At 46.5% G+C, this 61,734-nt stretch overlaps 2 protein-coding genes and 1 long non-coding RNA gene across 3 annotated transcripts in view; 1 reads left to right on the top strand and 2 right to left on the bottom strand.

Moving 5' to 3' along the window:
- The first annotated feature begins 27,418 nt into the window (after positions 1 to 27,418).
- Positions 27,419 to 28,085, top strand: LOC115532513 (uncharacterized). Its single transcript, XR_003974058.1, has 2 exons — positions 27,419 to 27,723; positions 27,821 to 28,085. It is a non-coding gene; the product is annotated as an uncharacterized LOC115532513 (long non-coding RNA).
- Positions 28,086 to 38,295: 10,210 nt separating this feature from the next.
- On the bottom strand, positions 38,296 to 55,522 carry smad7 (SMAD family member 7). The gene is made up of 4 exons (XM_030342328.1): positions 53,920 to 55,522; positions 52,919 to 52,972; positions 49,526 to 49,597; positions 38,296 to 39,319 (listed from the first exon to the last, which is right to left on the bottom strand). Exons 1-4 carry the CDS (start codon positions 54,383 to 54,385, stop codon positions 38,781 to 38,783), a joined length of 1,131 nt encoding a protein of 376 aa, XP_030198188.1. The 5' UTR covers positions 54,386 to 55,522; the 3' UTR covers positions 38,296 to 38,780.
- A 4,473-nt stretch (positions 55,523 to 59,995) lies between these two features.
- Positions 59,996 to 61,734, bottom strand: part of dym (dymeclin) — a 48,294-nt gene continuing 46,555 nt past the window's right edge. The window contains exon 17 of the mRNA XM_030342317.1: positions 59,996 to 61,461. Coding sequence (XP_030198177.1) covers positions 61,312 to 61,461 — 150 coding nt within the window. The 3' untranslated portion in view covers positions 59,996 to 61,311. The remainder of the gene's footprint in view (positions 61,462 to 61,734) is intronic.

Raw genomic sequence — 61,734 nt, 5'->3', positions numbered from 1 at the left:
CGTGTGTGTGTGTTTGTGTGTGTGGTGTGGAGGGGGGGGGACATATGCCTGGGGGCTCCCCGGCTCCGGGCGTCCCAAGGGGGGGGCAGCCGTCCCCCCGTCCAGACGTCCTTCCACATCCATCTATGTCAAGCGGACACTGTTTGAGTGTGTGTGTGTGTATTCAGAGCACGTATGATACCCACACACAGTTCTACTGACTGAACTTATGATGGTCTAACGGATAGGACTTTAATAATGCAGGCTGTAGAAGAAGAAGAGGGTATGGAAAGAATAGATTAGGAAAAGATATGTGTATACATACACACATATGGATTACACACACTTTGCAAAGCAGAGTTTCAAATGTAGTCCAAGGTTTTATTAAAGACAATACTTTATCACCGCGATAATATGGACGGATAGATAATAATGCTTGTTATATTTTATGACCCCCGATGTCATGGGTCAAGCTCGACTGTTTTGTCGGCTGGCTGTGTGTGTGTGTGTGTGTGTGTGTGTGTGTGTGTGTGTGTGTGTGTGTGTGTGTGTGTGTGTGTGTGTGTGTGTGTGTGTGTGTGTGTGTGTGTGTGTGTGTGTGTGTGTGTGTGAGAGAGTGACCTTTCGAACCCACCTATTGTGTGAGCCAGACAAAGGCACGCTCAAGCTCAGCTGCTCTTGATGAAGCATTAAAGACGAGAGAGCAGCCAACACAAACACACACGCGCGTGCAAACACACAAAGTCAAACACACCAGATCCAACACAAGGCTATTACCCTCTCTCTCTTCAATAGATGACTGACATCTGAAATGCTAGTTGTTGCTGTGTGTGTGTGTGTGTGTGTGTATTCTTTTGTGTGTGAGCGTGTGTGTGTGTGTGTGCGCGTGCTCGCCTGTGTCTCTGTGTGTGTGTCTGTGCGTGCGTGCGTGTGTCTGTGTGTGTGTATCCACCTGTCCCTGTGTCTTTGTTATAATACTGACATCTTGACTGTTCACACACGCGTCGCGCCTTTTATATCCGTAAAGAGGCGCGCGTTGGTTGCTGATCGACGTGAACATGCAGTCTGCCCGTCTCGGCACTCGTCTGTCGGTCTGATCACACCCCTGCACGGCGCATCGCTGGGTTTGATCAACGCAAAAACACAAAAGTAGAAAATATATATAAATAAAAGCGAGCGGGCGAGAGTTCAATAGCGTGTTTGCAGAAGATGTTCCGTGTTGGTCGGAGGTTCAGAGAGGCCACTGATTGTATAAGAGGAAGAGACGAGTCAAAATGGAGCCAAGAAAATAAATAAATGGAGGAGCCTGCCCAGATGTTTGTGGACGGTTGGATCGCTGTGGGAGGAATCGATAACCGTGGGCATCGGAACGGTTTTAACTTTTTCCACATACTAAAAAAGACACACAAATAAGATTCGAGGGCATCTTGGAGGGATTTGTCTGTGTGAAACTAGTCTGGAGTTTCAAACGTGTAGGCTCAACTCAACTTTCTGACTTCTGTTTGCTCGTCAAAATCAAATGGAGTCGCTTCAAGGCCAGATTTAGTCTGTCTCACATTAAAATAATAGATTAACACATTTTTAACAAAACAAAGCCCAATGGCAACCAGAAAAGCTATAGAAAAACAAGTCTGGTGGCCTGGCTGGAGACCACTGATGGAAACAGGCTCCTGCTGACCTTCTCTCGTCCTCCCTGAACTTCTCCCGGTCGCTTTAGTGCTCAGAACCGGCTTAGCCAAGCACTTAGGATCAGCAAGCACAACATAGCATGGATTACTTTTTAAGTATAGGCCTAGACTTCATTTATAGGTTTAAAGTATTATATAATTTAATTATATGTGAGTTTACGAGTCTGTTTACGTGTGATCTGAGCTGCATGACAAAGTTAAGAAAAATATAAGAAAACATACTGGAGAAACTAGGATTAATAAATACATATTTCGTATGCATGAAATATTTATTAATATCGAAATATTGTTGCTATGTTACCATTTATTCATATGTAATCACTAATATGTCTTACGAAACCGTGTCCCAGACAAACCCACAACTTATCATGTAACGCAACTTCTCGTTCTAGCTTCCTCTCTCTGAGCCACCGCCGCGGATCCTTCTCTGTTCTCCGGCAGACGTCTGGCCCACATGGGGGCCGGCCTCTGGGCTCCGGCCTTGTCGTGGGTCGGGTTGGCTCTGCTGTAGCCTGGTGGTGGAGGAGCCTGGCTGCCAAGCAGCTCCTCACGGCCGGCCAACGTCAACACTCCCCCCCCCCCCGTCCCCGTCCCGTCCCCCCGTCTCCCCATACAGTTATACACAGGCGGGGGGGTTTCCAACTCACTAAACCGTAATACTGAACTGACTTTAGAAACTGGAGGTTTTGTATTTGTTTATGTCTCCCTGTTGCAAATCTAGTTTAATGGGAATGTCCCATCCTGCCGGCACTGAGCTCCTATTTGTATATGTTCAGGTTGTGTCGTTTGTGTGTGCGTGTGTGAGTGTGTGCATGTGTGCATGTGTTTGTGGGTGCATGCAGGGTACGTATGTCGTCTGTCCTTGTGTGTATGTTTTTCATCGATGTGTATCCTAAAAGTATGTATTTATGCATCTCTCTATGCATGTGTATATGTGTGTCTGTCTATTTGAGTGGTGTGTGTGTGTGTGTGTGTGTGTGTGTGTGTGTGTGTGTGTATGTATCTCCCTATCTATCTATCTATCCATGTATGTATGTTGTCTCAGTATGTGTGTCTATGTCTGGGTTGTGTCTGCATCTTTGTATACGCATGCATGCAAGTGTCTGTGTGTCTTTGTCTGTGTGTGCATCTGCTCTGCATTTGTGTGTGTGTGTGTGTTAGTCTGCTCTGTGTGTGTGTGCACGTGCACAGCGTGTGTGTGCACGTGCACAGCGTGTGCCGTGGCCGGGCCGGCTCCAGCCACCCAGAAGTGTGTCTTTCTTTGTGGCTGACAGACCCGGCGTGAGCGCCGCTTCCGCTGCGGGCTGCTCCTATTGGCCGAGCCACTGGAGCAGAAATCAGCCGCACACACACACACACACACACACACACACACACACACACACACACACACACACACACACACACACACACACGTGTGGTTCGCATCCGACGCAAAGCCTCTGCTGCTCGCTGAAGCAGAAGTGAACACACACACTTAGACACACACACAGACACACACATAGACACACACACACACACACACACGCACACACAGACAAACATAAACACACACGCATACACAGACACACACAGACACACACACATACATAGACACACACACATACATAGACACAAACACACACTTATACACACAGACAGACACACGTACACACACACACACACACACACACACACACACAGCCGTCAGGACAAGAGAAGTGTCCACAGACGAGCAGCAGGGGGTGACACCTGATGTCTTTGTTGCTAGGCCGGAGATCTCCGCCCAGCGACTGCCATCGCCGCTGGCAACCCGCTGTGAAGAAGCGCGCCCCCTTGTTGCTAGGCAACCTGAACTTCTCGTGACAGACCGTCTGGTAACTTCTGGTAATGGGAGTAAAAGGGATGGAGAGAGAGAGAGAGAGAGAGAGAGAGAGAGAGAGAGAGAGAGAGAGAGAGAGAGAGAGAGAGAGAGAGAGAGAGAGAGAGAGAGAGAGAGAGAGAGAGAGAGAGAGAGAGAGAGAGAGAGAGAGAGAGAGAGAGAGAGAGAGAGAGAGAGAGAGAGAGAGAGAGAGAGAGAGAGAGAGAGAGAGAGAGAGAGAGAGAGATGGTTGAGTAGATGTATAGAGAGGGGGAGATAATGAGTGAGAGGGATGGATGGAAAGGTAGAGAGAGAGCATAAGAGAGAGACATAGAGAAAGACAGATGGGTAGGTAGGTAGATCCATCAGACTTGTTTAAAGCCTACACACATACTATGCATGTGTCTTACTAATAGCACACTCCATATATAGAAGTAGGGGAATTGTGTGTGTGTGTGTGTGTGTGTGTGTGCGTGTGTGAAGTGTACATCCATTACTTTTGATTAGCTCTACATGTTGTAGGTTCCTCAGGAGACACGTGTTACGTATTAAATATGAATCACAACACACTGAAATGCGCATGCCGTTAAATAGGTTTTATGTCTCCTATTAATATATTCATTCCATACATCGGTTTTAAATCCCCTAGAACGTAATCAAGGTTATTAATGGCGCCGCTGTAGAAGATGGGAGAGGTCGTTATGTGTTTACATTTTAGCGTTAAATTGACGGATTTGACTTCCAACGACGTCATCAAGTACTAAGCCATGAAATGCTAACCGTTTTAATCCATCTTTAATGGTGGCTGTTCCTTAGCTTTATTAATATTGACACAAAGAAAGTCTATAGGAGAATATAGACGTATTTTTAAACAGACAGTGTTGCCCTTTGGCGAGGTTTCAAGCTATCATTCTATAGTTATAGTGTAGTCTTGGGAAGTGATGGATTTAGCCTGCCGTTGGATTATAACCATTGGGATCATACGGTTTCATACAGGCTTTGGAGTCTGGTTCCAACACCAAGGGAAACATGCAGCAGGAACGATAGTAGGTGAGGCAAGCCTTACGGACCAATACCTCACACCGGTCTGGTGGCCGTGTTAAGGTTAAGGTGAACGGTTTGAATTGACGAACAGGGCCCCTGTTTGAAGTGGATATGGATTAACATTAGAGGAGCCAAAGCCGGAATGAACGCTCTGTGTGCAATTTAAATTCCAATCAGCTTTACTGTCTTCCAATTGGCAGACGCAGAAAAAAAACAACGAATCGTCAAACAAGCATCATTGGGGATGTACTGAAACGGGGTTCTCGCTGAGTTAACAGCGAGTCCTGCAGTGGTACAGAGTGCTCCCACAGTCTCCTCGCCTCAAACGAGGACAATCGAAGCTTATCTAAAGGCGGCGCTCCGTCGATAGCCTCATTAGCCAGGCCTGATAGTCCGCTCCGTGCGCCTTCAGCCAGCGTCCCCGTACCTGTTTGGAGAGGCCTTTGGGCGGGCTCTCCTGCTCATCGGCAGGAGTAAGAACCACCACTAGGGTCCTCGGCTCCAAGCCGAAAGGTCCTGGGATCGATGCCCTCCCACATCTGCGGCGGGGTGACCCTCTACCTGCCTTCTAAAATACTTGTATTGGACTTCACTTTGGCCACTTTGTTAAACGGTGACATAAGGAGCAGAGGGGCGTTGGGACCTCCCGGGGCGAGACAGGGGATCGAAGGCCCACTTTAGCCAAAGGCCTTCTGCTGCTGCATTGGGCTCAGCATTCAGAACCGGGTGCGCCTCTCAGCAGGGGGGTTGGGAGGGAAGGGAGGGGGTGAAGGACCTCCTGTTGGCCGACAGGGTGACTCACCAACCCGCTGATCCACCCCCCCCCCCCCCCCATGCTGAGACATCCCCCCGGACCTGTCTCCGAGGTGGCCGCCGCCCGACCCCGACTGAATATATAAAGTAACACGAGCCTCTTTTAAACCTCTTGCCCTTTCCTCCACTGACTCTTTTTAAGAGGAGAGCGGTTTTTTTTGCATCGAATGAATCTGAAAACACCAGCGTTATTATTATATTTATGAGAATGACGTGCGTCATCATCATCTTCATCATCGTGATTCAGACATGGATTTCGGCCGGCTGACATGGTTTGGGGCGTGCATGAGAGAAGGCGTGGAGTGAAAAAGCCTTTAAGTGGGGAATGGAGGCACAGTGTTTTGGAAATGCTGGTGAAAAGGTTGAGATGGAGGTTTGGCTGCTCCACTGAGACGACCCCCTGACGTTGGGAAGATGTTCGTAAGTGTCTAACTAGGGGTCGGGACGGAAGCACGGGTGAGGTTTGAAGAGAGGTGGGAGGTGTTCTTTGTCCAAGGAATGGGGGAAATAATGACCTTTGGATGGATGATGGATCCATCAATCCATCCTTCCATGCTTCCTTCATTCCCTCCGTCCTTCCTCCCTTTTGTCCTTTCCTCCTTTCTTCCCTCCTTCCTTCCTTCCTTCCTGCCCTCCTTACTAGCTTCCTTTTCTTCCTTCTTTTCCTCCTATCCATTAATTCATCCATTTATCCCTAATCTATCATCCTTCCATCCATCTATCTATCCATCATCTATCTACCCATTAGTCATTCATCCATTTATCTCTCAATCCATCTCCCATCTACCCTTCATTCATTCATCCATTTATCTCTCTATCCATCACCCATCTACCCTTCATTCATTCATCCATTTATCTCTCTATCCATCACCCATCGACCCATCATCTATCCTCCGTCCATCCATCAGTCGATGGAGCCATCCTCTGTCCACCGTCTCTATATAATCCAGTTCGCTCTCCAAACTCAAACAAGAGCACACAAGTTGCCGAGCGCTAAATATATTCCACGTGCTGCGCGTCCACCCACACACTCTCCACCCTGCAGTCTGCTGGACTAACTATTTGGCTGTCCCTCCTTTTTTTCGCTCACACACACACGCGGGTGCACACATGTGCGCGTGCATGTGCACATACGCACGCACACGCAAATACACACGGGTGCACACATGTGCACGTGCACATGCACATGACACACACACACACACACGCATTGTCTGATGTCATTGGGTGGTTACTGGGTCACAGCACCAATTCACCCCCCACCACCAACCCACTCACTCACCCACTCCATACCCATATTAAAACCCAGTTCACCAGCTAGGCTGTGTGTGTGTGTGTGTGTGTGTGTGTGAGTGTGTGTGTGTGTGTGTGTGTGTGTGTGTGTGTGCGTGTGTGTCTCTGTGTGTGTATGCTTGTGTGTTTGCATGTGTGTCTTTGTGTGCGTTCATGTGTGTGTGTGTTTGTGTGTCTGTGTGCATGGCATGCATTCATGTGTATGTGCGCTTATGAGCGCGTGTGCGCGTGCGTGTGTGCAGCATGGCACATTTCCTCTCCTCGTGAACTGTGAAGGCATTCATTTTAAACGAGCCATTGAACTAAATGGTGCACCGCATAGACATTCCGGTTCCTCTCGTAATCTGTCTTTATTGTTTTATGTGTGCCGTTCTGTTTAATAATTTCCTCTAGCCGTCCTCTCTCTTGACATTGGCGAGATACACAGCAGGCTCTCCGTGCGTTTTCCCCACATAATAGACGACATAAATACCTTTTCAACCAAACAGTCTTAAGTCAGAAGAGCCGAATAGATCCAATGGAGAAGCGAGAAGACCCACCAGAAGCTCCACTCTGATACGACCTGTTGACTCTCAGTGGGAGAGGAGGAAGACTTAAAGAGGAGTTTCAGACAAGCTTGGTTATAAATCCGGTTATTTGATTTGCTAAGAGAGCACTACTTCATACGCTTGTTGTCTGTTACGTCCACCGGGTTTTCGTAAAAGAAATGTGGAAGAGTTTGACCGTTTTTGGTCGGTTTTCCCAATCGGAACAAATGGAATATACAATTCTCACACCGATTTGTCCGGGACTAATGGGCCTTTCCCGCTATTTTTTTGGGCGGAAGCGGGGTTGATGTTGCAGGCCGGAATTTGATCACGACGCCAGTATGAAGCCGTTTCCTGCAATATTAAAAAATAGCGGAGTGTGACGGAACGCCTTTAAACTACAATCCACCTTGAAATCCAGGTGGTTTATGGGTATTTCCACAGCCATGCACGGAATTTCAATTGCGCTCCGGCTACTTTATTACTGGTGCCCTCTGCGGTAATGCAACTCATCACCACATCTTTATGACAATCATAATACACTTAATAGGACCATGAACGGTATAGCCACTACGTGACCCCATGTACCGGCTCCAACCACTGAATTTCATTAAATAAGTACCCGTTTTACCTACAAGAACGCACGGGTGAAATGTCAAATTAATATAAATGTTAATCGCGTCCAGTGGTCTGTGGGATTGCTCATCGCATTGAAACCTTTTATTATTATTCTGTTTTTTTTCCCACCAGTAGGAGTGTGTTATTAGTTTTAACATGGTGTCTGGTGTCCGAGTGCGTGCATGGGCAGAAATTAAACAGCGATATGTATTTGACCTCAGAATGGAGTAAGTGTGAACGCCGTCTCTCACTGACAAATGTGTGTTTGTGTGTGTGTGTGTGTGCGGGAGTGCCCAAGTGTGTGTCTGTGTCTGTGCATGTGTTTCGGCGCATCTGTGTGTATGAGTGTGGTACTTGTATGCATGTGAGTGGGTATGTTGAAGTGTCAGAGGTTCTGTGTGCTTTTTTTTTTTTTAGTTAATAAAAGCCAATAAAATGGACCCTTAGCTACTCTGATCACGGCAGGGATAAAACATTTGTTTTATTAGTTATGTTCTATATTCTGTCTCCGACTCTTGGTAATTGTTTGCCTTGTCTTAAATTGTTCAAAAAGGGCTTTTAGTTTTCACATGATTATCTAACGGTATTTATAACCAGAGGTCTCGGCTTTGGTTTTTTTGTCTTTGAAAAGAATCGCTTCTCAAGACCAACTTCGAACTAACACTTCCAAACTTCGGCATCGCAGAAGAACAGAAGTTCACCAACATCTTATTTCTGAAACAACCTTTGTGGCCTTGTGAAAAGCAATTACACGCTCCCAGCCTGTGCCCTGTTAGCCATTGAAACAGCCGTTAAACACACAAGGACACCTGGTCTCACCAACCTTTACACACACACTGCAAACTCTACCAATTATAATATCACCCATTGGCTTGTCTTGTTAAACGTCCCTATTGATCACCCATTGATCCCCTAAACAGTGTGTTATTGAGAGGCCTTGTGAGGCGTAGTGTATGGCTAAATATTGTCAGATGGCTTTGGAGGAAAATCATTATGAATGCTTCTCCCCGAGCAGACAGCGGTATTGACGTGTGCCAAGCATGAACATTACGCATCGTAACTGCTGCATATCTCGTCTGCAGCCTAATTCTTCCTGCTATTGATCTGAATTGTGTGTGTGTGCGTGTGTGCGTGCGTGCGTGCATGCATGTGTGTCTATGTGTGTGTGTGTGTGTGTGTGTGAGTGTGTTGTGTTTGGTCTGTGTTTATGTGTCTGTGTGTGTTTGGGGGATGGGGGTGGGACTATGCCTGTGTGCGTGCGTGTTGTAGCTGTGTGTGTGTGTGTGTGTGTTTGTGTGTGTGTGTGTGTGTGTGTGTGTGTGTGTGTGTGTGTGTGTGTGTGTGTGTGTGTGTGTCAGTGTGTGTTTGGGGGAGGGGGGTAGGAGTGTGCTTGTGTCTAGCCGTCTGTCTGTTGTTCTTGTAATAAATGAACGTGGGGTTTGTTATGGTTAATCGGCAAACAAATAAAGGGGACTGCAGACATGGGATTTGCAGAACATTTACAGACTGCAAGACGAGAGAGGCAGCCAGGCAGAGGGAACATAAACTCCTCTTTATCAAACGTGGAGGGCAGGAAGTAGACACAAAACACAAATGAACTACCCATCCGTGCCTGGAGTCCAGCCTGAGTGTATGTGTTAATATGTGTGTGTTAGTGTGTGTTTGTTTGTGTTTGTGTTTGTGTATGTGCCTGTGCGTTTGTGTTTGCCATCATTTATGTGCGTGTGTATGCGTGTGTACGTGTTGTGATCATGCTTTCCGTGCACATGTGTTTGCAATCGTGTGTGTGTGTGTGTGTGTGTGTGCGTGCCTGCCTGCCTGCCTGCCTGCCTGCCTGCCTGCCTGCCTGCGTGCCTGCGTGCGTGCGTGCGTGCGTGCGTGCGTGTGTGTGTGTGTGGAGCCAGGGGGGTGCCGGCCAGGTCAATAATTAAGCTCTAGTTTGTTTTCACGTCCACCTCTCAGCCAAGGGAAACACCTAGGTGTTAGAAGGAGCATCCAGGTGTAAGAACCTGCCTTAAAGCTCTGTTATTCCAGCAGAGGGACGCCTGCCTGGAGCTCAGGCGTCAACACACGTCTATCAGAACCCCTATCTCTGAACGCCCTGCTCTCCCCGTCCGCCGTGGGTTGACTGGAGGGGGGCGAGGTTTTGGGCCCTGTGTGGTTTCAATGGAATGACAAAAACCCGGCAGATGCGGAGGTACGTGTTTCATGCGGCGTCGTCAAGAGCGATTTGGAGGCGCTCATTAAAGTTGGCGTCGTAAAAGTTTATAGCGCGTCGAAAGAGCTTGAAAAGCAAATGCCTCTCCTTTTCCATTATGTCTGCGCCGCGTTCAGCTTGGTATCGCGTCGCCCGGAGGAAAGTGGCTTCTTGGCGGTTCGGATTAAAAGTAGAGAGGATGAAAAAAGAGAGAATCCATTAGCAAATGGATGAATGTTCCTCCATGTTCCTCTCGTTCTCTCCCTTCTCCCCTTTCCTGTTCTCCCCTCGTTCACCACAGCATGCCTCGGTCCCTCTCCCCCAACCTTCCTCCCCTGTTCTCTCTCTTTCTCTCTCTCCTCCCTTTAAGCCTCCTATGGGGTGATTTCACTATTTCTGACCTTTGACCCCTGCACCAGCCCCGAGCAGCTGATGCGCTGTGGAGGGTGAAGGCGATGACACGCACACTCTATAGAGAGGTCTCACGCTCAGGGGCGCCCCCTCCCCAAACCCCCGCCCCCCCGGGCTCTGGTCTCCTCCCATTGGTCAGTGTCGGCCAGTGACACCAATGGTCTCCCCCCCCCCAGTGACCTCTGTGGGCGAGCACAGAGAGAGAGCACAGAGGACCCTCCTCAGCCAATAGGGTTTATAGGCCAGGGCCAGCTGGGGCCTTCCAGTGAATATTATAGCATTATAGTCTATGCTAGAAGGACGAGAATCGACTCTTTTCATTACAATGCTATGGTCACCATCATAAACAACTGTGATATAAATGTGGACAGCATCTCTGGTGGATAATATACGTTCTAAACTTTATCGAGATTAGATTTATATTTGGTTTATACTATCACCTGAGGACTTGTTATAACTTGCATACCATTTTATATCCTATCATTTGGTGTTCATAAATATATGATGGTAGTATAAGCAGTGGTACTGTTATATTAAAATGTAAACCTTGACATTACATTGGTATGAATAAATGTAAGCCTGATTCTGAGAGTATGTATGGAAAGATTATTTCCCGTGAAATGTTTAAATCAGTCTGGTGTCTAGCAATCGTGTGAATAAAACGATATATTTACATATTCAACGTGACGTGTCTCCAAACTATGCTAATATCTGACATCATTCCCGTATTTAGCATGCAAACGATCTTCCTATTTAGAGATGCACCGATTGCAAAATTCTTGGCCGATACCGATTTCCGGTTTTTAAGGAGGTCTGACCTGCCAAAACCGGTTTTTCCGATACCGATTTTCTAAGAAATAATTATAATCATATAATATGTTGATAGGTTTTCAATGTAGTGAGTCCCCGGGACCCACAGGTGGCGAGTTGGGTGGGTCCCTGAGAAATTCAATGGGTCCCGACTCCCCAGTTTAAAAAATGTGTTTCTTTTTTATTATTATTCTATTTCTTAAATGAAATTAATAGTGTTAAACTCAATACATGAAATTGTCATCTGAAAAGCGCAGCCATTTGTATGTGGTGAGCCACTGCTTCAGAAAAGTTCGCTTTTTTTGGGAGGAACATGTAGAAGGTTGAGGCAATTCTTCTGCAGTGGGCTCATCAGGCTCAGTAGAGGGGGAGGCAGAAGTAGGTACAGGCAATGTTGAGGTACTCTCTCTAGGCTGATCAGAGTCAGGGAGGAGTGCAGAGGTAGTGGGGACAGAAAATGCAGCTGCAATAGTTTGCTGACCTGCAATAGGTTTCATCTTTTTCTTTGGTGGTATTTTTGCGTTCTCTCTTCTCTGCCTGTTTCTCGAGAAAAACGGGATCTCGTTGGAAGCGCGATGTATGCGCAGGCGCCGTTTGGGCATAACAATATGTAGGCTGCCGTTCAATGTAGTTTTCATCACCACCACCGGATTATGTTTCATTTATTTCATTACAGCACGTCCCCTAAACGTTACAACATAATCGACACGAATGAGCACAGCATCGAGCAGTGGAAACGTGGGTTTATTTACTATGAAGTTTGTATTTTTAATTGTTGAAATGAAATCAGCGGTGACGAGCTAGTTGTTTTGGTAGCGGCTAAATTAGCATGTCGCGATACTTTGAACAGGGGATCACGTCTGCGCCGAGTAGATGCGCAGAGGGTTGAAACAGTGCTTGTCTGGTCTGCTCACAAGAAGGTTTCTTTGGCCAGTTACTGTGATTAAACACGAGTTGTTTAATGTTCACAATGTATCGTTTTTCATGGGGAAAATTAGATGCGTCCCCGGGACGCATGGATAGTGAGTTTAGTGCGTCCTTTCAGATTTGAATGCGTCAGGGACGCAGGACGCGTACCTAGCAACATGATCCCCCACGGCTTATTTTTGACTTGCAAGCATTACAAACAGCGTGTTTTGGGTCGTCCTGGCACACAGTGAAATAAGTCCAAATCAGCGACATGTTTTTCTTCCCGCGCTCTGGGCGCCTTGAGCTGCTACGCACCGCGCATGCGGGTGAGTTTGATCGGCCGAAAACCGGAAATTACGACAGTGACCGGCAGGTCACCGATTGTGGCCGATTGGATACAAAACCGGCTTTTTTAATCGGCGGCCGGTTGATCGGTGCATCTCTATTCCTATTTCCTCTGGGACTGCATCTATAGATATTATGGCATATAATATGTTCATTTAACTTAATATACTGCTGACAATGTGGGTTTGATGTGAAAACATTTTCCTTGCATTTTCATCTCACTTTAAATATTATATCTTAAACTTTATTTCTTTCATTCTCCCTCGTATCCGAGGGCCATCTGTGTGTGTGAACGTGCTTGTGTTTATGAATGTGTGTCTGTGTCTGTGTGTATGTGTATGTGTGTGCGTGTGTGTGTGTGTTCTAACAAACTGATCAGTCTTCCTCGGACCAGCATGACAGGTCCTTGTTCCTTACAATAGAGAAACCACGCCCTAATGCATACACACACACACACCCAGGCCCCCCCCCCCCACACAGACACAGCCTCCCCCCCATACACACACACACGCACACACACACACACACATACCACATACATGCGTGTATACACACACACACACGCGCGCGCGCAAACACACACACACACACATACACAGGCCCACACACACACACACACACACACACACACACACACACATATGCGTGTATACACACACACACACACACACACACACACACACACACACACACACACACACACACACACACACACACACACACACACCATACAACCAGATGGGCTTCTGTCCCTCATAGCAGACAAATTAAGTTTAGTCCCCAGATTAATATTCAGGCAAAGCTCTGGCGCTATATAATTAAATCACAGTACCATGAGTGTACAACAGGGGCTGTTTCAGACACAGCGAGTGTGTGTGTGTGTGTGTGTGTGTGTGTGTGTGTGGGGATGTGCGTTTTGTGCGTGTCTCTGTTTACATTTTGTGTGACGTCCAGATAGTTTGAACACATAGACATCAGACATGGAGACAAAATGCACGCGCCCAGCCGCACACACACACTCACGAGTCACGTACATAACATTATTGATTATGTTGAGCCACGCGTGTGTGAAGGTTTAGCCGCTGGTGAAGGGCACCATGGTGGCAGCGCTAGAGTGGATCTTGGCAAAATACATTGTGATAGGTTGGCTTCCCAACATCTTTACTCCTTCACCATCCATTACAACAATACTTAGGACTGCAGTTGTCTGTACATAGAGACAACAGACACTTCGTATGTGAGTAATCTCGCCATGGCAACCATCCAAGACATTGTGTGTAAGGACCGGGGAGGATTTAACATCGTTATCTGTGGATGTGGATGTGTGAGAGGACGCAAGCGCTAGGTTAGAACGTAAATCACAGACACAGACACACACACCCCCACACACACACAAAAACACAAACACACACACAAAAGGCTTAATGTGAAAACAGCGTAATGAGGCAAAAAATAAATACTGCATATCCCCACATATCTGGAGCAGTACAGGACTAAGCCGTGCTGAAAAGAAAAATCTCTTTCATTTTTTTTAATTAAGGAAATATGCTTAAAATGTGCCAAAAATGAGGGGTTGAATGGACTTTGTTTTCCCCTCTGTCTGAGTTATGTGATGCTCTAGATGTGAGAATATTTTCAATCATTTCCATCAAAGTTTAACAATGTTCACCTCGTGAAACTGTTTCCGTGTCTAGCTTTTCAGGGCAACCCCAGTCTGCCACCCTCATATGTGTTGCATTGAAAGAGGTTGCACACACACGCACACACATACACATATGCATGCCCCAAACCACACACCCACACACCCACACAAACACACATACAAGACTCATATACCAAATCTCACACTTATACCACACGTTTGAATGCCACCTCATTTCCAACTCTGTTCTCTCCGTCTCTCTCTCGCTCTCTCTCTCTCTCTATCACTCTGGTTGCGTTGTTCACCTCTCACCCCCTCCTCCTCTGTCTCTCACCCTTTGCTATCACTCAGAGTTCAGTGTTAGGTTCTCGCTCTGCTCTCCGCACCAGACTGATTTTTGTTCCCACATGTTGTTTGTTTAACTCCCATTGTTTTTTCGTCTGAACGCTGTGGAAACCAAACATGTCAAACTCATACGGAGCGGAAAGGTTTTTTACGTAACTATTTATATTATTGTCGTGTTGTGATTGTTACAATTATTTGCAGGTGTGGTGGCAGATATACAAGCGCACACACACACACACACACACTCAAAGAAACATTCACACCGCACACACACACACACACACACACACACACACACACACACACACACACACATTGATAACTGCACACACAGAAACACACACACATACATGCACAATTGCGTTGAATACACACTGTTGCATACCAGATCATTTCTACATCCTGAACAAAACCCTTGTCTCGTTCAGAAACAATTCAAGACTATTAAAAATCACCCTTGAGAGGGAACAATAGAATATGGAGAAGAAAATAGAGGAGAATATAACAGTCAGTGTACTGATGACATATTGGAGCGAGAGAAGAGCAATGAGTAGGAGTGAATAAAAGAGGAGAGGAGGCACGATTCTGACATGGAGAATGAGTGGAAAACAAGAAGAGAGGAAAATAGATAGATCGACACTGCGAGTGAGAGAAAGAGAGAGAGAGGGAGAGAGAGAGACAGACAGACAGACAGACAGATACAGAGACAGAGAGATACAGAGAAAGATAGACAGAGATAAATACATAGAGAGAGAGAGAGAGAGAGAGAGAGAGAGAGAGAGAGAGAGAGAGAGAGAGAGAGAGAGAGAGAGAGAGAGAGAGCGAAAGACAGAGACATAGAGAAAGTCAGAGAGTGAGAGAGAGAGAGAGAGAGAGATATTGCGAAAGAGAAACAGAGTCATATAGAGAGAGATACAGGGAGAGCGAGAGAGAGAGAAATACAGAGAGAGAGATATAGACAGAGATATAGAGAAAGTCAGAGAGAGAGAGAAAGATATTGAGAAGGAGAAACAGAGACAGAGACGTATAGAGAGAGAGATACAGGGAGAGGGAAAGGGAGAGTGAGAGAGAAATACAGAGAGATAGATATGGAGAGAGAGAGACAGAGACAGAGAGACAGACAGAAAGAGAGATACAGAGAAAGAAAGAAAGAAAGAAAGAGGGAGATACAGGGAGAGGGAGAGAGAGATACAGAGACATATAAAGAGAGAGATACAGGGAGAGGGAGAGGGAGGGAGAGAGAAAAATACAGAGAGATATGGAGAGAGAGAGAGACAGATCCCTCTCTCTCTCCCCATTAACGTGGTAGCAGCAGTAGCAGAAGCTCTGGAGGAGTTAGTGAACATCAAGTCCCCAGGGGCAGCTTTGTGGAGCGTGGTAATCTTCTGGTTAATTCCCACTCACACCCAAACAAGTCATCAGAGAAGTTACCAACAGACTAATCTGGGATCCGGCGGTCCCACTACATTACAGCAGAACTCCTGAAGGGGAGACGTGACAGAGCAGGGCCGGAATTTTGAAGGGGCGGAGTTACTCCCTGTTCCCTGTTTCCTGTTTCGCAGGAGATATTCTACCGAAGAAAACTAATTTGGCGAGTGGATGAAGCTTTCAGAAGGGGATCATTCAGAATAAGTGTATTTCTTCAGTGGGCAATCTTCACTGTGTTGATTTGTTAACCTTTACAGACACCTTTTCACAGTTTATTTACTGCTGGTCACCCAGATCTCTCAGCGTTCAGACTCCAGATATTACTAAATCTAATCCATAATCTGAGTTATGAGCCTCCAACAAACAGACCGCTCTGAACCAAAGTCCTCAAACTCATCCTGACGTCGCTGTCGAAGTTTGATCTCAGAAGAACTCGCAATATGTTTCACCAATGAAAACATTACGTTCATTTAGAGAGGATTTAAAGGGGATACATGCATCAGCTTACAACAGAACTTTATTTTTGCTGATTGGGCCCCAGCAATGTTCTTTGGTTCTATAGCATGGCCGTGCAGTGTGACCCCGGCTCCTGTTGTCTCTGGGCAGTAGCGTAGTACAACAAGGTAGTTCATAGCCGTCCATTTCAAATCAATTCACTGGAAAGAGAGATCGGAGGGGCTAACATAAATCTCTGTAACGTGGGAATATAGCCTGTATAAAACCTGTAACGCATCGTACATTGAGCCTGTGTTATTCCTTTGAGTGAAATCAATGTTTCGGAGCTTGGACGTTGCCTCTCATCTTTGATACTGACATCATTATGTCTGTCATGGTGACATGGTGACATGGTAAACTCATCTACGTAGGCCTGACTCTTTCGCCATCGTCTGAAGGTGACATGGTCGCTCGTGGGCTTATATATATATGTATATATATATATATATATATATATATATATATATATATATATATATATATATATATATATATGCATATATATATAAATATATGTGTGTGTTTATATAACTGTTTATCTCTCCTGGTCGCCTTTGTTTATTCCCAGTGTTTTTGCATAAGGGGGGGAAATGAAACGAAAATAAATGCCTGAGCGCCGCGTAGACAGCGGAGCACCAGATGGGCCCAGCGTGGCGCGGAGTGAATGGAACTCCGGCGCTGAACAGGCCGCTGCCACTATAATCAACATGCTTGTAATTGCAAAGCGTAACCAGTCGAAGAGTCGGCTAAACACTGTGATTGCGCGCGTCGGTCTAAGTTTGGTGTTTACTATAATGATGGAGTAATTGTTGTGGATTCGCTGGGATTTCTTTGTGTTGTCTTTTCGGCCGCTGCCTCAGGAACACTTTTAAAAGGCGATAAAATGTATGTTTCTTTTGTTCTCTTCTGTCTTCTGGGTCTCGGCAGTGTGACGTGTGTGTGTGTGTGTGTGTGTGTGTGTGTGTGTGTGTATTTGTGTGTGTAAGTTTGTGTTTGTGTGTGTAAGTTTGTGTTTATGCATGAATGCGTGCTAGTGTGTGTGTTTGTGAGTTACATATCTTTACGCACACACGTACACACACAAACAAGCAAGCGTTATTCATCTAATGGCTAACACTCACCTTATCACTGACCCCAGGTCAGTAACCTAACCCCAAGACCAGCCCTAAACTAACCCTAAAACTAAACCCTCGACACCTAACCCCGGGTCCATTATGTTAGGTGTGTTTCAGAAGGCTTTTCAACGCGGCAACACATCATGTTCAGGGGGCAGAGCAGTGAAATGACTCCCTGTGAAACACTGGATCCAATCCACAGTTTGAATTCCACTGCTTCAAAGCATGTAGTTGCCTGGCAACACTAGAACTGTAATCCAGCTCCCTTGCATCCATTTTGGTGTGTGCGTGTGTGTGTGTGTGTGTGTGTGTGTGTGTGTGTGTGTGTGTGTGTGTGTATGTGTGAATAGCCAGCCTTGGCATAGAAGTTCACGGCAACACAGTTTTCATGTTAATGTCATGAAATGTATACATATTTAAATATACTTTCCAACGTTGTCTTGGAGTGGCACCCAGTTCATGTGATGAATTATAGATACGAACACGCTCTATCTCACGCAGTAATTTGAATGGCCACTCTATTATAATTATTTGTATTAATAAGTGTTTGTTTTAGCGTGCGTGTTTGAGCCTGCATCCATTTGTGTGTTTGTCGGTTAAGCTGCTTGCACACCACCGCGCGGCAACCGCCCTGATAACCGCCTTGCTGCCGCAGGGTTCAGGGGGCCGAGCGCTTTTTAAAAGCGGCTGCTGCTGCTGCTGCCGCCCAAAGTTTTCAACACGGGGAAAGCTGAGCGGTAGGGCAGACTCTGTGCGCGTTCACGTGGGCGGCAACCGCGTCCTGGTCCAACAGCCGCTTTTGCAACCGCCTCCCCTCTGCCGCCCTTCCCTCATTGAAATGAATGGAGGCGGCGAGTTGCCGCACGGCGGTGTGAAACCAGCTTTAGTGTGTGTTTGCGTGTGTGAGGTGGCGACAGTGGCCTTAACATGATATCCATTCCTTATCTGCACCTTTATTGCATTCTCCACACATCCCTTTATCGAACCCTACCCCCCCCCCCCCCCACACACACACACACACACACACACACACACACACACAGCACCCCATTCTTTAGACAAACACCCCCTGTGTTGTGGATGAAATTAAAATGAAAGTAAGTTGCTCTGAAGTCGTGCCAACTGAATCCCTAGTGGACCCCACAGTCAACAAACACCACAGAACAACATTTGCCAACAGGGTTATGCGTGTGTGTGTGTGTGTGTGTGTGTGTGTTTGTGAGTGTGTGTCTGTGTGTGTGTGTGTCTGCGAGAGCATGCGTGTGTCCAAATGTGTGTCTGCTTGCATATGTGTCTATGAGTGCTTTGTGTGTGGGTGTTTTTATATGTGTATGTGTGTGTATTTGTGTGTGTGTGTTGTTTTCTAGTGCAATAATCATGAGTGTGGGTTTATAAAACGTCCTCACTGTCAAAGGTTTCCTTTAATTTGCTCGGCTCTAGCTACAGCGCCCTGCTGACTGTCTGCCATATTGCGCTCATCCACATTTGATCACATTTGGGTTATTATTTTAAAGGTTATGACTCACAGAGAGTACACTTTACAAATCTTCCCTCGCTCACGCAAACCAAATATTATTTCCTTCCGCAACTCGGGATGTTCTTCAAATGAAGAGAGAGGGTTCGCTCCCGTGCAGGGCTACACCCAAATGCAATGCCTAAATTACAGAGACTAAGTCAAATATGCAGGAGCAGCTCATTAAAAGATAACATCATCCTCAAGTCTTCACGCCGTGTATCCGGGGGAACCTGGAATTACATACCTGAAATTAATTTAACTGAACCCGGGATAAATATTCAAATTAAACATTACACAGTAACCACCCAATCCTCATTGTGTTTATACAGTCAAATGTGTCCGGGTCGCACATATTACAATCATATATACATAACATGCCGCCGCCATATAAGTTGGCCTCATGGTTATCATTTAAAGTTTTCTTGAAACTAATTTTTTCCTTTGTCTGAAAACCCAGACCCCCCCGTCTAACCCCAACCCCCCTTCTCTGACATTATTCTATGGGGCAGCAGCGATGTACATCTGTCCAATAGCAGCTTAGGCAAATGACTTACAATCACAGACTCATTAAATGAATGGAAAAACAACACTAAAAATAAGTCATGAAAAAGTAGCCAACGTTTTTGGCAAGTCACAGTCTAGCAAAACAATACGGTTATTTCAAGGTGAGTTACCTTTGAAGGGTTTTGTAAAGGGGTCAGTACATTTGACCCATATTGTCCTCAATACGCCACCTTTTGACACCGATGGGCTACGTCTCTTTAGCCCCCTGCCTCTAAAACACATTGTTCTGGATCCTCTGTTAATAAGCAACCCAGTCGATGAGGGTTTTATCATCTTAGACCAAATAGACCCCGCCTTCGCAGGAAGTCGAGCTTGTCCGATAAGATCTCTGTCCGAAAAATGCCTTTGGTTTGGCCTGTGTTTCTTTCTTTTCTGATAAACTATTAAATATTTACTCTGTTATATACTTCTATGATTAGATCACTGCTTCATATGTGTAACGGACTGGTCAACTTCAATCAACTCAGTTTCCGCCAAAAAGTTACATCATTGATGCCATTTTCCCAACTCAGAGCAATGGAGGACGCAGATTCCAGAAGAAAGACCTCCTTGGTTTAACTTTTCCTTGTTTTGGGGTTAATACTGACGACTGGGAGTTTCTCACAAGACGCGTACGAAGCAGAACTCTTGATACAGGAGAATAACAGAGCGTGACGGTTCTCCTTTAACTCTCAAGTTCAGAGGACTTGAGATGAAAAACAATTTTCTTTTCGGTCCGTGGAACGATCAGTTTCAGTCACAGTTCCACTAACTACTTCACATATTGGAGCTGTTTCCGTGCCCGGGCGGGGGGGCCGGAGTTCATGTGGGGGTCAGAACTCATCAAATAATGTGCAAATGTGTCCTTGGAACGCATTGTTCCTCCCAGACTCTCCCCTTGTCAGCGCACAACAACTCTGCGCTGTGGTCTCTGTCTCCCCAGTCAGTCACATCTCACCGTTACAGAAATGTCGGAGCCGTCTTATGTCGTCGGAGTCTCCGGACAGTCTGGCGAGAAAAGGCAGTCGGACCAATTTGGTCATGGCCAATTCGACATGTGCAATCGGCTGAAAAGAACACAGACGGCTTATAAAGATCACCGACGGCTTTGACGTTGGCCGATCGCACAGCACACACAATACAGACTCAGGTCACCGTTGGTTGGTGTGTAAGGGCCATTAAGGGGCCCACACACCGCCCAGACTGAAACCAACGGCCAACTGCCCACTATCCTACCACTCCATTGCCTCTCGTCTGACCCGTTCAAAAAAGAAGTTGCATTGAAACACACCGCGAAGACTATTGCGACAAGCGTGTACGTTCAGACTTTGCAAGTTGGATCGGACCAGACACCGTCCACGCAGTTCCAAAAGCTTCCAACACAGTTGAACACACCGAACAGATTTGTTCCCCAACTCGTCCGAGTCTCCCCAAACGTTTCAGATGGCCAACGGCTGTGCCAGTGTGTTCCACGCTTTACTCCCTGCGCGTCGGGAATGCTTAGTAGCAGTCATTCACCTTCCTTCCCCCCACTCTGCTCCTCATTGACTCCAATCCACAAGGGACATCTGCCGTCAGTGTTCACTCCCACGCAGACTCACCTATGCTGTACCAACGTGCAGACGAATTGCCTTTGAGTGTTATTTAGATGCACAGCAGACATGCAAATATGGCACTGAAACGCACAAACGGACACGTTAGGGAATTCAAGCGTACTCACACACTCTTGACTAAACATGAGTATACACACACACACACACACACACACAAACATTCAAGTATCCATGCGTACATACATTCATAGATAGACCTACATTAAGGCCTACATTCATACATACATACATACATACATACATACATACATTCATACATACATGTTAACACAAAATTAAGCACATGCTTTCACCACACACAAACACACACACACACACACACACACACACACACAAACACACTCATGTGCAAAAATAAAAAATTAAATCACAGATGCACCTGCAACTATTTGAATAGTCAACTTGTAAACTTCTACCTAACTCCACAAAGGTCTCTCCAAGGCGCTTCGTCAGCCCCCCACCATTTCCCCATTGCTTTGCAGGCGGGCGAGAGGAACTGAATGCGGGATCCCACATTGAGTTCCTCAACCACCCACCCACCTGGCGGCTAGGTGGATGAGGCCCCATAACGGAGGAGAAATGCATTGACGATGTAGTGCTAACCTGGCAGTAAAGGATCTGTCTCATACCGGTGTAGTAAAACAAAAAAGGCATTTGTCTTTGCACCCCACTTTAAAGACAGGGCTGTGGTAACAGGGGGGAGGGAAGAGGGCAGTGGCTAGACTGTTCGACACCCAGCCCCTGAAAAAAAAAGAAAAGGTTCTGGGTTCGACTCTCCGACCCCCAGTGCCTGCAGCCCTCCTTGTAGTCTTCCTAGCATCGGTGGACTAACCAGTTCACCCCCCCCAATCACACATCCCACCCTACCTGTTTCCTATCGCCTAGTGTTTCGCTGTTCACTGTAAATCGCCCCGGATGAAAGACTCTCATAAATAGTTATGGCCGTTCAACCCCCACCGCCACCTCCTCCTCCTCCTCCCTTCCCAGAATTCCCTTCTCCATTTCAGGAACCAGCCCAATAAAAGGAAGAGCCTCGCAGACAGCTGAGCCGACCGCACGATCGCCGTGTCCGAATGCTCTTATTATCGTAGTGTCCGTATCGCGTTTCAGCGGGATGCCTCGTAGCATCACAGCCCCGACATACTTCAGGGGATAACTCTTTTAGAAGCGGGCTGTTAACACTGATTCTGTTTGTTTGAGTCGAAGACTGTAAAAGAAGTATGGCCTTTAGCGTGACTTCAACCGTTGGTTTACACAATTCGTTTTTTTAAGGTGTCCTGTTTCCCTTCCTGGAGTGCCTTGTCGTTCTGGTTAGCACTCGTAGCTTGAACACGTCGGTGTGCCTCCGACTATTTCCTCCTCGCCGCACGCACATCTGAGCTATTGAACAAGTCTTCCGCAGACGTTATCGAAGAATTAGGGAGCCTTTGAAGCAAGGGCCCTCTCAAGATGTTTGTCGTCCTTCTGGGATCTCCCGTAAGACACTGCTGAGGAAATGCTTCCCTCTTAGGTTCAGTGGCAACTGGTCATTAGGGGCAAGTGGGGCTCGGCCCACTCTAACAAGAAAAAAATAAAAGGAAATGAAAATGTAAAAAAATAAAAAAAATAAAAATTATTATATATATATTTATATTTATATATATTTATATATATATATATATTTAAAAAAATGATCTCCCCAGAAAGTACTGTAAAATAACAAGTTTGGCGCTTTTATTACATTTTTAGTCGACCCTGACTTGCTTCTTCCGTCTGAGTTCGTCTAGACTCTAGGGGAAAGGTGATCAGCTATTTTCCACTATTAAAGTATCTATATGATATGTAGGCCTAATAATAATCATAGTTTAACATAAAATGTAAGGTTAATTTCTACCATACAGTGAAGTCAAACGGTGCCTCCATGGCAAGGTACCAAGCATACTGTGATGGAAGAATGTAATTGGTGACAACATTCACACGCGTTGTTATAGTGCTGAGAAGTCGTGTTTTTGAGTCAGTTGTGATCGCCGATGTCTTGCTTTCTTGTACTTTTGCCTCTGTAGTCTGTTTTGATGCTCGTCATTGTAGTCCTTTGCATAACCTGACCTTCTTTTCTCATATTACTATTCAGATGTAAAGCCGTTCCACCGAATTCAACAACCGTAGAAACAGAGGAAAGGACACAAAATTATCGAGACCAATCTCATGGGCCCTTACGAACCGGTGAAACGGATAAGTCTGATGAATTTAACCACGGGTCGAACCAATGATGGAAGTCCTCAACAGCAGATGAAACAGGACATGAAACAGTACATTTGTTACGAATGAGATCAATCTTATTTTAGATTTCTGTTGCCTACTGTAAAACCGAAGAGATCAGTCAGAGTCAATTGCGAATCCGATAAAGTTGGATGGAAGCCAATAAGTTGGATGACACCTAGGATAATCCCTCAAACAACAAATCTATGAACAAGATATGCATTGAAGTAGAAACATCTATTTCCCTGTGATATCAAAGATGTTTTTCCACTTAGATTTTGCTACCGTTTCTGGCAATGTGATGTTTATAATGAAAGACCAGTTCAAATAGGCCTAGGTTCTGTTCACCGCTTAGACCCAGGTTTTAACTCCCCTGATGGAGTAAGTACCTTAATGGATACCTCTTATTTCTAGACTGTGTGAATTGTATAGTCAAGTATAACCTCCAAAACTTTATGATCTGCGTCTTGGTGGTGTGGCGGTAAGGGCTGTGGGTTAACACTCTGCAGGTGCAGGTTCGAGTCCCCGCACGCACGGTCATTAAGAAGCTGACCTTCATGATGAGCTTGCAGACACTATGTAGGTTCCGGTTCCCTGCTCAGAACCAGGGATTAAGTCCCCTGATGGAGTCAGTACCTAAATGGTTACTTCTTATTTCTAGACTGTGTAAAGTCAAGTATAACCTCCAAAACATCCTCATCTGTGTCTTGGTGGTGTGGTGGTAAGGGCTGTGGGTTAACACTCTGCAGGTGCAGGTTCGAGTCCCTGCACGCATGGCTGATAAGAAGCTGCCCTTCATGATGAGCTTTCAGACACTTTGTAGGTTCAGGTTCCCTGCTCAGAACCAGGGTTCAAGAGGTACCATAATGGATACATTTTATTTCTCTATCATGGGAATGGTAAAGTCAAGTATAACCTCCAAACTTGCTCTGGGGGCGTCTTGGTGGTGCAGCGGTCAGGGCTGTTGGTTAACGCTCTGTAGACTCAGGTTCGAGTCCCCGCACGCACGGCTAATAGGAATGATATTATTGACATTCAATTTCACGCGACATTGCTTCTTGTGAATTGTTAAGTCAATTATGAACTTTGATTAAGTCAGACCCAGTGGGGCAGTGGATAGAGCTGTATGTGTTCTGTTCTTGAGTCCTGTATATGACCTGGGTTCAAATCCTGTCAGGAACACTCACCTTGGATTGGAGACATTTTCCAACAATGTCATGTGTATTGTAGGGTCAACAATGAACTCTCTCCGTTTCCAAGTCGGTGTCTCTGTGGCGCAGGTGATAGAGCTGTTGAGGATCTGTTCTGGAGACACCGGTTCGAGTCCTGCAATTGGGGGTTTTGTGAGAATCACTCTCTGGTGATTGGATGAGTGTGAATGACTGTCTGTGTGAATGTCTGTGAATCAGTTAATTCGCAGCCATCGATTCACACTGACAGTCATTGGGAATGAATGGGTGAGGGGGAATGACTGTCTGGGAGAATGGATGACTGTGAATGAGTGCACTCATTCACAGCCATCCATTCTCACAGACAGTCATTCGAAAAGAATGTGTGAGAGAATGGACCCAATCAGCAGAGAGTCGTTCCCATAAGACCCCCCACCGTAGGAGTCAAGACGATGACTCCAGAACAGATCCTCAACAGCTCAAACACCCGGAGGAGGGGACGTTTTGATCAAAGATACTCCTTTACTTTAACAAAAATGTTGTACTCCCACCTGGATTGCAGGTGAGAGTGTGTCAGGGGGTCCCAGGTGAGAGTGTGTCTGGGAGTTTCAGGTGAGAGTGTGTCAGGTGGGACTTGAACCCAGGTCTCCAGAACTGATATCCAACAGCTCTCTCACATGCGCCACCGAGACACTTACTTTTAAGTGGTTGGAGGTCATAATTGTCATTCAATTTCACACGACATTGCTTCTTGTGAATTGTTAAGTCAATTATGAACTCTGATTTAGTCTGAACCAGTTGCTCAGTGGGGCAGTGGATAGAGCTGTATGTGATCTGTTCTTGAGTCGTGTATATGACCTGGGTTCAAATCCTGGCAGGACCACTCACCTTGGTTTGGAGTCTTTTTCCAACAATGTCATGTGTATTGTAGGGTCAACAATTAACTCTCTCCGTTTCTAAGTCGGTGTCTCTGTGGCGCAGGTGATAGAGCTGTTGAGGATCTGTTCTGGAGACACCGGTTTGATTCCTGCAATTGGGGGTTTTGTGAGAATCACTCTCTGGTGATTGGATGAGTGTGAATGACTGTCTGTGTGAATGGATGTGTCTGTGAATTAGTTAATTCACAGCCATCAATTCACACAGACAGTCATTGGGAATGAATGGGTGAGTGGGGATGACTGTCTGGGAGAATGGATGACTGTGAATGAGTGCACTCATTCACAGCCATCCATTCTCACAGACAGTCATTCGAAATGAATGTGTGAGAGAATGGACCCAATCAGCAGAGAGTTGTTCCCATAAGACCCCCCACCGTAGGAGTCAAACCGATGACTCCAGAACAGATCCTCAACAGCTCAAACACCCGGAGGAGGGGACGTTTTGATAAAAGTTACTCCTTTGCTTTGACAAAAATGTTGTACTCCCACCTGGATTTCAGGTGAGAGTGTGTCAGGGAGTTCCAGGTGAGAGTGTGTCAGGTGAGACTATCCATTCTACTTGCTGTAGTTTGGTCTGGCTTTGCGAGACTAGGTGGGACTTGAACCCTGGTCTCCAGAACTGATATCCAACAGCTCTCTCACATGCGCCACCGAGACACTTACTAGTACATTGTCGAAAGTTATAGTTGTCAATGACATTTTAGACATTTACATGTTTTCAAAATCATAGTAGGATTCCAAGGTTAGTGCAGAAGTGGGTACTTTACTTGAACCCACGTCTCGAGAACAGATAACAAACAGCTCTCTCACTTGCACCACCAAGACACTGGGATTGGTTAAAGCTTATGTCACATTACATTGAACGACATTGTTTCTAAAAATCAATTTTCACGGCTAACCCGGGGAATTCCCCTTCTTGACGCACAAAGATGAATTTGGGATTAAACAAATTGTCTCAATCTGGGTAAAACATGCAAATGTTCATATACCTCTGCGTATCCCATTAAATTCCTTTGAAGGTCTAGGAAGGCCTATATTTTATCTCCAGCCATTTCATATCAAGTGTCACATGTGTAGCGCTGTGAATGAAATACCGCAGGCAATCTAGATCATATATATAAAACAATGAAAGAAATCCTAATTGAACTGGTCTTTCATTATAAACATCACATCGCCCAGAAACGGTAGAAAAATCAAAGTGGAAAAATATCTTTGGGAAAATGTTTCTACTTCAATGCATATCTTGTTGATTTGTGGTTTGAGGGATTATCCTAGGTGTCATCCAACTCATTGGCTTCCATCCAACTTTATCGGATTCGCAATTGACTCCGACTGATCTCTTCAGTTTTAAAGTAGGCAACAGAAATCTAAAATAAGATTGATCTCATTCGTAACAAATGTACTGTTTCATGTCCTGTTTCATCTGCTGTTGAAGACTTCCATCATTGGTTCGACCCGTGGTTAAATTCATCAGACTTATCCGTTTCACCGGTTCGTCAGGGCCCATGAGATTGGTCTTGATAATGTTGTGTCCTTTCCTCTGTTTCTACGGTTGTTGAATTCGGCGGAACGGTAATGTAATGTCGATAATGGAACGGTAATGTCGATAATGTGTCCTTTCCTCTGTTTCTACGGTTGTTGAATTCGGCGGAACGCTAATGTAATGTCGATAATGGAACGGTAATGCCGATAATGTGTCCTTTCCTCTGTTTCTACGGTTGTTGAATTCGGCGGAACGGCTTTACATCTGAATAGTAATATGAGAAAAGAAGGTCAGGTTATGCAAAGGACTACAATGACGAGCATCAAAACAGACTACAGAGGCAAAAGTACAAGAAAGCAAGACATCGGCGATCACAACTGACTCAAAAACACACCTTCACCGCACTATAACAACGCGTGTGAATGTTGTCCCCAATTACATTTTTCCATCACAGTATGCTTTGTACCTTGCCATGGAGGCACCGTTTGACTTCACTGTTCTAAGTAGGCATTACATTAAATGAAAAAAGAGCTGACTATTGAAAAGATACGTTTAAAATAAGAATTTGATTTTTGACATGTAAGGTTACAACATCGAAAAATTCATACTTGTATGCATATTTTATCATTGTCGATTCTTGGAATATCCCCTTACTTTAGAAAGACATGCCTGTCCTCAGAAAATGGTGGTGCACAGTACTGCTTGAGAACTTCCACCTGGATGGGTATGTTTTTGTTTTTTTCAAATATGAATATATACCTCAACGCCAATGTTAACAAAATATGTATAATTCCTACAATCATTTCTCTTTATTTATACAGGCACGGCAGAAGGTTCCCACACTTCATGGAGGAGGCCAAACAAATGGCGGCTGAACTACTTCCAACAGTCTTCAGACTGAAGTGAAAAAGAGAAGTGAATGACTTTTCCAGTGACAGAATACAAATAATATATTGTATAGGCTTAATATTGATTTGACTGTTTGATTATTTTGACAGTGAGTTGGAGCTGATGGCAGTCAGCATGAAGAAGCTATATCTTTAAGATTCTGTAGATTATTTGTTAAATAAATTGTGAGGAAACTTTTGTGTGGTTATTCGTCAATGTATATTTATATAAAATTATGATGGTATACTTTACAAAATAATAAATTTGATGGACATGTCATAATATTGTTTTATTCTAATTTTTTGGTCTAATAAGTTTGATAACGCAAAGAAAAAATCCTGAGGTATTTGTCTAAATAACGTTAAACCTTTTTTAAGCTCTAAAAATGGCTACCAACGTGTCGAAATATTCCATATTTCTATGTTATGTTAATTCAAGCGATAAATAATTTGTCTATAGAAAAAATAATTTGAGGTAACTTCCGTCCAGCCACAGTACTTCCGTCCCGCCTGGGTGTTCTGTCACGCCAGGGTGTTGTTCTCCGGGGCTGCAGCTGGATACTATTGGTTGTTCTCCGCTGCAGCTGGACCCTACTCAAAGATCCCGCACAGATGAGCCCCTTCCCACCTGCAGGACTTCATTATTCCGTTTCGTCCTCCTCGACCCCTCCGTCCATCAACACCGTGTCTTCTTTCAATCCCCCTTTATCCATATCCAAAGCCGAAACTCATTGCAAACATTTTGTTCATCCGTTTGTCCGAGGAAATACAACACCAGCAACTCTCACGACCAGTGGCGGTGGGTCAATAGGGGGCGCTAGGGCGCCGCCCCTCCGTGAAATATTCACTTGAATATATCTGCCAACTATTAATAAACTATTATCATTACGAAATAAAAACAAAAATAAATAGCGTTTATCCTCGATTAATTGTGTGACATGCTTGTCACTGCCAGCAACCATTTAAATGCGTCTGAACGTCAATGTTTGGGCTAGGCTAGTTATTGGTCATTCGAAATAAAGCCCTGCTCCTCCAAGTCAGGAGCGCCGGCCACGTTGAAGTCAATGTAAGCTCGCTAACTTTTTGCTGTCTATCAAGCAGAGACAGCTTTTCATTGGCGCAAGAAAATTCGCCCTCGGGTCGCACCAGTGTGCGCCCCAGGCCAATTGGTATCGCTTTTCTTTTTTGTCATCACCACATGATTGGACAATTCAGCGAATCAATCAAATAGGCTCCCTCAGCAGCATTCGCGCACCACAACTACATGTAGAGAGGAGATAAATCGCTAACTAGCAGAGAGTTGTAAGCACTTTCTACCCTTTTCAGTGGAGGAATTGGTCTCCCCAAGCAATGTTATAATTGAAAGGAGCAAGTAAGTTACATATTAATTTAGTCTTTCGGCCTGCAGCATATAAACAAAATGAAGCAACTGTCCCATATTTCTAACTGCATTTGAAGTAGACATTGAGGGTGCACTCACACTAGGCCATCTGGCCGTGGCCGTTTTCACACCTAACCGTGCTCAATTGGCCCCATTGTTCTCTGGCCTGCACTCACGTGACACTAGGCCATCTGGCCGTGGCCGTTGGCCGTCGCAAAGACATCTTATAGCATAGACGGAGCATTGGCTGCTGGGATGCGGGAAATACGGCCGCCATCTTGGTGTGGTCAACCGGGAGCAGCAACAGGAGCAGAAACAGGATGCCGGGCTGTTGTTCAGCGTATTCCTGCTCAAATCGGCGGACCATCCACAATAGGAATCGGGGGATTACTTTTCACAAGCAAGATTTAACATGACCGTACTATTGGTATAATTGGTATTGAATAATAAAACACGCCAAACCATGTGGCCTTTATCATAGCTACACGTATGACAAAAAACCACATGAAAATCAGTGGTATTCAGTGAGGTATGATTCGATGCTCCGTCTATCATCTAAGATGTCTATGGTCGCAACCATAGACATCTTATATGATCATGGACATAATAAAGGATGGACCACAGACTGGAAAATGGCCGCCCATTCATTCCTATAAAAACTGCTCAGTGGCGCAGGGTAACATACAGGAGCGATTTGCTTTCGCGTTATGGGGCCAAGACACGTGACCTAGTCCGTGACGTATCGGATGCAGAGATCTTCTTCTTCTTCTCGTTTAGTGGAGGATCATAGTTTTTCCCCATATACCGCCACCTACTGGACTACTACACAAGAGTTTGTGACAAGGACGTTGGCAAATGATACTTTAAATCATAAAAATAAATTCAAAGAAAAAACCAAATTAACGAAACAAAATAAAAAAAAATAAAACTAACTAAAGAAATGAATAAATAAAAATAAAAAATATATTCACTTAAGGTTAAATTCTTCTAATTAGGTTAGTATCTTTTAGCTAATTTATCAGCAATTTCATTGCCATATATTCCATGGTGGGCTGGAATCCAACAGAACTGAATAACTAAACCAAGGCTTATAATATTTAAAAGAAGATGCTTTACCTCTATCACCAAATCTTCACGTATTGAATTATCTGTTATAAAACTTAGCATCTACAACCCATCTAAGAGCGGTTATTATTGTGGCCATCTCGATTGAGTATACTGATAAAGTCACCCACTCTATATCTAGCTTTTTTTATTGTAACACTTGGTTCAAATCCTATTTCTTACACATGCAGCCATTTGGACACCATTCTATGATAGCTGATAACCAAGGTACACACTGTAAAACTATAATCAAGAGGACATACAGGCAGTTCAAATAAAAAGATAGAACTTTATTGATCTGGAAACTTCATAAATATGTAAGATTGCTCCATATAATACCATAGTAACATAGTAAACGTATGTAGGCCTAAAAAATTCAGTTCAATGTTATTGCTTAAGAAACAGATTCCTTCCAACTAACTATTTACGAAAAATGCAATCAATAATTTATATAAAAGTAAATGTTTACATATCGACCAGCAACTAAGTTGGAGTAGCCTACCCAAATAATGAATTGTAATACACCAACATTGTCAACTGTCATACATAGCTAACCCTAACCCTGTCATACATAGCTAAACAAGCAAATGAAAAGATAAATACCTACCAACGCAACTGAAATGTTAATATTAGACAATTAACAATATTATGAAAATTACGTAGGTCACCCATAATCATTCAGGTAATCAATACGTCCGTGCCTGTTACAGCTATTTCAATGATATGTGTGTTATATATCCGTGTTCAACGCCATTCATGTTAAGTAAAAGGACAAATCTCAGACTTTGGAAGTTAATGGAGTTAATTCGGAATTTAATTTAATTCGGAAGTTAATGGAGCCGTGCACTTCAAAATAGGTCCATAGCAAGGAGCCGTTTGTTTCAGTACGACTCCTTCAGCTGCCCACCCAACATTAACTGCTAATAAAACGCTTTGAAAGGGGAGGCGTTTTGAAAAGAAAAAAACTTACATTTTTTAGAACAGGGTAGAAATATAATTATGAGCCTTTGATTGACATCCAGACATTTTTTGCGGAGACACAATCCTGTTCCCCACTTGTATTGGAGTGGACGGCGATATCTACTTCTGGGCCAAATGAAATGACGGACCCCCGTCCACAGCCAGCTTAAACAGCTGCAATACCAGGCTTGGCCTCTGAGCACTGGTGGATTGCGGAAGTATGCGCCTATCCTGGGGGCCTGTATATGATAGACGGAGCATCGAATGCTACCGCCTACTGACGCTGACGAGACGCGGGGCCGCCATCTTGGAGTGGCCATCCGCTCCACTCAGCGTAATCCGTTTGGCTGTCATCATACCTCACTGAATACCACTGATTTGCATGCGTTTTTTTGTCATACGTGTAGCTATGATAAAGGCCACATGGTTTGGCGTGTTTTATTATTCAATACCAATTATACCAATAGTACGGTAATCTTAAATCTTACTTGTGAAAAGTAATCCCCCGATTCCTATTGTGGATGGTCCGCCGATTTGAGCAGGAATACGCTGAACAGCAGTTTCTGTTTCTGCTGCTTTTGCTGCTCCCGGTTGACCACTCCAAGATGGCGGCCGTATTTCTCGCGTCCCAGCAATGCTCCGTCTATGCTATAAGATGTCTATGGTCCATGGTCGGTTGGTCGCAACTGTCACTGTGGCTTCTTCTTCTTCTTCTTCCTTTAATTTCTGCCATCCACAGGACAAAAAATAAAAACAAAAACAAAATTCCAAACCGCAATCTGTCCATTTTTATCTGTCGAGTGGCCGCCATAAATTCCAGCACAGCTTTACAATCCCACGCTGGTCCTCGATGGGACCCAGAAGGCTCCTCAGAGTAACCGGTGTTGTGCCCACCGCTGCATACAGCCGTTCCCTCTCTAGAGCGAGTCCTACACTGCATGTGTCAGGACATGTTCCACTCGCGTCAAATGACGTAGGACGCTAATGTTCAAGAACCTTCCTACGTCATTTGACGCGATCGCCCGTTTTCCGGCAACAGACGATCGCGTCGTCTGTTGCTATTCGATTAAACAATTAAATACAATACAAATATAAAGTAAAAACAAGTGTTATCTAGCGATCCGTTATCTGTATTATGTTATTTCGTCTTTTGGAAACATGAGCCGAATGTTTTTTGTCAAGATGTAAACAACTGATGACGTAGGCCGGTACAATTTTCGCCCCCGGTACAATTTTAACGTGACACCGCCAGTCAGAGTTTTAACAACAATGGACAACAACACAGAGAACACATTGTTCGGTGGTGTCCTCGACTTTGCATATGGTCGCGGATTCTCCCAAATACATCGGAATTCTTGTGGGTCTACTCCATCTGTGCCTGAATAGCATCGTCTGCCCAAATGGCTAACAGACACTCGACTTCTCTATGGGACCAACGTGAACCAACAGATGAACCGCTTGACGCCATGTTTACCGTTTAATGGGAAAGAAGGCTCGTCGCCTTTATTATGTCCATGGTCGTCGCATGGACTATATGTCATCCAGCTCAGGTTGCGTAGCCGTGCGTCGGCTCATTAGCATCTGTACCGTTGCGGCCCGTACCGTAGCAGCACACCTCTCCTAAGTGGCCAAGTTGGCCAGACTGGCCACACTCACACTGGCAGATTTGAGCACGGTTAGGTGTGAAAACGGCCACGGCCAGATGGCCTCGTGTGAGTGCAGACTCAAAAAAAATTGACGCTATCGGACAGTGATCATGATTTGTCTCAATATCAGAATAACAACAATGGGTCAAATAGCAATGGCGGGTGGAATGGCCATGAAGTAGGTCTGTATATACAGTGTGAGCTTGTCCAGGCCCTGCAAGTCAGGATGTAGGCTATGAATCTGAATGAAAAGTAGGTAAATTGGTAGCGGCCATCCCCAAAATGCACCAGAATACAGGAAATCAAATCTATTAAATGAAAAAAAAAATAAAAAAAAATGGGGGGGGGGGGGGGGGACCTCAGACCCCCTGTCTATTACTGTGCCCCACCAACATGTTTGATCGCCAGCCGCCACTGCTTAGGTTTAATTGAAAAAACGAAGGAACCAAGACCGTTCTAGTCCTGCCTGGGGGGCGGGTCGTGGTGGGGGGGATCTGTCCCATCAACCTCATGGCTGATATTGGATCTATCTGTCACTGGGGCCCTGGCAGGATATGTCTTGAGTTGGTGCAGTGTACTTTTTTTTTTTCTTTTTGATTGATTGAAGTAATATTGCACACAACATGGTACACAAGGAAACAGAGAGATAGAGAGGGGGAGACACAGAGAGTTAGAGAGAGAGAGCAATGAAAAAAATAATAAAACAATATGCACACAGAAGTGTCTGTATCAAGAAAGTGTGTGTGTGTGAGTGTGTGTAAATGTTTGTGTGTTGGGTTGGGGGGATAATATAAAGTGATTTGATTTAAATGGTGACAGCAGGTGGGCCAGGCTATGACAAACACACACACACACGCACGCACGCACACATATATAAAGGGCAATAGGATGGCATGCGGAAATGTAAGAGCAAATTATAATAAATATGACAATCTACAAAGTCTAAATAGGACTTGATCGAGGCCTGTCACATCCCCTTGAAGGAATGAAACAGTGGCAAGCAAAAGGGGAATATATTTATACATATTTCATATTCAATTATGGTGAACAATGGTTGAGCGGCGCCATTTAACATTGAATACATCGGAGGTTTGAAATGCTGCCTTAGGGTTTTATGACTGCTATGATACATTTTAATGCATTAGGAGAGCTTGATTCATTTAGGGGGAGAGACATCCGTTGCATGTGACAGTCGATCCCGATCGCAGAGTACGCACAAGGAAAGACAAAAACACATTCCAGCCAACCGGCACAGACCAAACAAGCACCCAAACTATCAAAACATCCTTGAATATAACCAAAACACCCCTAAAAACACACTGACCGACCTGTAATCCTGCCTTGAGTGGATCACTTAGGGTTTTTTATTTTGTATGCGTTCAGCTTGATGTTATCAGTGACTTAATGCCAACCGAGCAGGTAGGTATGTATGCTTTCTGACACCACAAAGGGCGGCGGCGTACGCAAGCTGCCACTTAGCGTCCGGGTTAGAACTACTGATCTGAACTACAAACATCATGGAGAAGACCTCTTCACGTCCAAGCCCATTATCAACCGCGTGTCACACTATGTAGTGTGTTTCTTCATTGATCATCAAAATAAATTCTTCAAGAAATCTTTACAAAAGCACGCACACACATTCACTTAATGCACCGTGTTAAAAAATAGCAATGTGTGTGTGTGTTCATTTGTTTGTTAATTTGGATGCGTGTGTGTGTGTGTGCCTATGTGGGTGTGAGTATGTGTGTGTGCGTCAATGTGTGTGTTTGTGTGTGTTTGAGTGTGTGTGTGTGCGTGTTTGTATGTGTGTGTTTGGGGGGGGGGGGGGGTCTGTTGTGTTTCTTTAATTGTATGTTTCTCAGGTACGAGCACACAAAAGCCCAATCAGGGCTGTGCTGCTTGGGCTTAAATACGCATAAGAATGCCAGGAGTGGCTTCCTCTACCACCTCAACCCCCCTGTCTGTCTGTCTGTCTGTCTGTCTGCTGGTCCCCCCCTGCAGAGAGGAAGCACACACACACTCACACACACACACACACACACACACACACAGACAGACGCACACACACACACACACACACACACACACACAGACAGACGCACACACACAAACACACACATGCACACACAGACAGACGCGCACACACACACACACACACACACACACACACACACACACACACAGTTAAGTGTCTTCCCTCCCCCCTGGGGAGGGCAGTGGGTGAGGGAGAGGGGGTTGAGGGCTGGAAGGCTGGCTGGCTTTGTGTCTGCTACTGCAGACAAGGCACACACACACACACGCACACATAAACACACACACACACACACACACACACTTAGACACAAACACAGACGCACACACACACAAACTCACACACGCACACACACAATTACATGTCATAGATTCGCTCATGACATATACAAACACCGGAATAATATTTTCACACATGGCAACGAAACACCGGCCTACGATTGCACATTGCTATCAAATGCACTGAACACACATCTGAGTAGCACATAAGCAGGCATCTAGGTGGGCAGCATGAGGTAAGGACCCCATAATGCTCAGCCAGGGCTAGGAGACGGACTCATCAGTGAGTACAAAGGTCACAGCTCAGACACAAAGACCCAGCCCCCCCAACCCCCACTCAGACCCACCCTGTAGACACCCCAGGCCCCACCTACACACACCCTGCTACCCCCCGGTACCCTTGGGCTGCAGACACACACACACACACACACACACACCCACAGGCACAAGCACATACTCAGGAATACAGACACCGACACATACACACACACACACTCAGGAATAGACACACATACAAAAACGCATAAATGCAAGCACACACACACACACTGGATTTAACCAGACAGACACACACACATACACACACATACTTATGCATGCACACACAAACACATGTACACACACAGGCACACACATGCAAACGCATACATGCAAACTCATACACATTATGCATGCACAAACAGACAAAAGAGTGACACACACACACTGGCCAAACGCACAAAAGCATTTACTGACAGCCCACTCACACACAGGTACACACACCGGCAGGCACATACATGCAAGCATATGCACTCATGCATACACACGCAAACAAAGAGAAAAGAGAGAGAGAGACAGACACACCCCCACCCCCAACCGACCTCACACACACATGGCCTCGATTCCCCAGGACAACAGGGGATGTCAGACAGGGCTGGGCGTGTCCCTGGGGTTCACTACAACGCGTACCCCTACTAGCCACTCGTCCTGGGGGTCTGGTCGGAGCAGGTTATGTACTGGTTTGGTGTTCAGTGTTTTAGTACACACTGTTAGCACCGTGTCTGGGGCGGAGTGCATCTCACGTGTAGACACACACAAACAATACCATGTGTTCATTATAAATGTCGTCGACGGATGAACACACACAGCATCTCGACTGTGAGTAATTCAGTGTATGTTGCTTTGCTTTCACTTCACTACCTGGGCTGGATTCTAACAAACTGAAGTGAGACTTTGCTAATGAGGGCACCAGTTCTCATGGCCTGTTGGTGGGGTTATCTGCCGGTCACTGTGGTCCTGCTGCTCGAAAACCAATTGGATTCCCACCGGCGATATAAACCCATCTCAGCCTATCTCGTCCTCTCCCTTCACGCTGACTCGCAGGTAGGCTAAGCCCACGCGGGGAGTGTGACAAGAGGCAGACTATCTTTCTCCCCAATCTACCCAAACACACAATGGCTGGGATACCAGTCGAAACCCGGCCCAACCTATACTTCTCCATTCAAAGAACCGTAAGGCAGGCCAGGGAGTTCCCGACCGGATTACGGTTCCATCAAAATCAGGAACACACCTTATTGGAGGGTTTTTCCATCAGGCCATCTCAAAGGTCCACAAAAGAAGACCCATCCCTGCCAGCTAGGTACTTTCTGAACCGAAAATAGAATCAAGAGTCACCAAGCTGTTGTCTTTACTCGTATTGTAATGGTGAAAAGGCAGCAAGATGGTGGCCTGGAATGGGCGTGAATTTCAAAATAAACTCATAAAGTTTTGGATTGGGTCCAGCGAGACACTCGACTAGGTGAAATAGATTTGAATTCATGTAAAGTCGTGGTGCAAAGAGAGAGCACTGCTGCTATACTTCACCACAATGGCTGTGCCAATGGTTGTTGTGTGAGGGGAAGTGGGTCTTGTGAATGTAGGTCTTTGAGACGGCGCGCGTGTAAAGCAGGCTTACCGCTTTAATCCCTGCCGCAGACACCCAGCTGACTAGCAACGGGATGAGGCCCAGACAGTCACACACACACACACAGCTACACACACATACTCAGCCACACACAGCTACACACACACACTCTCACACACACGCACACACACACACACAAAGCCACACACACACACACACACACACACACACACACAAAGCCACAAACACACACACAGCCACACAAACACACACACACACACACACACACACACTTAGACAGGCAGACACACACATTTATCCAAGTGGGATCATCAAGAATATCCGCGATCTGTTCAACATGAAGATTAGGTTTTTTTTGCACAAAGAAACATTTCTCATACTTGGAAATGCACAGAACACAGCCCATTTCGATGTAATCTTCCTTAAAAAAGTTCCCCCAGACAGTCTTACAATAAAAGGATTTTCTGGGTGATGTTTCTTTGTCATGAATTAGTAAGTGGCTACATTTTTTCTTGTCTACAGTGGGTACAGTCTTTCATGTCCCTGCCATGCACTATAATAAATGTGTTTTTGTAAAGACTTCCCCGTTCCTGTTAAATGTATTCATTCTTGAAAACGTTCTGGGTTAGCTAACAGTTAACCGAGGTCTCTAAAAGGGACCTTGACATGGGGGTGGAGGCTGCAGTTCATAACTCACAACTATTAAATCATTTTAGCAGATGCTTCTATCCAAAGTGACATGATAAAGTGCCATTCATTTCGTTAATGAGCAGGTAAGGGTCCATCTCACTCGGGGAGGCCTACAGGTCTTTGGGTTTGACAGCAGAACCGTGTGGCTTGGAGTCAAACAGCCCTAACCAATAGACAGCCACATTACATCTACAATATTGCGCAAGATTAAAACTATAATAAGTCCCTTGCTAGTTTTTTCCACTGATGGTTTTGGTTAGAGAGGATTAAATGACCGAACAACAATTTTAAAAACGAAAGATATATATTAACATGTAATCAAAGAAACGTGGGCAATTCTAGCTCAAACGTGTCGTGAATGAGCCATGAGAACTCATTAAATTAACATTGCATCAAACAATGGAGGCAAGAGAAGTTATGTCATTTTTTTTTTATTTTGGCATTTCTTCGTTTTGCATTTATATTAAGCAAAGTGCATCTTATTTCATTTTCTCATCAACACATTGCACAATACATAAATAATGATGCATATAAAACATCTTTATATTTACAAGTAATAATATATTTATATATAACATAAAATACATTTCTTCCGCATCTTATTTTACTTTAGTTAAACCTTAGTCATTTATTAAACAAAGTCTGTCAGAATCCTTTTGAGTCTCATCTTCTTCGTCTTCTTCTTCTTCTTTTAAAACTTTTTTCTCTTAAACTTTAAACCTCTGGGACAAAACAAAAAAAAGTGTGTGTGGGGGCGAGGGGGGAGGCGGGGGGGCAGCGGCCCCGCTGTAGTCCGTGAAATGGCTCCTCGAAAGCGGACTCAGAGGAACCAGAGGAGGGAGAGGCGAGCGGGGCTGGGGCCGTGGGGGGGGGGGGGGGGGGGGGGGGGGGGGGGGGGGGCTACCGCGTGTTGAAGATCACCTCCAGCCAGCAGGGGCAGCTTCCGATGAACTGTCTGGTGTAGCACTGCCCCCAGCCCTTCACGAAGCTGATCTGCACCGTGAAGCCCGTGCGCGGCTGCAGCGTGAACTCGTGGTCGTTGGGCCGCCGCAGGCTCGCCGCCTTGTCCAGGTCGAACGCCTTGATGGCGAAGCCCGGGAACACCTTGTGCACCAGCAGCGCGCGCGAGTCCGGGTTGTCCAGTGTGGCCGACTTGATGAAGATGGGGTAGCCGCTGCGGTTGTACACCCACACGCCGTCCGCCTCGCGCGTCAGCTGGATGCCGAAGCCGATCTTGGCGCGCACCATCTGCACCAGCGGCGACTTGTTGTCCGAGCACAGCTGGCCCAGGCAGAAGCCGTTGCCCTGAGGTAGGTCGTAGAAGATGTCCAGGGAGGACTCCTGGACGGAGTAGAGGCGCCCCACGCGGGTCTTCTCCTCCCAGTAGGCCACCACGCACCAGTGGGGCCGCTCGCCCGACTCCTGCACCGCCAGGGAATCTGGAGGAGGAAGAGAGAGGGGGGGGGGGGGGGGGGGGGGGTTAGACGGTGGGGTACTTGAAACACACAAGGTCTGAAGAAATATACAACATGTATAACATATAACATGTAACACAGATGGAAGGGGTTGATGGTTAGGAACAACAGAGAAGGTCTGAAGACTGGGGGCTCAGATTGGAGTGAACGTATAGCGTGTCACAGATAACGTGTAACACAGAGGGAAGGGGCCGATGGTTTGAAACAACAGAGCAAAGACAAACAAGACGGAGAACAAGAACGGCTAGTCACACCAATACTGCCTCCAAGCCAAGACTTCCGACCCCCAAAACGAACGCACAAGACGGTTCTGGCTGCAGACGTTCTCACATCCTCTCTCGTAAACCACAACGACGCGCCTCTCAAAGAACAGTATTAGGAAGATTGCATCGTGTATCATGTTTGGCACGATACGAAAGAAGACTCTGTTTTCCTTTTTGTCATGTCAGGGAAGAAGACACCATGTTGGAATTGTTAAGACACGGCTTTTCGTCTGCAATCCTGGCATGCAAGTGGCCACATGCCCCACACGCAGTCCTCTCTTTCCCCCCTCTTGTTATTTAATGCTCATCTTGTTGCCGCCCTCGTGTTTTTTGTTCTTCATCTAGCGGTGAGGCCGACAATGTTCTGACGTCAAGCGGCTCCATAGATCTTTCCTAATTATCTTTCTCATACCGTAGCTTATCTAACACAGGCTCAGCACGGAACATTTTAATTTTTTACCAAAGAGGACTCTCTCTCGCTCTCTGTCTCTCTCTCCCCCTCCCCTTCCCATGATCTTTGTCTCTCTTTTACTTCTTCTAGCTCCGAGCTTAAGTCAAACAATATCCAAGAGAGGGAGAGAGAGAGCGAGCACGAGAGAGGGAGGGAGGGAGGGAAGAGAAGACTGTAAAAGGACAAGCCTCTGTGTCTGAATAACCGACAAGCCCTCGCCTCTCCATCTTCAGTTTCCCCTGAGCGTAAAAAAGATGTGTAGCTTTGGCCCAGTTCCAGTTCCCTAGCACCCCCTCTCCTCCTCCTCCTCCTCCTCCTCCTCCTCCTCCTCCACCTCCTCCAAATTCCCTCCCCCGCCCCCCTGCCTATCTCTATTCACTGAGAGATGCCTCCACTTCTCTTCCAAGCTCCAAACAGTGCCAGACTGCGGACAGGGAGCTGAAAGGCGCAGGCTATTTGTAGTGCTGTGTACAATTAGGAATCAGGTGTACAAGTATGAGTACAAAGTAGAGGCTGCCACAACACGTTGTGACGGCTAGCGTGGAAAAAAAACCCGAAATCGTCTCGACGAGCGGCGTGTTGTGTGTGAGGCAAAGTTGGGAGTTTGTAGGAGGAAGGAAGGGCCGCGGGTACAGATTATTTTCTCACAGTCTCTCTCTCTCTTGCTCTCTCTCCCCCCCCCTCCCCCAACCCCTCTCTTCTTTCATCTGCCGGTTCTACATCTGAATGTAACCAGTAATTTGGAAGGTCCCGTCTACACACACACACACACACACACACACACACACACACACACACACACACACACACACACACACACACACACACACACACACACACACACACACACACACACACACACACACACACACGCACGCACCACTGATGGAGCAGGATCAGTGTCTGGACTCAAGCGTGGCCTGTCATTAGTGTCCATTAGAAACAGACAAGAGAGCGAGAGACACAGAGACTGAGGAAGAGAAAAGGAGAGAGGGAGACAGAGGGGGAGAGAGCCAGAGAGAGCCAGAGAGGGAAACAGAGAGAAACTGTGGTAGAGCAGAGAAAGAGTCGCGGCATCCATTATACAAGAGACACGACATTCTTTGAAGTATGTGAATCCAGTGCTCTGACCGTCGTACAACTATCCTAAATAGGGTATGATTCCTTCAACATATGTGCACACATACATACATTCCCTACTCTCCCATACACACAAAAACACATAGATATCGTCCATAGGTAGGCAGTGGTACCGCCTGTTCAATGCCAGAGATGTATAGACAAGACAGCCACAGAGAGATAACGTGTACCAGAGCTCCGGTATCCTAGCGTGAGCGTAGCATAGCGTAGCCTTCCCCCCCCCCCCCCCCTCCAGTTGAGGGTCAGTGCTGCTTGCTTCCCTAGCGGTGAGCTAAGTGCCTCCTGGTGCAGCGCACCTGTGGAGAGCGGCAGGTTTTATCGCCCAGAGAGAGCGAGAGAGAGACAGAGAGAGAGAGAGCGAGAGCGAGCGAGACAGAGAGCGAGCGAGACAGAGAGCGAGCGAGACAGAGAGCGAGTGAGACAGAGGGAGAGAGAGGCAGAGGGAGACAGAGGGAGACAGCGGGGCTGGCGTCAGACATCATTAGCCGGGCTGCCTGTCTGAGCGTGTCTCAGCGCCCTGAGAACACGCCGCTATTCTGCGCTACGTCTATGCTCTCTCTCTCCCTCTCTCTCTCTGTCTTTCTCTCTCGCTCTCTGCTCCTCATCGCTCCTCCTCGCTTCTTGTGTTTCACGAGAAGAAGAAGATGAAGAAGGGGAAGGGTTATGTCTGAGTTATGAGGCTGTTTGGGAAGACTCCGAGGCCCGTTCCACACATGAAGGAACAGAGACGGGGAAAAGACGGAATAATAAGAGAGAGCGCAGACGAGAACGACGGGACGAGTCGCGGCCGCGGTGATGGTGCCGCCTGACTTAAAGGCGTCCCGTCCTCTCAAGTTTGAACAATGTATAGAACTGGCTCGGAAGGGAGCTAGGTAGAGTGTCAAGGCTTGTTCGCAGCGCGCACACACACACACACACACACACACACACACACACACACACACACACACACACACACACACACACACACACACACACACACACACACACACACACACACACACACACACACACACACACACGCGTTAAGTCCTTGTAGTCCCACCCATCAGTGTGATAGCTCCACACTGACTGCTGCTAGCTCCCTAATTGAAGCGCTGCTCTCCTAGCTTAGGGTTTTAAGGTCTGGACGACAGAAGGGCCTCCGGGGCTCATCAACTCAGATAGGGGGGATGGGGGGGTCCGCACCCTCCCCCCCCCCCCCCCCCCCCCAGGGGGCTTCCCTTCATTGTAGAGGTGGTGGGGTTACAGACGCACACACACACTGTCTGGAAAGGTTAATCATTACCCGTGTGTGACTCCACACACAGCGGCCATTACTATCTTTAGACGGTGAAAGACTCTCAGGTAATGGACTGTACTGTGCTTACACACATCCACGTGCCCACACACACACACACACTTTGCTGACAACGCACAGCACGAAACAAAAACTGTGAAATCCGAATGTATGTAGCACATATGTAAACAGCATGTGAGCATTTATTAGCTGTGTGTGTGTGTGTGTGTGTGTGTGTGTGTGTGTGTGTGTGTGTGTGTGTGTGTGTGTGTGTGTGTGTGTGTGTGTGTGTGTGTGTGTGCGAATGTCTGTCTGTTTGACTTTGGAGAAGTGCACAAAGGCCGCACAATGAACGTGTCTTGATCAGATGGCAGGGAGACGGCCAGACTGAGGGGGGAGGGAGGGATATGTAGGAGGGAGAGGGGGAAGGAGAGAGAGACACAAAGACACAGAGAGAGAGGGGGAGGGAGAGAGAGACACAAAGACACAGAGAGAGAGGGGGAGGGAGAGAGAGACACAAAGCCAGAGAGAGCAAGAGAGAGAGAGAGAGACGGGTAGGGAGTTTTAGTACGGCCCTGTGCCAACACCCCCCCCCCTCTTTCCCTCTCCCCCTCTCTGGGGCTGTAAAGGGTCAAGGGCTAGGGGTCAAGGTTGAGCTACTCCATTTGGCTTTAATGCTGCCACGCCGGGTGTGGACGTGCTACATCATAAAGCTGCAACGCATCTCCAGAAAAAGATGAAATGTTGCTGCTCTTGTTGTGTTGTTTACTCAATCAACATTAACTCACACAAAAAAAAGCACATGTGCTATTCAATGTACTTGTGTCGCAGGCAAAGTTACACACTTTTCCTTGTGTCTGGGAGGTCCATATCGTCACAGCAGACGGGGAGATGTGCCAGACAGACAGACACTCAGACAGACAGACAGAACACCCGGCCTTTTTGTTCTTCAGGAACAGGAAGTGAAAAGAGATCCCAGTGGGAACTAACTTCGCCAAACAGACGACCCGTCGAGCGAGTTCCGCTTCGCCGTCGTCGTTTGTTGTGGTTTTATTCTGGTATTAATATTTACCCTTGGTCTACAGCGTGACATTGAATGGAAGTGTATGGGTGTGCCTTAATTGGCCTATCAAGGGATGGGAGCACTGAATGGGTATCGTCTGTGGTTTACATCAAAGGGCTGTCTCCATGCACACAAGTACACTTCAGGATACAATCACAAGTGCACACACACACCCACACGGTTCAGGATGCAATCACATGTGCACACACGCATGCACATTTAAAGTGAGAGCATATAAAGCCAATTTGATTATTTGCCAGCCCTTATTTGTTTAACATCTAGCCGACTAAGTCGAGGTTAGACATGTTGGCATGCAGCAGTATGGGATTCAGTTTGTGTGACACACATTCTTCATATTTACTTAGCATGTAAAAAAAGATGACACCTTAGTATGAATTTGCCCTTAAGTAAAGTATAAAGTTTTCATTCTGGATTGAAATTCCTATTTTTTTTTTGCCATTTAGGGCCAACTCCAACACCACCATCACCACCACGAGCCCCTCCGTACATAAACAATGTCCGGCTTGTTCTCTGCCTAGCTACTATCGCGTTTGAGCAAGTTAGCATAAACTACGGTTGGCCCGGCTGCACTTTCGTTGAGTTCCACCATGTTGTTGGGAAAAATAACAACAGCTCTAAACATCAATATTTCATCCTAATGCCCTACATTCTCTCCCGGCCCCCCAAAAACCTAACTCTGTGTGCTTTTCACTCTCTCACCCCTCTCTCTCTATGCTAGGGCTCTCTCTCGCTCTCTCCCTATCTCTCTATGCTAGTGCTCTTTCACTCTCTCTCTCTCCCTCCCTCTCTCTCTCTCTCTCTCTCACCCTGGCCCCCCTCTCTCTCTCTCTCTCTGCCTCTCTCTCATTGCTTGCACTCTTTCGCTGTCTCCCCCCCCTCCCTCTCTCCCTGTTGCTCCCTCTCCCTCCCTCCCTCCCTCCCTCCCTGTCCAGCCCTCCCTTGTGTGCGAGCTGTTTTCATGATTTGTGCGGTATAATGACACAGGGTGGGGAACAGAGGACAGCCAAAACCAAAATTAACTCCCCTGCCAGGAGGCGGCTTGGCTGGCGCTGGCGGGAGGAAGTGGGGGAGTAATGAGAGATCCTGGCGGAGCGCGGAGCCGTCCCCGCTACGGCGGGCTGCGCGGCTAAACGCACACACAGCCCTGTGCAAATTACAGAGAGCCGGACCTCTCTCTCCTCTCTCCCCCTCTGTTCTCTCTCTCTCTCTCTCTCTCGCTCTCTCTCTTTCTCTCTCCACCCTAAAAAGGTTCCATATTCTCTCTCTCCTGCTCTCTCCCTCTCGCTCTCTCTCTTCGTCTGCATTCAGGCATTCATTTAGCTTGGGTGAGCAATTAAACACAAAAAGAACGTTATAATTAGAGCACAGAGAAAAAAAGAAAAACACACACACACACACACACACTTTTTAACAGTAGGTTAGCATCTGTAATGCAATTAGATTCAGAAGCTCATTCGTTTCCATGTATATATATTTTTTCCGACTCTCCCTCTCTGGATCTCCTTGTCTTTCTCATTCCTATTTTGTCCCCGTTTGATTTCCTCGCCCCGTGTCAAGTGTTTGCTTCCCGTGGAGGGGCCCGCCTGGCCCCTCTGCCCGCCTGGCCCCTCCTCAAAGACTTGAGGTCACTTCCTGCTTGGCCCGTTCCTTTCCCTCCTAACCCAAACAAGACTGGAATGCCGAGAGAGAGCGAGAGAGAGAGAGAGGGAGAGAGAGGGAGAGGCAGAGACACAGACAGAGAGATGGCGAGATAGACCCAGAGCACTCAGAAGAAACCCAGGGCTTCCGCTGTCGTGCTGTCCCCGGCCGCGCCGGTCGGCTGCCTCCAGAAACATCCGAACCACTTTTTTTGTTTGTTGGTTCGTTTGATTTGTGTTTGTTTTCCCCGGCGCCGTCACCGAGACCACCAGACGAAACACAACGCCCAAAACGTATATATCTCTTCTTCTCCATGTGTTCATCCGAATTATCGTCACACACACACACACGACACCGACCCAAATGCCACCTCTCAACACACGGCCGTCAGGGTGCGTGCGTGCGCTCCGGCGCTACATTCAACGGGTTAATGTGATAACCGAGCTCGGCCCGGGGACGGCTGGCTGACGGTGTGTCTAGCTGCCGGTATTGGAATACAACGCGCCCTAAATTTAACCTGTAGCGCCCGTAGGAAGCGCCGGTGTGACAGTGGGCCCCACGCCAAAAGGCCTGGTGTGTGTGTGTGTGTGTGTGTGTGTGTGTGTGTGTGTGTGTGTGTGTGTGTGTGTGTGTGTGTGTGTGTGTGTGTGTGTGTGTGTGTGTGTGTGTGTGTGTGTGTGTGTGTGGCCTGAATGGATCTTCTTACACGCAAACACTCCGGGGTCACCCCCCCGGCGGCACCAACAGGCATGTAGCGCACGCACACACCCAAACACACACGTGCGCACACACACAGTTCTAGCTCCAAACATCGATGAAAAAAAAGGCCGAACGACATCTCGAGTAGAGACGACGACATTAGATTATCAATTCAATTCAACTCAATGAGATTCTGTTTGAGTGTTAATAACACTCTTGCCAATACCAGAAGCCCTGTCCACCCGAACATTTAAACCACACTCAAGAACCCCACAGTCCACTGAATCTCAGCAGTCTATTTCTACTAAGGAGAGCGAGAGACAGAGACAGAGCGAGAGACAGAGAGAGAGAGAGAGACGGAGGGAGGTACAGACGGAGACAGAGAGAGAAAGAGGAAGAGGGAGAGAGAGAACGAGAGAGCTATCAGCCACCCCCCACACATTTATCCTCCCAACTCCCAGAAAGCATTGTTTCCTCTCCGCAAAGCCCCAGCCACCACTGAGCAATCCAAGCTCGCTCTCTCTCTCTCTCTCTCTCTCTCTCTCTCTCTCTCTCTCTCTCTCTCTCTCTCTCTCTCTCTCTCTCTCTCTCTCTCTCTCTCTCTCTCTCTCTCTCTCTCTCTCTCTCTCTCTCTCTCTCTCTCTCTCTCTCTCTCTCTCTCTCTCTCTCTCTCTCTCTCCTGGGCCTGCTTCAAGTCATCCCTAGAACCCCGGTGCTTGGCCTCCAGCCACCCCCCCCCCCCCCCACCCTATCCCCCCCCCTCTCCATTTCCCTGCTCTTCCCTGTTGGGCTCAGTGCTGGGCTGATGACGTGCGGCGTGGAGAGGAGCTCTGTAGCTGGCAGTCTGGCAGGCAGCCCTACTGGGGAGGCTTTTTTTCTCTCTCTCTTTCTTTCTCTTTTTTTTTCCTCCCCTCCTCGTTTCATTCTTTCCCCCCCCCCCCTCCCTTGGCGTGTACGCTTGTCACTGTCTAGGCACGCTTAACTCCTAATGGCCTGGTGGAGAGTCGCCGGCTTCTCCTCCGAAAGAAGAAGGAGGATTCAAAAATAAAACTGAAAACAGGAATAGGAAAGGGCCGAGATGAGATCTCTCACGGCACCGGGTTTGGACGACGACGCGACGCATCTCGCCGGGTTGTTTTGGTTCCCTCGCTTCCTTATCGCGGCGCGCGTACCTCGCCCGATGATTTAGGATGCCTCAAGGGCTCGTAGGATATTAAAACCCCCCCAGGGGAGGGAAAAAAACGGAATCAAGCTACTAACAACAACTTCTTACTGCATTCTAGCAGTATGTAACTCTGTTCAGGTTGGTCTCTCGCTCTCCCTCTCTCTCTGTCTATTGACATATTTACAATGTACATACACTCCAATCTTCAGGTGGGTATCACCCCCAAAACATGGCTTCAGGGCCTAAACTGAAATGGAAGCCATCTTTTGTGTGGGTGAGTGTGGAGAGGGGGAGGGAGGGGATGAAATGAAAGGAGGGGGATATGGTAAGCTCTCTCTTGCTCTCCAGGCCATAAAACCAGAGGCCCTGGCTTCAGACACCCCCCCCCCCAACCCCAGCACTATAGGTCCATGATTACCCGGCCCGCTCACAGACTGGGGGGCTGGCAGACGCTGATCGTAGAGCTGTCATCCTCCCCCGGGGAAAGACAGGGAGAGAAAGAGAGACAGACTGGGGGAGAGAGAGAGACAGAGAAAGACAGTGAGAGAGAGAGACATTGAGACAGATCGAGAGAGAGAGAGAGAGACAGATTGAGAGAGAGACAGATTGAGAGAGAGACAGATTGAGAGGGAAATAAAGAAGTTGAAGGGATAATGGGAGTGACTTGTGTGGTTTGGGAGGAGGCAAAACGAGGGAGGAATTGGGAGGCGGGAGGAAGAGAGGGAACGGGGATATGGGGGGGGGGGGGGGAAATCCCAGCACGGGTTCTTGAGTTTCACAGTTTACGCGGGTGTCTAAACTGCGTGTGTTATGTTAGGATGTTAGTGTGCATGTGTGTCTGAAAGCCTGTGCGGAGGGCGGAGGAGGTACTGGGACGTGGGTGGGGTGGGGGGGTGGTGGAGGAGGATGTCTGCATGTGTGTGTGCGCTCTTTGTCACTCCTCCACACTAACAGAGGGAGACATATGGAGTGAGAGACGGAGTGAAGATTGGAGGAGATAGCAGAGAGAGAGAGAGAGAGAGAGAGAGAGAGAGAGAGAGAGAGAGAGAGAGAGAGAGAGAGAGAGAGAGAGAGAGAGAGAGAGAGAGAGAGAGAGAGAGAGAGAGAGAGAGAGAGAGAGAGAGAGAGAGAGAGAGAGAGAGGAGAAAAACAGTGACCATTCTTCTGTCTCCCCTGGCTTCACTCCGCTCTGCCAGTGTTTGCCTCTATATCCAGTTTCTACCCCCATCTATGGACACACACGCACAGTCACAGGCACACGCACAAACACTCAACCGCACGCACAAACACACACACAAACCGACCACTCAACCACACACACACACATACACTGACCCCCACCCCTTACTGCCAAACAAAGAAGGGGGAGGAGAGGGAGGAGGAGGACTGGGCAATGAACACCGACATGACATAAAACAGGCTTTAAAAGGCCCAATAATGAGAACCAGCTGAGGTGAAAAAAGGATCGGGAACAGTACAGTGAGGCCTAGGGCACAGGAGAGCACAAACACTCTCTCTCTCTCTCTCTCTCTCCCTCTCTCTCCTCTCCCTCCCTCTCCCTCTCTCCCTCCCTCTCCCTCCTCTCCTCTCTCTCTCTCCCTCTCTCTCCCTCCCTCTCCCTCTCTCCCCCTCTCTCTCCCTCCCTCCTTCCCTTTCATTCTCGCTGTTAGACGCCCGCACTCCCCAGTCAGAAAGACTCCAAGAGAGGATTATGAGAGGGGAGGCAGGGGGGGCGTTGAGCAAGTAATCCAGAACACCTTAATCAGAGCGAGGGGGGGGGGGGGGGGGGGTGGAGAGAGAGAGAGAGAGAGAGAGAAGGAGATGCCTCTCTCGCATCCATCCCATATTGTCACTATTTCTCTGCAATACACAGACGCACACACACGCCGGCTCCTTGCCGGGCCGTCTTGCCCCCCACAGAACACACACTCTCCACCAAACACGGCTGTTTGTCCTCCATTACAACATCACACAGCGCGGGAGACGAAAGGAGCGACGGCAGAAGAGAGAGAGAGAGAGAGAGAGAGAGAGAGAGAGAGAGAGAGAGAGAGAGAGAGAGAGAGAGAGAGAGAGAGAGAGAGAGAGAGAGAGAGAGAGAGAGAGAGAGAGAGAGAGAGAGAGAGAGAGAGAGAGAGAGAGAGAGAGAGAGAGAGAGAGAGAGAGCTCGTTGAAAGGAGGGAGGAATTTATGTGGATGTGGGGGAAACACACCTCCCTCTCTCCCTCCCCCCACTCCTTTTTTTTTTTTTATTGCGAAGGGGAAGCAGGGGCCCCAGCCGCCACTGCCTCGTCACCACGGAAACAAAACCAAGGAAACTCTAGCCAGCTTACTACGGTAGACAGACAGACGGAGAGACAGACAGACAGACAGAGGGACAGACGGACAAACGGAGAGACAGACAGAGACAGACGGAGAGACAGACAGAGAGACAGAGATGGATTGGTTGTTTACCTGAAAGCCCCACAGGGGCTGAGTAGGTGGTTTCCCCAGTATCACTGGATGAAGGACCAGAGTCTGGAGAATCTGATGACATAGGAGGAAGAAGAAGTGGGTTATTAGTTGGGTCATTAGGTGTGCTGTGTTGTTCTTTTGTGTGATGGCAACGGGACAGTTGTAACACCTACTACACACATCACCGAGTGTGTAGGTGTGTAGGACTCAACGAGAATAAGTTGGGAACAGGAAGAATGGTTATAGTTGTTCAACAATCAAATGTTTGTAGATCACTATGAATTAAGAAGCTTCTGTGTTTTGTCTTTTCCCTATTTTCAAGGCTAGCTGAGGTTAGCTCACTTGGCTCCCGACTAGCAGCGAGCCAAACAACGCCACTGTTCCCGTTTTCCCTGCGCCTGCATAGCTTGCCCCAAAATATGTTCCTTCCTTCGTTTCTCAGAGGCCAGCCCAAAGTAAACAAGCCACTCGGAGGAAGAAAGAAAGTTCAGCCCTCAGAGTATGCCAGCGCGAGGAGTGTTTTGTGTGCAAATCGAGTCAGTATGGGAGACCAAGTTGTCCAACTGAAATCCATACATTTCCAGGATACATTGAATCACTCCATTAAGTAAAAGAAACGTTGGATCTTGACTTTGAACATACATCCTAAGGCCCTCTAAGCAGGTATTAACGATAAAGAGGTTCAATTGAAGTCTGCTCTCTTTTTCTTAATAATAAACGAAAAATACCATAGCACCAAAAAATCTTCAAAGCCCTGTTTTCTCCCAGCAGTGCACTATTCTAGCGGAAGTGGCCTAGCTTATGTTGTGTTGGCTAGGTATTCCTTAATGATACATTCCATTCACCACACGTCAACACACTCACTGCATCTTCCATCCCATGAACCTTAAAGCGGGCGACAGTACACTTTGACTCCGTTTAAACTACAGCAGTGTGCTCGACTGCAGCTTTCCTTCAACGACGAGGCTACGTACAAAGTACCTTGATATGGACAGAGTTTTTACCCATTGCCAGTATATTATTGGCATACTATCTGTTAATTACATCTTAAAACGCAGACACGGGTGCATTGAATAAAGTGTTTTGAAATGTGGTTCAGGAAACCATGAATGCCATTGACTCAGTATCAGGTACAATGCTTTTTAAATGTACTGCTTTTTACCATTACACCTAGTAAACCATTATTATCTTTACTACAAGTAAGCCTTGACCACAAGGTAACCGAGATGCGTTGTTTCGCTGCTTTGTGGTCGACAACAACGGCCTCTTTTTGCTACCGCCGTTGTTGTGGTTACACGTGGCCATCGCGGTTCAAGACTTTTATCTGATGACCGGCAGCAAACAAGACGTTGGTCGCCCAGGCAACTGCTCAGCGCTGACCACAGGGTCAAGAGGCTATCGAGAGCCAGGGTTCAGAATCACGTCTTTGCTTTAGCTAACAGTGAAGTGGATAGCCCCGTCCCTCCTTCCTAATGACCTCACAACTTATCTCCACAGCACTCTCTATCTCACATTCTTAGCATTTTATTACATATGGTTGAGGGGGTGGGGGTGGCCATATCTTGAGTAGGTTCTTGTATTTGTATTGTTTTTTTGGGCCCAACGGAGCCCAATAGAGTGAAAGTTTGACATAAATACTGACAGCGACCGGAACCCAGGGAACGACTTATTATGTACCAGTTACTCCGGTCCTCTTAAGTGTGGGTCTGGTGATGTCATTTCCTCTTCCTAGACTATTGTCCTATTCATGAGAGTGTATTGTCTCGTAGCTAATTTCCCCGAAAGGAACCACAAATCAACCGCAGCAACAAGATAAACTAGCGCAACACATGTTACCTCCTAACAGTTTTTGCAATGGCCCTGGACAAATGAAGTGAGCGTGACACACACACACCACACGCACGTTGCATAAGTAGAAATAGGTGTAACCGAGAGACACACACATGGAGAGTGGGGGGGGGAAAAAGAGAGAGAGAGAGAGAGAGAGAGAGAGAGAGAGAGAGAGAGAGAGAGAGAGAGAGAGAGAGAGAGAGAGAGAGAGAGAGAGAGAGAGAGAGAGAGAGAGAGAGAGAGAGAGAGAGAGGAGAGAGAGAGAGAGAGAGAGAGAGAGAGAGAGAGAGAGAGAGAGAGAGAGAGAGAGAGAGAGAGAGAGAGAGAGAGAGAGAGACCGAGAGACCTTTGAAGAGCCACTGCTGCAGCTGCAATGACTTCCTATTGTTTCCACTCACTGAAAGTCACTTTCTCCCACTGACAGACTGACTGACTGACTGAGGGTCTGGCTGAATGACCGGCTGGCCGTGTGAATGGAGTTTTCCTGTAGTATATATTGTCCCGTGTGTAAAGAAACAAAGGAAGGGAGTATATCAAGAGATGAACATAGTCCCAGTACTTTGTCTTTCCTCTGGGTTTGTGCCTGCTCGCTAAGTGGCTTGTCTATCTGGCAGCCGATCATGGAAGACCCGGACGCACCGAGTCTGACAGGAAGCGGCCTCCTCCTCCATACTCTTCGTCCTTCCTTCCTCTTCCTCGACTGCACAACGACCCCATCCATCGCTGCTTTACACAGCCGACTGAAAACCCAATTTCAAATTCCGGGATTTCTATTGCTTTTCTCTGGCGTAGGTTTAGATTGATGGACAATAAAATATAATTGAATGCAGGTAACATTAGCATTCCTAGTGTAATGTTCTGCTTTGACACAACACACACACACACACACACACACAACCTCGAACAAACATACACACTGGCAAACATGTTGCTCTGGGTATTGAATCTGCACTTGAATGGCTGTCTCGATAATATCTAGCTCGCTCAAGAGACGCCACTACTGTGTGTGTGTGTGTGTGTGTGTGTGTGTGTGTGTGTGTGTGTGTGTGTGTGTGTGTGTGTGTGTGTGTGTGTGTGTGTGTGTGGATACGGCGTTTGTGTGTGAACGGCAGTAAACGGACAGTCACACAGACGAACAAAAACAACACAAAGTATAAGTACATCCACACTCGGTGCCTGCCACTCAGTCTCTCGGCCATCTGATATCTCAACTGGGTGCCCCCCCCCCCCCACTGGCTGCCAGCAATGCTCTAACTGCCCAGCCAGCCAGGCGTGCCACTCGACTGCTATCATAAATCACAACATAACATGAAGCCGTTTTCACCACACACACACACACACCCTCTGCAGACTCGCAACAGGCAAGGCATGCTGCAAAATAAAATAAATAAATACATAAATACAAGTGTCTGCCAATATGACCCCGAGGTGTATCCTATTTATGCTGCTGGTAATGTGCGAGTTGTTGTTGTTGATATAGTTGATGTTTTGTATCTCAATTTGAGAGCGCAAGACGTGGAAATAACGGGTTGTTGTTTTTTTAAAACACACGTTTAAACTTACCAGGTGGTTTAAGAAAGTCCATGGGATATCGGGAATATGGAGGAGGAGGAGACTCTGTGTGGACACATTTGGGGAAGACACAGGAAAAAAAGAGAGAGTAAGATTAAAAAACGTGAGAAACAGCGAAAAGTATAACATACGTTGGTTTTCTTTGGAAGTGCGTTTCTGTTTCCTCCGGTTAAATAGAGGGAGAGAGAGAGAGGGAGAGAGAGAAGCAGTTCGGCTGGGCGGCTATTGCCTTTCATTTGGCAGTCAGATAAACAGAGGGGGGGGGGGGGGGGGAGCGGCTGGCGCCAGGCGAGCCGCTATCAGCGTCTAGGGCTGACTGAGATACGGGCCTCTTTTGGCTCGGGATACCAATGTGCACAACTTGGAAAGTTATCCGTGGAAAGAGTACATATCTATTTGAGTTATTGAACTTTGGTAACTACTGTCAAAGAAAAGAAGAAAAAACAAACAATGGAGAATAAACTCCGGTTATTATGGTGAGCCTAGAAAAGACTCCAAAATATATATTCGTGTAAACTGCCCTCCTGTGTCTAATGCAAGGTAATACATTGTGTCATATTAGGTTTACACCCTTTTAATGATAATAATAATAAAAAAGTTTCTAAAATGGATTAGATCACCCTCCAACATAGGAGCGCAAGTAGCCTACACGCATACCTAAGCGCATAGTGTAATTCACAATGAGAAAAATAGTATCACTCTCAAATATGCTATGGTTAGTTTGACAACATGTCCACATTGCCGATTTCTGACAGCCGTCCAATCGACCAAGTTTGACCTGGCGGAAACTCAAGACGAGTCTGCCAAGAGATATGATGTCATGTCAATTAGGTAAATAATACAGTTGTTAGTATAAATTTAGTGTAACGGTTTGCAATACAACCTATAATATAAAATAAAATAGTGTATAAGAAAAATGTTCTTCTCCATCTCTCTTGTGCATGTTTTTTCAAATGTCAATTTTGGATACAAGATTAAATTGGCATGCTCACCGAGTTCACACAGTCTGCTCATGTGGTGCGGATTGCAGCAAACGAGTTCTGGGTTGGTTTTCCCATAGGATTCACAGCACGGTAGCCTCTTCAGCTCAGAGGAATGCCTGAGGTCCGGCCACCTGAACACTTTGTAGAGCAGCAAGGGCAAGGAGTAACACTGTTGACCCACTTTGGCGTCCATTTTGCTGGGTAAGAGCAGACAGGGGCTCCGGGCGCCCCCCTTCGACTCCACCGCCTGCAAAAGCACCTCCAATTGTTTTTCTTTGATCTTTTTGAGTATCGAGTGGGTCAACGCTTTTAGTTCGGCGTCCGACCCGCTGGTGGACTTGACGACCTTTGTCGTTTTGCCCATGCAACAGCCCCCGGAGCCATGGGTACCCCTGTCCGCCTCACCGTCGCCCTCGGCGGGCGCACGGCTCCTCCAGAGTCGCCGGACGAGCCCCGAACGTTTGGTCCTAAACATGCGGGACGAAAAGAGGGTTTCCCGGCTAAAAAACGAGCATGGTGTCCGCAAATCATGAAGATTCCGGGATCCAATTCCAGGCAAAGACAAGGAGCCTGAGATGATAAGATGGAAAAACTGGAAGCCGGGGAAAAAGAGGCAGTGTTCGGCAGCATACGCCAGTCTATGTCTGGTTATCTGGGTTCTTAATACAAACACTATCTTTAAAACACAGTCAATGTTTCCACGGCAGACTGCTCCTGCGTTAGAGAAGGGCGCTTATCCGCCACTACCACCACCATCGGCTTTTTCAATTCTACACCCGCATACAGGAGCTTATAAAGCGGAATAACGCTGGGACTTGAAACGCGGTGCACGTAGAAATGCTATGCTACAGCATAGCAGCATGTCGGTGTGCTGGGCTCTACGGCTGGACTCCATTCACTCGGACCGGGCGCTAGTGTCTATGCTGAGCGTGCTTCAAACTAAGCCCTTTAACCATAGTTGCTGCTCTTCTTCTGAGCATGGTGCTTTTCCACATTGGTTTAAAAATACGAATGCATACGTGCTTTTTTAATGTCGTGGTGGGTGGGAATTATTCGCTCACCCAACAAGTTAACCGTAGAGTTGTTTTACCATTAAACTGAAACTCGTCCCTGTGTGTTCCGGAACATAATCCACAAAATCCTTGATCCGACTGCACAGAATTCGTTGTGCCGATTCCTTCACTTACAGGCTATGTGCCTCTTCTCAATGGGACGTGCGACCGCAGAGGACGTGTGAGAAAAAAGCACGAATGAGAACAAATCCGAGAAGGCAGCGAGCAAATCCAGAACTGATCCAGACTAGGATACCTAGCCCAAGTTGAGTCGCTTTGTGATTGAAGCAGGACAGCCACGGAGCCCTTGCGGTTATGTCCCTGTTGGTTGGTCGAGCCTTGAAATCTATTTTAGACTCAATCCATTGATAAAATAATCCGACGTCGCAGCTCACGCGAAGTTTCCTTGTGGGAAAGAGGGAGGAAATTCGCTTGGTTATCGACAAAGAAGTGATGTGATCCTGGGAGAAAGCTCGGCGAGTGATTTGAGTGCCCTTGCTCCTGTCGGTTGCTCTCCCTCGCTCTCTCTCTCTCTCTCTCTCTCTCTCTCTCCCTCGACTCCCTCAGCACCAGCTCTGTCTCCAGTGCGCATTGGCGCGCCTGGTCACGTGGGTGTCTAGACACCCTGTCGCTTAAAAAATGTGATTGTGTTGCGCAAACAAGAGATCAAGTAGCCCACAGCAGATATGCAAAACGTTAGTGTGTGTGTGTGTGTGTGTGTGTGTGTGTGTGTGTGTGTGTGTGTGTGTGTGTGTGTGTGTGTGTGTGTGTGTGTGTGTGTGTGTGTGTGTGTGTGTGTGTGTGTGTGTGTGTGTATTTGACCAACAGAAAACTTTGTTTTACTGAGTAATGTTGTAGACAGAGCAGTTGGCTCTTTAAATTACAACAGCTAATACAAACTGCTTTTCGGTTCTCCCCCAGACTTTCTCTGTGGCCTGATGCAATTATTTGCCCAACATTTGTGCACAACACCAACACAAACATACCTAATGCTAACACTTCATCATAATGGTGATTAGGTATATCATATAAGTGAAATTGGTATCATATGTAACCCTATGAGGGTCATTATAATTAATATTCGCCATAATTAACGTTGCTCGCTGTGAGTGGAATTATATATATAAAAAAAAAGCCTGCCCGATTGATCAGGGTGTCTGGCCCGCCTCCTCTGTCTCAGAGATGATGTCTGCAGACGTTCTGACCCCGCCATGCAAAGGAACTGCTGCCGCCCTCTGGCCACTATGAGCCCTTCAGGATCCCACTCGGTCTCTTCACTATAACATACACGTTACTATTATGTAAAAAGTCAGCTGTGAAAGTACCTAAAGAAATAATTTTATTATTATAAAAATAATCAAGCATTATCTTACAAGCCATTTTATATGAAAACAAAACAGTGGAATGAATCGATTAATTATATGTCTTGGTTCATAGCAGTCGTGCAATAAAACGTTTTTGTTAAAGGAATGCTGACATGAGAAAAGTCTAAAATAAGACCCAAAAAATAATATATCCTATTTGTCGCTTTTCAATACACAGAGCAGGGGGGGGGGGGGGCGGGGGGGGTGCCATCTGTCGCTGCAGAGACCACAGACGGAGACACTCGGGGGACCCGAGCCGCCCCTGCATGTATGGCGGGACGGCATTCCTCTGTAGCTTAATGCTGCTCTCCCCAGGCACACTGTATAGGTTAGTGGGGGTGTAAGCAGTATGTAAATGGTGGGTGCCACAGTGAGCCAGTTTCGCTGCAGGGCACATGGGTGGCTAGATGACAATGATGATGGGGAAGGGAGGGAGGAGGGGGGTCGGTTGCGCTGTCAATAGTTCGCCCCCATTGTCCCAGGATTCCCAACTGGCGCCGCAATAGAGCAACCGAAAAGGGTACTTGGGTAGGATTCAGGGTCCGAACGTACAGTAGGCGGTGTCTTAGCTCCGTTATCAACCAATAAGGGATTAGTTGTCCACGGAGAGGGCAAAGCTACTGGACGAGAGGCCCCGCCCATGAAACGTTCGGATCCGTGATTGGTAAGTCACCGAGAGAGTACGTCCCACTGTACATTCGGACCCTTGGATCTATTGAACCAAGAGACAGTCGGCGGTTGGTAACGATTTAGTAAGTCTGGTAATCGTTCAGGAAGAACCGTTTGTCGCTTTGTGGGGAGATCAGACACAAAGACGGCAACCCAACGACTTCCCCATCGTGTCCACTTCAGATATAAGGAAGTATTTCCAGTTTGTCCGGGTTGTTGGTCTGGCTCCTATAACATTAGTCCTAAATGTCTAACGATAAGCAGTGGGGCCATAGTTATTCAATGATGTTATCTGCCTGTCTGTTCAAACATTTTATGAAATATAAATGTCTCTCTAGCTGCTGGCAGGCTACTGTTGATTAGCCTACAAAGTAAACCACAATTATAAAAGGTGAGCGATTTATATGCTACCTGGCATTTCTGGCCTTTCCAATAAAGTATTGACACAGCTGATTGCCTTCAGACAAATGGCCATGCATACGCAATTAAAGAGACGTATAAGCCACGGTTGGAGCAATCCTGAGGGGGTCGGTGGACAAATGCACACAGGAAGCTCGTACTGGAAGAGATTTCAGCAATGAATATAAGATAACTTTAATTAAAAACACAAGATTATTCACAGCCCATATCTGATCATGTTCCTGCAGACACGACGCCCACATTGGAATGTCACTTTCCTAATTGAAAAATAAGTCTGTTGGATAAAGACACTTCTCTCTAAAAAATGCACCATTATAATGTATCTCAAATAGTTAGCAATTAAAGTATAGTATAGTATAATAGTAAATATAAAGTGGGGAGGGATTCATATTTTTTTGATAGTGTCTATATGTCATGCCTACATTACAATTACATGACACTGCACCTTATATTTCTATCATATATTATAGCTTAAAAATAGACCAAGAATAGGTGAGTAAAGGGGACCTTGTGACTGTGAATATTATGTGCAAATGTCACAAACATTCAAGACATTAATCAATTAAAAGTAAACCATATATATATTTATAATATCAAAAATATAAACCATCTTCGATAGGTAATGAGGCAAGGAGGTCGCCCCAGCAGGCATCTTCAGCATAGACCCACAACGACCCTTTAGTTCCTCATTGGCATGCACAAACAGGGACTTATGCAAACACCTCGGGATCCCCTACAGAATGCCACACTTTGAAATGAACATAAAATTCCCCTTTGATATAAATAAACTTCATATCCCAGAAGGCCGTGGGCTCATTCGTCTTGCTGCTGTCATGTGAAGAGGTACCGACCCGGTAAGGTGACCCTGGATGGTACAAGAGGAACAAGGAGGTTGAAGTCGTTTTGGGAACACCTCAACCTCCTTCATCTGGGCGAGAGAGAGAGAGAGAGAGAGAGAGACAGCCAGAGAGAGAGAGAGAGAGAGAGAGAGAGAGAGAGAGAGAGAGAGAGAGAGAGAGAGAGAGAGACAGAGAGAGAGAGAAAGAGAGACAGAGAGCCAGAGAGAGAGAGAGAGAGAGAGAGAGCCAGAGAGAGAGAGCGAGAGAGAGAGAGAGCCAGAGAGAAAGAGAGCCAGAGAGAGAGAGAGCGAGACAGAGAGAGAGAGAGCGAGAGAGAGAGAGAGACAGAGAGAGAGAGAGAGAGCCAGAGAGAAAGAGAGCCAGAGAGAGAGAGAGCGAGACGAGAGAGAGAGAGCGAGAGAGAGAGAGAGCGAGAGAGAGAGAGAGACAGAGAGAGACAGAGAGAGAGAGGAGAGAAGGAGGTAGAGAGAGAGAGAAAGAGAGCAGAGAGAGAGAGAGAGAGAGAGAGAGAGAGAGAGAGAGAGAGAGAGAGAGAGAGAGAGAGAGAGGGAGAGAGAGAGAGAGAGAGAGAGAGAGAGAGAGAGAGAGAGAGAGAGAGAGAGAGAGAGAGAGAGAGAGAGAGAGCCAGAGAGAGAGAGCCAAAGATAGAGAGAGAGAGAGATCAAGAGAGAGAAAGATACAGAGAGAGAGAGACAGAGTGAGGTTAAGAGAGGGAGAAGAGAGTAAAGTCAAGTGGGAGAGAGAGGATTGGGAGGGATATAGAGACTAAAGCGCGATACAGAGAGAGATGAGGGGGCGAAAGAGAGATGAAGAGAGAGAGAAGGGTGAAAGAGAGAGAGAGAGAGAAAGATAAACGAGGGAGCACGAGACGGAAGAGGTGCAATGAGACAAGTTAATCTGGACGATTTCTCTTTTCACATCGACTCTTTAATTTCACCTCACGACCTTAAAATAAAACAATTCAGTTCAATGGTCCCTCCATACAAGATACATGATGATTTGGTCTCATTTGTCCACCGGGTGCATTTCCAGTCATGAAAATCAATATCGGAATCAAGCCGAGGCGTGAAGCCCCTTGGAGGGGGGGCTGATGGTACCACTGTGGGCCCTCCACGGTGGTCATGGTTTTAAATACCCAGCAGGCACTTACTGTAGGAAACGTGTATTATGCTTATTGTTTATTCTGTGGGAGATTGAATCAGCTTTTTAATAATGCACTGTGATTGTCTTTTGGGTTGTTTGGCTGTATAGAAGCAAAGCAAGGACTGCATGAATCAAATTGCTGGAGGAGTTATAGTGATAGTTGTGTCCCATAATGGACACTAACCTGCCAGCAGAGAAAAAAAACATTAAGCAGTAATCAATATCTGAAAAGGTTACAATATCCAGGAGGTATAATGCGATAGACGGTGCAGAGTCCAGCTGTCCAGACTTGTGTTACTGGCAGGGGTGGGAGGGATGGAGTCTTTAGTGCACTGCTATTATCTAAGGGAGAATATGAAATCATTTGGCTTTATGGACACTGAGATGGATTCAACTAATCAATTGAATCTCGAGGGGATACAAATTTGGGTATTATTATAAAAAGCAAAGGTCTCAAAAAACACATGCATATTAATAGCATCCTTAAATTTATGTGGCGTAAAACATTAAATCCTCAATTACGTGGTCCTAATACATTCAATGAGAAGAGAGGTAAATAAATGCACGACACTTGAGGTAATTTAATGAATGTCTTTATTTTGAACCTCTTTTTATCAAAGAGCCGAATGCCACGACATGTGAGCGTCTCTCACCTTTCAAAATAACAAACAGGCCAGTCACTCCGCGGCCGGGACATAGAATAAAAAACATAAAAAGAAGGAAAAAGAGGAAAAAAATAAATAATATTAAAAAAAAGTCTTATTTTGAACACAAGATTAAGCGATGGGGGTGATCACCGGTCTCGATCGCAGGGTTGGTGACTGGGTGAACCCCGACAGTGGAACTGCTCCCACTTGAGTAAGACAGTGAAACATGGAGATGATAGGAGAGATAAACATGCCCTCAGGGGCTGGGCGAGTTCACGAAGAGACGGATCGAATGGGAGCCAAGGTGAGCTTCATGGGCTGAAGACAATGCTTGGAGTCTGAAGTCAGTGAGCTTTTGAAACATCGATACAGGTATATGTTGTTTATAACATATACATTATGCAAGGAATCCAATCAAATGTCAGGCCCAACCCCCTTTTTCTGTGAGGCCCCGATAATTAGGATGGTTTGATTGATGCTATTGTGTCAGTTATTTACCCTGTACTGTGAATAGTCGGAGTTCAATGGGGCTCTGTCTGTGTCTATTTTGACAAAAATAGGAATGAAAAATAAATGCAATGATAATCTATATGTACCGCGCACGTCATAAAAATTACTGAGGGCCGCATTGCAAAACAAACGTTCTCATTTTTATGAAATGTATAAACAAATCTTCAGTGCCGTTGTAAATACAATTTCACCAGAGGGAAACAAAATAAAGTAACACTTTGGAACAGTTCATATCCTTGACCTCTTTTCCCTAGTCAGATATATAGACCTCCAGTGTCCTGCGCTATGAAGAAGTAAAGAAAGACAAGAGCAAATATCATAACTGGGCAGGTGTTTTAAAGGACCTAGGGTGTTTCTGATGTATTTTCTGCACATGCAAGTAATGGACTCCTTTATATGACGTAGGTATAGCCAGGGGGGGGGGGGGGAGTGATTAGAAAAGGGGGCCATGACTAAGGAAGAGCAGAAGCACAGGACTATGTTGAAGTTTAATTCAAGGAGGAGAGAGGCGGGTGGGTGGGGTGTAAAGTTCTGTGCAGAATTCCCTCAAAAATAGCGTTCTGTACACGGTTGAGGCACTTCTCCCGAAATAACTAAACAGCGTGCACATATAAGGAGTACTGTGCGCACACACGCGCACCACACACACACACACACACAGTAAATCAACCATTCTCTGCTACACACAGTCAGTCCACTTCAGAGGGGGGGTGTGGCCTCAGCCAGGGGTGTGGCCTCAGCCAGAGTCCATGCTGAAGAGCTCCACCCCCTGAGGGCTCCAGTACAGCCCCACCCCCGAGCTGAAGACCAGCGACCACACGTAGGGGATGAAGAAGTCCTCGGGCTGGTCCTCCTCCACGTACTTGAACTTTAGCTCTGGGAACTTCTGCAGACGCGTGTGCGCGCGCGCGCACACACACACACACACACACCACACACACACACACACACACACACACACACACACACACACACACACACACACACACACACACACACACACACACACACACACACACACACAGGAGAAACAGGGATGTCTATTAAAGCATAGGATAAAGACAAGTATAGTAAGGTTTTTCTGACTGTTTACTTAAAGTAGGTCATAATGTTTCTACATCTTCAATCCAAATATTTGTAATAAAATCATTGTATCAAA

The sequence above is a fragment of the Gadus morhua genome, chromosome 19, assembly GCF_902167405.1.
Source record: "Gadus morhua chromosome 19, gadMor3.0, whole genome shotgun sequence".
Taxonomy (NCBI): domain Eukaryota; kingdom Metazoa; phylum Chordata; class Actinopteri; order Gadiformes; family Gadidae; genus Gadus; species Gadus morhua.
This window is presented reverse-complemented; position numbering and strand designations above follow the sequence as displayed.

Bases quoted from the DNA above. Each gene is read 5' to 3' on its own strand.
- smad7 (XM_030342328.1), bottom strand. From the start codon at position 54,385: ATGTTTAGGACCAAACGTTCGGGGCTCGTCCGGCGACTCTGGAGGAGC. The intron at 52,973-53,919 runs GTGAGCATGCCA...GTGTCCACACAG, and splicing joins GAGCAGACTGTGTGAACTCG to AGTCTCCTCCTCCTCCATAT. The intron at 49,598-52,918 runs GTAAGTTTAAAC...CTATGTCATCAG, and splicing joins GGACTTTCTTAAACCACCTG to ATTCTCCAGACTCTGGTCCT.